The 72,089-nt window shown below is 43.4% G+C and overlaps 1 protein-coding gene across 1 annotated transcript; it reads right to left on the bottom strand.

Annotated features, from left to right (window-relative positions):
- Window positions 1–19,602: 19,602 nt before the first annotated feature.
- LOC121046074 (TNF receptor-associated factor 6-B) lies at window positions 19,603–66,007 on the bottom strand. Its single transcript, XM_040499772.2, has 10 exons — window positions 65,944–66,007; window positions 55,376–55,534; window positions 50,832–50,906; window positions 47,642–47,716; window positions 46,943–47,011; window positions 45,907–45,966; window positions 44,253–44,327; window positions 23,311–23,385; window positions 23,121–23,186; window positions 19,603–19,920 (listed from the first exon to the last, which is right to left on the bottom strand). Exons 1-10 carry the CDS (start codon window positions 65,977–65,979, stop codon window positions 19,780–19,782), a joined length of 831 nt encoding a protein of 276 aa, XP_040355706.2. The 5' UTR covers window positions 65,980–66,007; the 3' UTR covers window positions 19,603–19,779.
- Between the last annotated feature and the right edge of the window lie 6,082 nt (window positions 66,008–72,089).

Genomic DNA, 72,089 nt, shown 5'->3' with positions numbered 1-72,089 from the left:
ATCGTTGTTGATTTGCATCCCAGCTCAACCTTAGTGGTATGTGTGTGTCACAAAATCTAGCTATGTTACATTATTCATGTCGCAAAATCCGGCTGTGTTACGTTATCCTTTCTCCCGGGCTAGACGCGTCCTTCCAAGAAATTGGCGGGGTGTGAGGGCTGGGACCCAGCTCCCACGAAAACGAAGCGATGCTACCTGAGGGGGAGGATGAAGTGACGAGCGGGCCAGCGTCCTGGGGTTTCTTTTTGTTTTTGTTTTCCACGCCTGCGTGCTGGAATGCGGGGGCCCGTCGAGGGGGACTCTTGGGGGCAAAGGCGAGCAGTGTGAGCGGGAAACTTGGAAGCAACAGACAAGGAATTGAAGCGTCGAGTCCGTGGAACTCAACGGTAGCGGGCCAGGTCCGGACTCGGGAAGACTTCGACGACGAAGTGTGTGTGTGTGATTATGTGGCCACCTCAAGCCGCCCAACCCACCGTTGTACCGCCGGGACCATTCCTTCCCCCTTCGGACAGCGCCTCGCAAGACCGTCCCTCCCGGACACTGTGAGACGAGATTTCCCCTCCACTCGCAGTTTTCTTTATAGTAATTAAGGTACCCGTATTTCCGTAGTTTTTTTTTCTCGCGGGTGTCCGATTGTATTATTTGATAACATTTAAGCTCCCAAGTTGTTATTTTTTTCCATGTTCGGGGAAGCTCCCGCGTAAGTGATGGTTAATGCATTGTAATGAGCAGTAGACTTTGGGTTTTGCCTAATTCGTTGTGTGTTGAGTGATTTTATCTTCGCCGCATGTGCACCGGCCGGGTGAAGTGCGTTCGAGTGCTGTTGTTTTCGCAGCGCGGCGCTTGTTAACCCTTAGTGTGTGTGTGTGTGTGTGTGTGTGTGTGTGTGTGTGTGTGTGTGTGTGTGTGTGTGTGTGTGTGTGTGTGTGTGTGTGTGTGTGTGTGTGTGTGTGTGTGTGTGTGTGTGTGTGTGTGTGTGTGTGTGTGTGTGTGTGTGTGTGTGTGTGTGTGTGTGTGTGTGTGTGTGTGTGTGTGTGTGTGTGTGTGTGTGTGTGTGTGTGTGTGTGTGTGTGTGTGTGTGTGTGTGTGTGTGTGTGTGTGTGTGTGTGTGTGTGTGTGTGTGTGTGTGTGTGTGTGTGTGTGTGTGTGTGTGTGTGTGTGTGTGTGTGTGTGTGTGTGTGTGTGTGTGTGTGTGTGTGTGTGTGTGTGTGTGTGTGTGTGTGTGTGTGTGTGTGTGTGTGTGTGTGCGTGTGCGTGTGCGTGTGCGTGTGCGTGTGCGTGTGCGTGTGCGTGTGCGTGTGCGTGTGCGTGTGCGTGTGCGTGTGTGTGTGTGTGGTATTAAATTCGTTTCGTTGCAAAACTGCGGTCTCCCCTTCATTGGTAAGACTCCACCGAGGCGTGGGGCTATCGCCTGGTCGGCAGTCCTTTGTGTTTAAACAGAGAATATCAGCAAACCTGTGACAGTGTGAACTGAAGGATGCGGTTTCAGCGTTAGATTCCATGACTTGCCAGAAGACACTGAACGCATGAAACTTCAGGTGTGTTTGGAATGTAGGGGCGGACGTTGTGGACAATCTCTTCTCTACGAGAATTAGATTGTAATATTATTCAGGATACCGTAACCTTCTCACTCGCTGTTATGAGCAAATACTCACCACGTAGTCGCTGTTCTTGACATTCTCGTTGCAGAAGTGGCATCTTTCACTGACAGCATCAGAAACTCGCAGTGGCTTTTCTGATACATCATGATGCTAAAATAAATTAAACCTTTATTTAACGTGGCACTTCGAAGGAACATGCCTCATAAAAGGAAATTAATCTTGTTTTATTGTGCTATACAAAACAGAAACTTTTTTTTTGGCGGGATAAATTGTCACTAACTATTTCACAGATGCAAACTTCCTCTAAACAATTCCTAGTGCAATGAACGTGAAAACGTTTTCAAATGATTTGTGGTTAGCACAAATTTCTCAACCTCTGCGAACAGACATTCCACCGCACCAGTGAACCTTAAGAATACATTTTGCTAAAGCAAATTTAACGGCATTATCTCGAATATAGGCTCCTTTATGAAAATTAAGGGTTAACCTACAGCGGACATGTAAGGAGTACCACTACGGTGATATTCCTTACAAGTAATTTGATTACTTCCAAGGAGTACCACCATACGGGTGGTACTCCTTACAAGTAATCAAATTACTTGTATTCAATTACTTTTTAAGAGCAATCTTCTAACCGTTCGGATACATTTATTATGGAGTACTCACAAGAGCAATCTGATTACTTTTGAAAGTACTAGAGTTACTTGTCACTTACTATTTTCCCTCCTCTTTCTACCGGTGCTTTCTGTAAAGTTTCCTACCTAAAAACCCTCGAAGCAAGTTTCTACAGGAGAATGGTTTACCAATGTTGGTGGATTAAGAATATAAGTTGCTTGTGATACAGTGTTCTAGAAAGCGAAGTACTGGCAAAAGCGAGGCCAACGTCAATGGGAAGCGCTGTGCCGTGTCGAAAACTGGAAGCGCTGCAGTCTACAACAGGAGGAGAGAACGGCTGCACCGGTTGCTTCCTCTTGCGTTAACAGCCATCAGGTGCTCTTAACGGACACCGCTTTAGACGCTTGTTGAAAATATTTGATGTGCTGACCACTGCAAAGCACTAACTGCGGAAGTGACGGCATTTTTTGTTGCCACTAGGCTGAATTTCTTTTTAAGTCACTCAATCATGCCAGAGTACAGAAGCATGAAACGGCAAATACGTGAAGCTGGATCAGTCACTCCACAAAGCTTTTTCGCTCAGTTTTGTCATCAGAAACATTTCTTTTTTTTTTCCATTTTCAGTACCTTCAGTAAATTCAACTTTTGTAATTTTGCTATGCCCGTGTCTGCTGTGCGGGTCCATATCACATAAGCCAATGACGTTTTAGCGAACACCGACATTTGAGCGAATCAACGTTTAGCGAATAACGGGGGCGCGCGATAACCCATCCGCTGCGCTGCGCTTACGATGCTTCGCGGCGACAGTCTGCGGCGGCTTATTACAAAAATGTGAACCCATTTGGCCCATCCGAAAACGCGGCTTCGCGGCGTCCGACTATTCGCTAAAGTGTCATTTGGTGAAACGTGGGCGTTCGCTAAAACGTCATTCGATCAAGTGAGTGCTTCCCGCCTGGCGTAACGTTTTTTTATCACTTCGTTAGATTTTAGGATGCAGAAAGTCCGATACAGCTCTGAGTGCACATGGTTTCGTGATAGTTTTTGTTTTCGTTATTTTTGTGAGGCAGAGGTTTCTTTCTCATTTATTTGGTCGTGTTCTTGGCAGCATTAATTTCTTAGTTGAAACCAATGTTATTTGTAGTCAGGGTGTAAAAAATAAAAATATTTTTAAATAAAAAAGTCAGATTTTTTATTTGAATCAAGCTTTTGTGAAATAAATATCTTCAGAAAACGATTGGCGATTTTTTTATCACTAGATCTGTATTTTTAATTGCGGCCATAAATAAAAATGTCCTGCTTTAATAAGGAAACAAATAGCGAATAAAGAAATACGGATGGGAAGCACACTGATGACAAACGGTAAAGAAAAACGTTTTCAGTATTGTTAGGAGGGAAAAAGTTGATTTCAATAATTATAGGCAATTCGGTGCGACTTAAATCCTTATAGCCAAATTGTTGGGATTTAAATAATGATGTAAATCAAAATTTAAAATATCGTAATTTTTATTCTTCACCCTATTGTAATACTATTATATCAAAGCATGTCATGGAATTTTTTGTTTTATTACTAAGACAAAACAAGGGAGGAAGTGTTTTTATTGAGAGTAACAGCTACAGATCAGTGGAATACCAAGAATTTAAAAATGTGAACGTTAAGAAATTTCAGCATATGGGAACAGTGAGCAGCTAAGGAAACCAGGCAGAGTTTGCATTTCTCTCCTTAAGTTGCAAACCAGTCCGCTCGTAAAAACATGACACTAAAATAATTTTGGTGGATTAGAAGTTTGTCTTTTTGAGCAGATATAAAGTGAAGAGTAATAAACAGCCTCAGTAATAGACTACCCATCACCGAGCCCCAATCTACGTCTAAATGAAAAGCTAGCCGTTGGGATCTGATTCTATAACTGAGCGTCTAAGCTTCAGAAATGTATCAACGTGAATAGCGTCCGCTTCTAAGAATGGGCCTTTTTTTTTCATTGATAATGACCGGACATTAGTCATAACTGATACATCCCAGCTCTGAATCAGGGCACCATATCCGAATCTCCAGAGCTATATTTTAGTGAAAACTGAGCTGACTGAGCATGGCCTATAGTTTATTTTTTGTTGTGGCGGCATAGGCGTGAACTGTTTGGAGCTTATCACTTGTGTCGTGTTGAACAGAAAGAAACTCATCGCCACTGCATGACACCTGTGAGCATACTGGTGGCTCCCCAGCTCAGTTGCCCGACTGCGGGGCACAGGTGGCAAACTTTCCCGCGTGGCGGCGGAATCAAGCCGGCCACGGGCACATCGCCTGCCCCGCCTTGATAAGACGGATCAGAGGTGGCGCACAAGGAATCGCTGGCTGGACTAAAGCGCCGATGGTGCTTGTTGGTTTTCTGTTAGTATTCTTCATCGTCTCGTCCATGTCCTATTAAATGGAGTTTCCTGTTCTTCAAACCGTTGGCTCCGTGTTATTCCTCTGGGTCGGGTATGCAGCAGAGCAAATATGACCATACACCTTCCAAGCACTTGAAATACTATTTCGTTCAGTCTGATGACCGCATAGCTTGTAAACTAATGCATAAAATGGTGAGCTGTCATAAAGACATCACAATACAGGATGTAACACCACTAAATAGCGAGTCGCAGAAGCCCTATCTAGCCAGCGCTACTGCCCGGGGAAGCTACGCCAGCGCTACATAGCGGCATCCGCTTTGAAGGCCTCACGAAGGGTGGGCCGCATTTGCCACTACACGCCTTCTAGAACACTGTACTTATGAATTGGCGATTCTAATTCAATAATGGACATCACGACCGAACCGTTTTCAGACCGGCAGAAAAATGTGTTGTTTTTAAAACTTGGAGCAGTCGGAAAAGTAAACCCAGTTACTATTCAAGCAACTACCAACTACGTTTTTAACTAAGAATAATGGTAATTGCAACCAATTTTTTTTCGAGTAACGTGTGCAAGACTGATCTGGAGTTCCAGGTTCTTTTTATTGGCGTCCCGATTACTGGGTTTGTACGCACAGAGATTTCAGCTCTGAAGGATGGAATGAGGTACTGCGCGTCAAAGACCCTAAGGTAATACAAATTAAAAACATACAAAAACAGTAGCCAAAATGTATGTTTAACTTGTTTTTTAAGAGAGATGATGGTATATACTGTCCCTTGGAGACGAAAGAAGCGTAATCAGACTAATTTCATTTGTTTCCCCGACAAACTTTTCACAAGACGTCGGGATGTAACTTTTAATACCAAATTATAAAAACCAATTAGTATTATATTAATCGTTAAATGACACCCCACGCTTAAAGTGTCACCCCATTTTAAATATCACGTATTATTCTTTCTTCTTGTGTCCAGTAACCGGAGAAGCCTAAGTGCTGGTACACACAGATACCATCTTAAAACATACTAAAGCAACAAAATAACACAAGCACGTAACAAAAACGCTTGCCTTAATAAAACTTAATGTATTGGACCTTTTTAAATAACCTCTCACTTTTAAAGATATAACTTCCGCGCTAAGTGAATTAAAACTACTTTGAATAAGCAAGAAGAGAAAAGTGAACATAGGTATTGCATATAGAACGTGTTGGGGTTGCGATTGCTCACGCGTGTTAAGCCGCTTATTGTACTTGTAAAAGATTTTTATCATTTTCTATTTTCTTGATTCCTGCGTCCATGCACAATACCCATTACGCACATTTACATGTTAATTTTTTAACTGGATCATAAAAAGCTATATATTCATTTTTATGAAAGACTTAAAGGCTTAAAGACAACGCACCTCAAAAAACCAAAAGCAATAATCTTGCTTTTGTTTTGCACGTTATTTTCCTCATTTTCGGTTGTTAGTGTTGTTTTATTTTGAAGATGTGTCGTTTAAGTTTTAAGCTTCAATACTCTTGTCAAATGGTTCTAAAAATGTAGAATGCCAGTTGGTTTGTCATCATCTTCAATGCAGATTATCTAATCACTTTATTAGCCCCCATTCCATATCTACTGTAGTTATCAAACTAAACAATACTTTGGGCGCATCATAATGTAAAAATTCAAATGTGCTCTGTCCATACAGTGTTCCGCGTCCAGGGTCTGGGCGTGTCTTTCGGCAATCCTAGTTTCCCGAACTTCTATAGCCGCGGTCGTAGAAATAGAGAATTTCAAGCCGTTCTAGTCTGAGCGGCAGTACGTTAAACCAGTGCCAAGAAACCTCTTTAACTATTTTACTTTACGTTTACAATGTCAACATATCTCAAATTACCGCTTACCTGATTTGTCGTTTCTTGAACTTTCGAACACTCCACGTCACCCTGATTAGTGTGCTCAAAGAGGTGTTCCTAAAAAATTCGAGATATCAAATGCATGCGTGGCAAGCAGCGTTATGGAGATGCTAGAATTATATTGAGAGGTCATTTTCGTGGTTCATGATTATACTCAGCTTTGTATGAAGACTGACCCAAAAGCAGGTGAGTAATTTGTTTGTTAGAAAGCTTTAGTAGCTGTTGGGTATGTTTCGGATTCAGCAATACGGTTGATAAGTTTCGTTTAAAATACATTGTAACTTATAAACAAGGCACATAAATGATCTAGCTGATTTTCAGCAACTGCTTACGCTTATGTATAGGTTGAATAATAGTGTATGTGGCCCAATATTGCAAAAATGCACAAACTGTATGTGATGAAACGTGACTGTACTTCACAACGAGAGGTGACCTTGGTCCCTAACCTTGGACACTAGATTGTGGAATCCAGCGAAGGGGGGGGGGAGGGGGGAGCTTGCAATAGAAACTCACCATTTTATATGTAAGAGAGGATAATTGTGTAGTATCACTTTGATAAGTACCACAAACACACTGTCCAAAGGCAATTGACCCCTTGTATTGGCAAATCATTTTAAGGAACTTTTTTTGTATTGTTTTGTTCGCATTGGGGGGGGGGGGGGGGGTACCAGTTTAAAAAATGGCAACTCTATATTCAGCCACCTGTTAGAAGTTCGCAAGAGTAGAATAATTCATAAAGCTTGGGCACTTTTTTTTCAAATGTGGCACAATTTTCAAGTTCGGACGAACACTGACGCCACCCACCAATCAGGCACGGGAGTTTTTTTACATCTTTTTTTTTATACGACGCGACATAGATTTACAACGGACTGTTTTTGGTATTTTCCTACCTCCAGCTCTCCAAGGAGAAGTTCCTTGTTGCACACGTCACATAGCACTTGCAGGAGTATACCATCAAGGTTGTAATCAGGGCGGAGAGCGCCAAGCTGAAAATAATTTTATTGGTTCATTAATGCTATAAGTCTTACCCCAGGACTCTCTCAGGAGTGAAAAGAACCAGGGAGAAATTTCTACTATTTTACTTATTGCCGCAAATCAAAATGCCCTATTATAATTAGATTAAGATGCCAGTTAACCAAATTATACCTTCAATATGACACACCTGCAAAAATAGATCACGCTTAAAGATAGATGACAAGAAAAAAGTGAGCAAATCCTTACGTCTACTATAAACAAGGACAATTTGAATAAAACCAGCGGGTGTTGAAAGCAAGTTAGACATTTCAAAATAACAAACCAAGCAATACGTCAATCAATGCAGGCAAAAACACGATTCTTGCTATTGGTTAATCTGAAGAGATATTCAAGCAAGTTTGTTTTAAGTGAAGCATGTTCCGCTCCCTAAAAGCTCGCGGAAGTAAACATAACTTTAAAAAAAAAATCATTTTACAGTAAGGGTACTTTGTGGTGGTAAAGGTTGTAATGTTGTCAATGGCATTATATTTATGCCCATGTCTATATTATATTCAAACGTTTTTGTTTGTAATCTACCAGAGCCCTTGGTTCACTGTTGTTAAATAACTATTGTCCCCAGGCGTTGCGTACCTTTGCATTGTTTACTCCAAACAATCGATCACAATTACTTGCTTCTGCATTTGGAAAGATTTCTTGCACTCAGTGCAACCGACCGCTCCTCACGCTGATGCATGTAGGGTGAACAAAGTTACCCTGCCCCTTTCCGACGCTACACTAACACCACCTCGAACATGGGGCTGAATTTACTTATACCTTTACGTGTATTTCAGCTAGAAAATAATCGTACCATAAGTAGTATGGTAACAAATTAGTGACAACATTTCACGTTATTTGCCTCGGTTTATATATCAGGTTTATTTTATAATAAGACATTTTGCAGAGCATAAATGAATAACATATCTTCTGAACATTATGATTTAGCGCCTACCTTAACAGGCAAACGCCACCAAATATAATCGGTAAACAGCTACTAACAGGGCAGCTGAACCATCATTCCAAATTGCGATGCGTTCAAAACTAGGATTTTCCAATATTTTGCCATATCTGCTCAAAAGCAAACTCATGGTTCCTTTTTTTTCCCATAAACCCCAAATTATTTGCTAAGCTGTCTTATTCATTTTAATTTGTGAAAATTAAGTTACGTCATCAAAATTAGGACGAGGAGTAAGGATTCTTGGAAAGCCTTCAGAGGAAGACAATCTTAGTAAAATGTGAACAAAGCTACACAACGGTTCTTATATAAAAATGAACCAGTGTTCAGCCCTTGTCACAAACCCGCCCATCCCCTCTTACTCTTTGAGCAACAATCAAAGCTGCTTACTTGTTCAGGTTTTGTGTGTATACGACATTCATCGCAGTAAAATCCATTGCAAAAGTTTTTGCAGTCCAAACATAGGCCATGATGAGGGCACAGAAGGGGATATATTCTTTTCGGAATGCATTTGCAAAGTTTACATCTTGCGCGGTCCGGCACCTGGTATGGAAATCTCAGGACACACACGCCTAGGCCGGGGAATCCCCTCACTTCATGGTAAGAGATGTTGGACCTATAAAAAGGAAAGTTGAATGTTGTATAGAGTGTTACATATTTCTCAATATACTAGGTAGTACACCCCGACTCATTTGGTCATAAAAAATAGGTTTAAATATTACATTTTTTATACACTGCATGTGTCAATTAACTCACCTTACGCGAATGATATTAGCCGTATTTTGTTACCAATAGTCTCGCGAAGGTGCCAGTACTTTTTTTGAGTGGGCCTAGTTTAATCATTATTAAACTGAATGAGTTAACTCTCTAAATAATATTTGCATTGGCTTGCCCATCAATTGGAAAGCCATAGAGCGCCCTGAAAAGGCCCGATTGAAGTGATTGCTGCAGGACACAATTTCTGTGCTTTTCTACAGCCCAAAAAGAAAACCACGTGCTCGCGAGCCGTAATTAAAAGAGGCGCGTTCTGAATTGATTTTATTTTTGTTTTAGTTCAAAACAAACTAACAGCTCGAAACGTACCATATTTACCCAACTTAGTGGGGTGTTTTGCCAAGGACCCCCCCCCCCCCCCCAATCTACAACTTTCCACTTAACATCAAACTTATTTAGGAAGGTAGCTACAATCCTGGGCAGCACACTAGATAAATGCTGTACTTAGACCACGTTTGCCAACCCTGTGTATCCAACTTGGGCCTAATACGTTTTGGCACCAGGATGTTAGTGCGAAAGTGATTTTTTTGCTTTTTTACAACGATATTACAGCGATTTACAGCGATAGCTGTTAGTAGGACACTACGCGGTTTTGCGTCGTCGACCGCGCTTCATATCGACGCCGGCCATTTTCGGCACCCCGCCAAAAGCATTCTACGGGCCGCTGATAACAAGATAGCAAGCAAGATAACGTGCATGGTCATGCAGGGTAGCAAGAAAATTACAGGAGGACACTATAAGACTGCTTACGTGTAGGAATGTGAAAGCATTATAGTCCCACGCGGTCGCCTCACAGTCCATCGCACGAGCACAGATGAAGTCCGAAGCGCACACGGCGCTCTGGCGGTGACATCACGCTCTCCCACTGCGCAGACGCGGCGCCCCCGCCGGCTTCACGGCTTCCGTGACTAAGCATCCGCGTTACTGTGCTTTTCTTTGTGTTATATTTCAGAGGAGCGTCCGCTTTGACCCTGAGCAGCGCGTGCTTGTTCACGTATCACATGCCCATCTTTCGGGCACAATGCCGACGCCTTTTCGCGTAATGGAACATATAAAGCTTTCGCCCTAATGAAATGCATGGTTAGTAAAACTATCCCCAACGGGCATTCTGGCAGTGAACTGGGATAGGTTTCCATGTGACTCAGAATTAGCCAAAACGAGCACTTCGTCTTGTCTATTTCCTTGTCCCTGTTTATTCGGCGCTTTAGTCTAGCAGGTGCATTCTTAGAAAAAAGGGTATCGATAGTCCTCCCTAAGGGAAGGAACGGTCTTGTAACCTATGTTCCTTTAGAAAGGGAGAAACTTTCGTCCCTGAAGCAGGGGAGCAAATAGTTCCTCCGTCGCCTGCATCTCATTATGGCGGCCCTGAATCGAGCTCAGTAAGGCTTAACGAGGACGCTACGTCTCTTGTACGGGACGAGAGGAGCAGCAAATAAGAGCGTAACACGAGCTTTCCGCGAGCTGTGTTGATTTCCAAAGCCAGATTCTTCCCCCCCCCCCTCCCCGCAGGTACAGAAACTTCCGTTTCGAAAGCTGTTACTCAGTATTCTCGTCGTCAGCACTGCGATGTTAAACGGAGACAACCGATACCCACTTACTTCGCGCCCTTAACGTCTTACCTTTGCTGTTCCTCCAGTCACAATTCCTTCGTCAACCGCACATCCCGGAGGAATGGAAAACCAATCCGCGGAACCAGAAGCCGCTCTCAAAAGAACAAACTCGAAGCCGCTGTTGATCGCGTAGCGTGAAAGAAGGTTAAATCGCTTGCCACCAGATGGCAAGGTCAAGCAGAGTAATTGCAAGTAGCTAGGCTAGGTGGCGCTAGGTACCGCCCAATTTATGTTCTACAAAAATATTTTTATTTTCTCAGGCCACCATTACGCATCGGGACCTATGCGACCTCTGCTATACACACATGTGGTCACATTTCGCATACTACAAAAATCAGGTGAACATACATTGAGCGCATACACATACTGGCACATACAAACATCAAGACAACGGCACACTAACCAGAACACTACACCCGAGAAAAAAAAACTGGCTTTCTCTGGATGTTTATACAGCCTGGATGGAGATACGCCACGACGGGTAAATGGCCTCTTCGCTGAGAAATTTAGCTTTTAGTCCCCAAGGAAAAAATCCCAGGTTAGCAGTTGTACTGCACGTACAACCGCTAACTTGGGGTTTTTAACGTGCATCACGCAGTAGTGATTACACGAACGCGTGCCGGTACCAAGCTCATCCAGACCGAAACGGGTGGGGGTGGTGGGGAATCAAACCCAGGAGGTTCCCAGCGCAAGCTTTCGCTCCACGCCCCGAGCTGAGACACATTAGCCCACTCGGCCACTTCCTCCCCGTAGATATATTCTTTAATTATTAAATTAAAACAATCACCGTCCACCAAATTCAGGATTGGGGGTCTTCTTTGTCAAACCAACGAAGGACGCCTGGCATGGGTGTTGCACGAAAGCCACCCGATGTCAAAAACCCCGTGCCAAATGCCCCGCGGCAAACGCCGCGACCTTTCTGCCCCGCTTTCAAAAGCTCCAGTTTCAGAAGCCTATGACGCTAATCTCCCGTGTCATATATCCGCGTCCTCAATCTGACGGCGGAGCATCTACAGTAAGTGTCCACGCGACTTTGTATAATTTAATCATGCCATGTCCGGAGCTCAAGTAAGAAATAATTGGATAAAACTTCCCGTTTTTCAGGCAAGAGCTAAACACATTGACGTCTTGAGACTCTAGAAAATAAGCAGAAAATATCAGTCACGTGGCAAAATATTTGAACTGACGGCTTTTATCGCTAGGAATTGAACGGAAGCTTTCGTCGAATCTGAAGCACGCGCATATTCACAGATCCGATCAAGTGGGTATTGTCAAAAGTGCCAACCTACAGCTCATGGCGCCATACTTATCACAGCACCAAACACCAGCTACATTCTTCTTACGTTGTTTTAAAAAGAAATATTTGCATCCATCCAGGTAGATAAAAATCTAATTTTGCATGTGAGCTCCCTCCACTGCAGCGGAGTGCATTGCTGGTGATGCAGATTTATGCGATTGGCCACTTGAAAAACCTCCAGATTTTTTTAACAATATGGACAAACCGTTACCGTATTACCGATAGCATGGGCCCGACTGCGCTCGCGCGACCACCTACCGTTCAAATTTTGCAAACTATTGTTTTAGCATACCGGTTGCTGATACTGTAGTCTCGGAGCTTCACCGTAGGATACGCTGGTGACAAAAGTTGACGGCAATAAAAGACTTTAAAAAATGGTAGCGCAATAAATTGGAATAATGATAAAACTAAGGATTGGAATAAACTGGTTTCTGATACTCAGGGACAGCGTTAATTGACAATGCAGTCAAAGCTATGGGCGTAATTGTGCTCGCGTACCCAAGGGAACCGATCATATCTATGCGCGTGCCCTCTAATTCATCTGATATGCCATGAAAAGCTGCCCACGAGTGGGAAGCACCGGTATCGTGATTGCCACTGAAATGAAATGAAAATTGAAGTCAGCTTGGCTTGCTGTAGTAACTGAGGTTAAGGCTGCTCTAGCTACACGGGCAGCCTTAACCTCACTTAAGCTCACCGTAGTCGGCCGCAGTTAGAAAACTCTACCAAACACGAGTATATTTATCTTTTTTATCAAAAGAAAGGCAAGTGTTGTGTGATTTCGTCACTAAGTGTTGAAGCAGAATATATAGAAAAACATTTTGTCTTGAAAGAGCGCAGTCGAAACTCCGCCTACACCACCTCCTTTGTCGTCTTGAAAGCGGAAGAGTGCTCACGCTGCTCTTTGGGCAATAAGCAAAAAGCTCACGCCAGTAGTCGCAGCCAAAGTAGCCAAAGCGCAGCGGAACACAACAGGCTCGTGATCAATGCACTGACTATAAAATGCTTTAAACATCAAAATCTCTCATGTGTCGCCAACGTTTGGAGTGGTGGAGCGTGGACGCCGCCACGTTAGACAAAGGGCCGCGCCATCACGGTCAGGTGACCACGGCAACGCGTTTCAGACTCGTGACGTCGTTACGAGTCGCAGATTCGCAGTCGGGCCCACGGTACCCGTAGTACGATAGCGATTTAATAAGAGTCCCTAACATCGCGCGAACACCGACCGGCCGTAGATCAGCGCCTTACCGCGTCGTGAAACAGCAAGTCCGCCAGGCTAATCATGTGCCTTCTCTCACGCTTGCTTCTCGCGCTGACCTGCTCTCTCACACCGCGATAAGGCGCAGATCTACCGGCCGTTCTGCGTTCGCGTGATATTGTTAAGAAATATGGAGCCTGTACGTAATTCTAAGTTTTTCAGGGGTTACAGTTAACCTTATACATATAGCTTGCAAGTGTCGCCATTGTCGGATACTGACTGTTACTTCTACTTACTGGTTTCTTCGGACTTCAACTTATGCAGTGTACAGCTGCAACAGAAAAAGAGTAGCACAAGTGACCGACGACCGGAGCGGCAAAATCGCAACACACGGCGCTATTGTTCCCGAGCGCTCCGATAGCGAGAGTGCCTGTCACGTTCAATGTCTCAACGCGGGGGTGGCCGGCAGAACATTGAGGGATAAGATAGCTTTCGAGATGCCTGCTTTGAATGGGCTGCTTTCTGTCGGCCACCCCCGCGTTGAGACATTGAACGTGACTGGCACTCTCGCTATCGGCGCGCTCGGGAACAATAGCGCCGTGTGTTGCGATTTTGCCGCTCCGGTCGTCGGTCACCTGTGCTACTCTTTTTCCGTTGCGGCTGTACAACCATAACACGGCGAACAGAGCTCTCGCAGCGCATGAAATACTGACATGGTCTCGAATGACGTGCAAGCTATGTATTTTGCTGTCCCTATTACATAAAAGAGCCTTTGAAGACCCTGAACAGATTAGGTTAAGACATGGAAAATTGATGGTTGAAGTGCGAAAGGGATGGAAACGGACAGGGAGGATGGGGCTTTTGGCACACGGGGAATACGAGACGGGGTAATTATATTCCTAGCGAGCGTGTTGGTACGATGTACTAGATAACAAAGTATAAAACGGAGAGAGGACGAAACACAGACGAGTACATTCTTTCAACTCTCAACAAAGTTTATTCCCGGGGTATTTTTAAACCTGGGGGGCTAAACACACGGGGCTTTTGCGGCAGGGATTTGAAAGTGGGGCAATCGTGCTACACCCGTCTGGCACACCCTCCAACGCCATAAAATCCACCGCCCGGCTGTAGCGTATACTACGTTCGAACGAATCTGCGGAAAGAAGACCAAGTTTCGCTCAAAATTCGCCTAACTTCGCCAAGACGTCCAATAGCCGCCACAGTGGGCGCCTTGGGAATCATCTAAAGGCTGGGGATTAAACGCTCAAGGTGTGTAGTACAAAAAAGGCAGCAGCTTACTCGGCTTGCGGAGTCCTGTCCGCCATCTTGTTTGCGATGCGCGACGAGAGCAACCAAAGTCCGACGCACTCGTTCGGTTCGCCAGGCGTATCCCGGTTCCTCGTTCAGATAGCCGCGGCATTCTCGCAGCAGGGTGCCGTCGCCCATGGCAACGTGATAATCGTATCCGTCGGAACTGGCATCACACAACTATGGAAAGATTAAAGCTACATCAAATCGCAAAGAGAGCGTTCGAAAAGGAGCGCGATTCATGATTTTTTTTTTGTGTGTGTGTTTTTGAGCGGGCTTTGACCATGCACAGATTGAAAAGTGGGGAAAGGGGGGGGGGGGGGGGACGGCGAGTGCTCTCCTAAGCTCTTCCGACGTCCCCTTTCTAATGGAAAGAACGCCAAACAGCAGTAGTTTCGAAAAGAGATGTAGCAATGTTTAAATTTTGGTGACATGGCAGAAATTAAGTCAACAAAACAAATTTGTGCAACGCTTGTCCCGTCACGTCATATTTTACAGACCTCCCCCACCACGCCCCTGCTCTTACTTGCCACTATCAGTCTGCTGTTATGCCAATAAGACGTATTTTGTTTGCAGACGGAGGCCCAAGGTCGGGTAATCTACTTCGTTACTTTGTATTCTTTACTCATGTAAGTTCATCGTTAAAAAGGAACAATCTTTGGCACTCTTTTCACAAAGTGTAGGCACGATATGTTCATCTGAGGTCACACTGCTTATACATCATACAAAACACATTCTCCGAACAGATTCGAACGCGAGTCACCGCGATATCAGTACTTCGAATGCCGCATGGCAATTAATGAGTTCAGGGAAAAACGTTTGGCGCGGGGCATTCGGACCACGGATATTGCGTCGACTTGTGTTTGCAGACTGTCGTTTGTATGGTGTATGAGAAGTGTGACCCCGGCTTTAGACCACCGATTTATCCGGTGCCATTAAAGGGCTAAAGATTTCTTTGACTCATTTTGTATAACCAACCTCCAGGATGTAAAACAAGCATAGTGTGACACGCATGCTCCTTTGACGGATTTGTTGAAACTTCGGCGATACCTTCACTGCACGTTAGTAAGCTAAGAAAACACCGCTTACGCTCGGTTTCACATTAAATGGCCAGCAGAAAAAAAAAAAAAGGATTTAAGGGGCAAAAAATGGGGCATGTCTTTTTTTAAAACAATTTTTCCACAAAAAAAAAGAGATTTTTCGCTCAATATTTTTCCTGTTAGACGCAATTCAGGTGCAGAAGGAGGAGGTCGCAGCCCAATAATCCCCGCCTCGTGCTTACAAACTACTTGCATCTCTCATTGGCTGGAGAGCTGATTGACGTGTAAAGGTTGGTTATAAATTTGTATCTCCGTGCCGTAATAGTATTTTAATCGACTCTTCTTCAATGCTTGACAAGCAAATAATCAAGATAGTCATTGTTGTTTTCAAATGTATTCTGAGATTACTTCTCCAGCTTTTATTTGGAACGTTAACAAACGTGACTGCCGGCGTCTCCAGAGGGCTGAACAAGCGAAGCTCGCTGAGCTCGTCAATTTTTGTGAGTGCGAGTGGTTTTAAGTTCACGGAGATGTTTAGAGGAAGATCTCCTCAACCGAAGTAGTTTGCAACAAACGACTGACGCAAGTTCAAGTGCTACGGATGCTTGTTTTCGTAGCGGGACTTGTCTAAGCCTAGCGTCCCAGATCAACTACTTGCATCTATCTGGCTTGATTTCTTTCTTCGACCGTGATGATGATAATTGAAGATGTTGGTTCCCGTAAAAACGGCCCCGCTCCTCTGGGTATTGAGCAACCGTTGTGATTGTAACCATGGTTCAATACCGAGAAGATACCTACCTTCACGGGTGAGAATTTTCGAGCACTTTGGCTAGAGGATATCGGGCGTTAGTTTGTTTATGTTGCAGTCATTTCCCATCGGAAAGCAAGTAGATCTCAAGTTTTGCAGCGCACCTGGCCTACCAAAGCGAATATTTTTACGTCGGGTTTTATATGTGCGTCATACCCACCTTGCTCAAGAATGCAAGGCAAGAAAAAACACACACACACACGCACACACACACACACACACACACAAGAACAATAAAGCTGGAAGGACTGCATATTTACTTTGTTGTTGTTTTTAGTCCTTTCGGTTGCTTATTACTCCACGTCGATAGACGCTGACATACGCTTGTATCTGGAGCGCAAGTTCCTCTGCTTCTTGCACAGGGGTTGAGATGATGTCAGAATGCCTAGCTTTTATTGGCTGTTTGAAACAATAGTGGGTAGACCTCAAGGCATCTAGCATTGAGGTCTACCCACTATCCTCCCTTTGAAAGCCAATCAGAGCTCAGCGTCGTTCTGACCTCACCGCAACACCTGCGCAAGAAGCAGGCGACTTGCTCTCCGCATTGAATCTTGGCTCGTGCACGATGAAACGCTAGAACGGCGCTTTCGTGGTCGAGTCTTCTGGAAGTTGCAGAAGTCTTTTAGACGGGGGCGGAATAACAGACGGATGGAGGCCAAAACGCACGCCGAAGCTCAGCTTTCGTGTCCGCGTATTACGGGCATTGCAGACGACGATAGACGGTGGTGAAATAGCAAACGATGCTGGAGGCCGCCGCGCGTCTGCTCACACGACTAGCGGGCAGTATCCGACGCCAGAGCAGACGAATCGGATGTCCCGAAGGGGAGACACTAGGCTTGTAAACGTTGTGAGAGTGCTCGGTCAAAAAGCATGGTCTGTCCAGTAGTAATGTGTGGGGTCACTGATTTGTGGGCAGGACTTAGAGCGGCCGCCATGACTTGCATGACCTCGACCTAGATTGCGTCTAATAAAGCAAATATTTCGCGAAAAACATTCTTCATGGCAAAATTATTAAAAACAAATAGAAGACCAAAATAAGCTTGAAAAATGTTTTTTCATTGCACTGTTTTTTTATTGCACGGCTTTTCTAAACAGAACAGAGTCAGTCTAGAAAGGACGGTGAACGTAGTGTGACGTCATCACACCACGACGGAGTGCCGGCACAAATCGGACATCAGCGCTGAGTAAAAGTTCTGCTGGCACTAGTGTCGTAGGCGCTTTACCGAAGAAAAATAAAGAAATACGTTATTCGGAACTTGCAAATAAACGGAACGCGTTATAAACCTAGGTTGTGCTAAAGTTGGCGAGTTTACTTTTCGTGGTCATTTTTATCTCTGAATTTAAACTTTTTACTCTTGACGTTAGAAGTATTCCTAATCTCCGTATTTCAAGAAAGGCCGGTTTCCACATCCAGTGGAACGCTGATTTTAGCGGCGAGAGGTTTTGGTGGCGCCCTCGTATGTTTACGTCTCGTGACGTCATCACCTTGCGAACTACAAGTTCAATGGTGTTTGTAATGAGCATGGTGGGAGCTTGAAATCCATAGCGTTCTGAAACCAACACTGCCAACACCGACAAAATGAACGTTCTTCAATTCCTCTAATTTTCGTCGAAGAAATCCTTTGCTGACGTCATACTTCGCATCCCGCCAATAGTGGGAGGCCGATCACAGCGACGCTTTCGATCGCGCACCTCGCCAATAGCGCTCTTAGTAGTAGTAGCACGTGCCGTCGGCTACTCATCGTCTGCTATGAGGAACCATTTTGATGGTGCGATAAAAATCTGGTGAACGCTCCCATTATCACGCGTTTAGCGCAGTCCGCGCTGTGCTTATTGGCGACGTGCGTGACTGAAAGCGTCGCTGTGGTCTGTCTTCCACGATTGACCGAATGATGACTTTGACGTCAGCAAAAGATTTCTCATTGACGGAAATAAGAGGAATGGAAGAACTTTAATTTTGGCGGTGTTGGCAGTGTTGGTTTCGGAGCGCAATGATTTCAGGCTTCAACCATGCTAACTACAAACACCATCGAACTTGTAGTTCGCAAGGTAATGACGTCACGAAAGGTAACCAAACGAGGGCGCCACCAAAACATCTTGCTGCTAATTATGTGTGAACAGGCCTTGATGTTCATGAAGAATTGTATATAATTACCCTTTCTTGTTCAAGGTTCCACCTGAATGCACGGAAAAAATAGCGCGAAATAAAAAGGTAAATACGCCAGAATTCTTATAACTTGGCACTTAGAAACACAAAAACGTTTTCAAATGTAATGGCTTTTTTTTTTTGGAGGGGGGAGGGGGAGATATTAGTTACGTAACACCGATACCAATTCCTTGAATTCGGTAACGCAAGTTATTTATCCGTTACTGTTCATAAAAAATTTAACCTGTAAGTTACTACGTTAAAGGAAATCAAACCGTTACCGGTAACGCCTTTACAGCTAACGCGTCACCGCCAAGACTGGCTGGCACACGCGTTCAACCAATTTGTCGACGGGCGCCTGGTATCAGGCTCGCACCTGATTTCCTAGTTTACGCAGTCGTAGTGTAATGACATGTCACTAAGATAATGACGTGGACAACATACTGTTGGCTAGTCGTATTCACACTACGACTTCGAGTTAATTATAAGATGAGAGAACCTATATATTTCAAGCAATATCAGAATTGCGGCACATCGAATGTGACATGCGCACCCACTTAAATTCCAAAGAAAAAAAATCGCCACATTCTTAGAATGCGTTCCACGGCCAAGCAAAAAAATATGGCGGTTTGGAGATGGCAATGATGGGAATTGTCTATAGTTTTCTATAAAAATCTAATGCCCTTAATGAGTTTCGGACAAATTCAGAACTAACCTTACGCAGTTTAAAACTTATATTTTGCAGTCACATGAAAAGAGGCAATCATGTAGTAAACGCTATGTATACCGTTGTCTTAAATAGGGTGGGATATAAAAAAAATTCAGTAATGTTTACCGTGCTAACCCGAAGATAGCAAATTCACAAAAAAAAAAAAAAAACATCTTTAAGGTTGTCTTCACAAAAAATACTCCGGATTTCTGAACAAAATAAGAATCCGCAAGCCACGTCATGAAGCACGGAGAATGTATATATCTGGAAACTACTCATTTTATTTAACGCCTGAAAACGTGACCTTTTGAAAGCTACAAGTATAATCATAGCATTCTGGCCACTCGCATGCAGTCGACAGAATTGTTGGTGATAGAGTGCTCGAAAGACAGCAGTTCGATACAGGCAAAATCGGAGACAACTGGGGGAGTGCCATTCATTCTTTGTCCACATCACGCAGGCCGTTCAGCAGCCGTTCCAAAGGACCAAGGTACGTTTCGACTCGTTCGTTGAGCGTGTCCACTCTCCTTCGGGTGACTGCTTCCCTTGAGATGCGTCCGACTTTATCTTCTAGGTTCTGGTGAGAAAGAAAAAAAGAGAAGCTACGTAAACATATGTCATACTTTATCACCGCGCCATCACCAAAAGTTTCAATATTTAATTGAAATAGATTGGGTTATATAAGCTGGAAAAAAAACCGGGAAAGACGACCCAAGAAAGACTTTGTGGCAGCCAAGAGTTTTTGCTTTTTGCTGAATATATTGGTCACTGTCTTGTCTGTTTGTCTTAACTATCCCTCTTTCCTTATCGTAAATTACTAACCAACACGCTCAACCATCCACGCGACCCGGTGTATGTGTGTGTGTTTGTGTATGTGTGAATGAGAGCAAAGGGGAGGGGGTGGGGCCAGGGAGCGATCTGGAATTGAACGCGAAAAAGCAACCGAGTATATTCAAGGCGAATTATTCTAACACAATCCGTCATACATAGCATAACTTCATACTACCATTGTGTCTGTGCATATATAGCTTTTATCATAGTATAAAACGAATAAAAGCTGAACGGACGACGGAAGGTATATGGTATATCACCAATGAAGGGGGTATAGTTGTCTAGAGGAGATAGAGGGATAATTATCAATCGGCCCTTAAGTTAATGTACCATGTGTGTAGAAGAATCGTCGAAGTTCAGAGGGTGTTATGCCATATATCACCCCGGTCAATCCAACCAGGACCGAGAGCGCTCCATGGAGCGGTCCCGAGTTCGTCCAGCCAAAGCAGCACCGAGGCCCCAGCGCACATGGCCCGACCAGAGAAACGAAAGAGCTCCACCTCCACCTATCTCCCCTATACTTCGTTTCTGCTGAAGTCCTATGCATCACCTATGCAAGGCGTATACGTGACCTGATCATTTGTGGATCCCTAGCCCGCCGAAAGCGGACAACACGCCGGAGCTCTTCGACAGTCGCTGCAGCGTGCAACGCGCCCGTCTTGGCGCCGCCGCCTGACAGCGTCGTGCTAGTTATGAAACGCTGCTAAGACGTTCTAAGCGATGCTGACAAGAGCTTCAGACGATTGCAAGAAGGGAACCTGGCCACGGTCATCTCTCTACTTGAGCGAGAAAGCATTCACAATCGCGAGCCAGGGAAAGGGGCCGTCACGCGCATGTGCTTTCACATGCGCGTGACGCATGTGCATGTGCTTGGCACATGTGCTTTCCCGGAAGGGGCACTGGCTTTAACGCCAGGCTTGCAACGGCCTGTACTCCTTAAGCTCTCATGCTGAGACTGCAGTTAAGGCTAGAAACGCAAACTAGCCCACGCGACTGGCTTTGAGACGTCCCTTTCCAGTGCAAGAGCTCGTTCTTCAGAAGAACGTTTCAAAGCCCTGATCTCGCGGGCAAGCTATTCGAGGTGAGAAGCTCGCTAGGGGCAAGTCTGATTTCCACACTGCAGAGCCGTATATTGGGAGAGTTTGGCCTATGGGTGGCGCAAAGGACGCCGCCAGCGCTGAATACTGCCCCCGTGATTAGAGCGTAAACTAGAAGGGCAACACAGCGTCGACCAATCAGCAGACCGCGACGTCACAGTATTGAAAACTGCATTTAAAGCGTGAAATTGAAGCGTTCAATCTTGGCGTTTCGTTGAGAGTTTGCTCTGGACCGGCTTGGTAGAACCGCATCTTAGCTGAGACCACCGTGGCTGAGATTGACTGAAAGAAAACAGTCTAAAGGCTGGAGCTCGCGAGTGTCTCGAGACGTGTAATGAGCCCCGCTCAGCTCGTGCGCTGGCATTGGCAGTGCTTTCTTCCCCCCAGTCTCAGCTCAGACGCTGTTTCTAGCAAGTCGGCCCTGTGTCTGGGGCGCACGTTCGTTCATTCTGCCGTTGAATACGGACTTGACGAAAACCTCGTATGCGCCAAGTTTTCAATCACCGAGAGTTATAACTTTTCACTCTAGCACCGCGAAAACGGTTTAAATTAGTCGTGTCACATATTTAGAGCTCACGACCACTGCTAAAGGTTGTTTCGAGTCCTATAATTGGCCCCGAAATTCTCGCCTATTCAAACCAATGTATGGCCAAACTCTCCAAATAAACGGCTCTGCCACACTGCGGGTAGTGCACATGCTACCCACGCGGTTATGTATTAATTTTCATAGTGCATGGAAGCTTGGAATTGCAGATGCTTACACCAGCAGAGGCAGTTGAAGTATCCTCACTCTGGGTTGTGAACAAATTCCACCAGGCGGCGGTGCCAAAACTTTTCGCCGCGAATACTTCGTTCACCCTTAAGCTGAGACTAGAAGCTCCGCCTTCAACGCGAGCTTTCTGCCCTTGCTCAAACAAGTGTGAACACGCGGGCACACGCAACCAAAGCTTCGCGGACGCCAGCCAGCCCGCGTTGAAGGCTGAGCTGCAAGTGGTGAACGGAGTATGGCGCTTGTAGCTTTGGCTTTAGTCACAACTGAAGTGTGAACGACCCTTTATTCGGGCATTGATGGGCAATCATGTAAAGAAGTGCCCCTCACCCGAGCTGAGGACACAACGAGTGTTTTCAGATGTTTTGCTTTAGAAGATAGCACCTTACCTACCTACGTCTTTTCTTTTTTTCTTCTAGGTCATAGGGATTCAAGTTTGAAGGGTGTCTTCATTTATGTCATGTTAACATTTTGATAAGACTGCTGTCTACTTTGCTTCAGCAAAGTGTTCATCATGCTGAAACCTCAAAAGGGGTTGCTTAATGAGTAAATAAATTATGCTTGGGTGGCCATGGAGGGTGTGGGTGAATGCCCCGTCATTGTTTCTTAGGTGGTATCGCCTGCACCCGTCATAATTGCGTGTGGCTAAGTCATCTTCCCAACGAAGACATGAATGTAAACGTAATTTATAACGACGATTTTTGGCATAACTTGACCAACAAAAAAAACATTTCTACAGGGTGTCATGGTGTCTATTATTTTTAGTTTCTATTTTATTATGGTTGTGGGGATATTTATACAGCGTGTAGTTGGTCAGCTGTATTTGAGCAATTTAGCCAGTGCAGTACAACCGCTAGCCTGGGGTCTTTAACGTGCACCACGCAGTAGTGATACACGTCCGCACGCCGGTACGATGCTCATCCAGTACGAAACGGGCAGGGGTGGGGCTCGAACCCAGGATCCCTGGGTTCTGCAGCGCGAGCTTTCGCTTCACGCGCGTCGAGCTGGGTGTGCGCTTTATAGTTTCTATGGCAAATTCTGTGGAGTGTTTGAAGTTCCCAAGTCAAATTTTGAACCTACCTGCAGCACAGTCCTGTGGACCTTAACGTCGTCTTCAAGGTCAATGCGATATTGATCCGCCTCAAGCTGAAATTAGTTTCGTAAGCACCTTTCACCACATGCAAAGTAAGTTGTTCTTCCGAATTAAAGGAAGCTTAAAAAAAAGAAGAAACATTTCAATATTATTCTATTTAAATGTGTTTGCTTGTACCTGACGATTCTCCAGTTCTTGTATTCTTTTTACCAGCTTCGCGTTTTCATTCCTCGCTTCCTCTTGTTTAGACATCTGAAAAAACAACAAAAAAATAACTCGTATTTATGTTTACTCAAGGACGTATTTCCTTGGTCATTCGAAGATACATAAATGTAATCATGATAAGTTGACTTTATTTCCGTGTCACTGAGACTTCAGGATAATACCAACAGGAAAACTATGCGGATTCCATATTCCTATATTTACAACGGGATTTTACATTGCAATGTTTATGTTTACGTAGCGAAGGCACAGAACAACGAAGATTGCCTTCTTCGGAAATTTGGCTTAGGCTTGCAGAACTGAACTGAAGAGGGTGGGATTAAATCATCATAGAGAGCATGTGAGATGACAAAAAAAAAAAGAGGAGGGCTGGAGACAATTCCACACTCTAAAAAAAAAAAGTGTCGATTTAACTCTTTTTGGAGTGTAAGTGGCTTGTCACAGAATCCACTCTTTTAAAGAGTAACTATAACTCTTCGGAGGCAAGTGTATGTTTAACTCTTCCATACAAGTGTTCACTTAACTCTTCTATAGAGAGTAACTCTAATACTTTTGAGAGAGTAAGGGTTACTCTTTTGATGTGTAAGTGCAAGAGTTAACCTCACTCCTTTGTGTAGAGTAATTATAACTCCATGAGAAGTGTTGCCTAAACTCTTTGATGAGAGTACATTTCACTCTTTTGTGTGGAGTGACAATAACTCTATCAGAAGTGTTGCCGAAACTCCATGTTGACGAGTGAATGCTCTCCAGGGAGAGTTACCTTCATTCCTTCGTGTAGAGTAACTACAACTCTGATAAAATGTTGCCTGTACTCTGTATTCAAGAGTTACGAGTACTCGCCAGGAAGAGTTACTCTCACTCCATCGTCTAGAGTAACTACAACTCCATTAGAAGTGTTGCCCAAGCTCTGTATGCAAGAGTTAAACATATTCTCCCGGAAGAGTTGAATTCACTTGTTTGTGGAGAGTAACTAAAACTCCATTAGAAGTGTTGCCTGAACTCTGTATTTAAGAGTTAAGCACGCTCTCCAGGAAGAGCAGTTATAACCTTTTTGTGGGGTAAATACAACTCCGTTAGAAGTGTTGCCTGAAGTCTGTATTAGCGAGTTAACTATGCTCTCTAGCACTAGAGAGCATAGTCAACACGCTAATACAGACTCTAGGCAACACTTCTAACGGAGTTGTATTTAACCCACAAAAAGGTTATAAGTGCTCTTCCTGGAGAGCGTGCTTAATGCTTAAATACAGAGTTCAGGCAACACTTAGAATGGGGCTGTAATTACTCTACAGAAAGAATTGTGTACAGTAAGTACAGCCAATTTTGATGTGTTGCCTAAACTCTGTATAAAAGAATTAGCAACCTCTTCAGGAAGGGGTCACACAAACTCCGCTCAATTATGCTGTTAAATATTGTTTTTAGTGTGCTGTTGAGTGTAAGTTAACCCAGTGAAAAGTAACGGAAACACTTGAAAACAGAATTAGAAGAAAGGAAGTGTAAAATTGGTTTTGTTGGAAAAAAAGCTTGCTAAAAAAAATTAAAAAAAAAACTCTTCTGGCAAGTGACATTTCTAGCCGGTTGAAGTGCGACCACTGTACTTTTCGTTCTGCAATAATTCTATGGAATGTCAATACCTCCCTTGGTGTCACGGTAATTTGGAATACTTTTGTCCTTATTGTATGAGTTGTTCCATGCAACTAGGGACAACTCAAGTATTTTGCAATGAACAGTAGCCCTACAATCTAAAAGCGGCAATGTACATGTTCACAAGGAGATGGTTGCATAAGAAATGTGGAACTGCAGCTCAAAAATGACATGAAATATATAGCATATGAGCCTGCACAGAGGCAGGCAATAGGTTCTCATGAAAAGTCAGCATAGAAAGAAAACAGTAGAATAGAGTTTATTAAACCAAGATTTTAATTTTAGAACATGGCAAAAAAGGCAAAACTGGCACACAAATGTCCTCTGGCTAACAAGTTTTTAACTTTGTGATCAAGTCTAAAGCCAGGACGGACTTTATTCTGTACTTCAAACCAATGAAGTGCCCAATCATTGCGAGCGACTGGCTTGCTTTTTGACGGTAAAAAATGTCGTGGACTCCGTGCACTGCAAGAACGAGCGCTGCGCCAGCCACAATATCCATCACTTCAAAGGAGTGATCCTCCAAGACCACAGTTATGGCACGTGAGTCCTCTTCGTCGATTCGCATCACCAGATAGGTTGGTTGGTCGTGTCCCTCCTCCTGTGAAGAATGAATGCTTAAATGTAGAGTCAGCAATATTAAAAGAGAGGAAACAGCTCGTTATTTCCCTTAGCTAGTACCAGTGCACTTATTTGCCAGACAACGGGCCATTTGCGAAAATTCCAAGAGCCATTCATAGGATCCGCTCCAATAGTTGGCTGGGACTCGCTTTTCTGCCGATTGAGCAAGAGTCCCAACCGAACACTAAGGCAGCACTCATTGCTAGCTCGCCCAGCCGCAATCATCCAAAACCGTTCGTATCCCTTCTGATATGATGATATGAACACCTAAGATAAAGATAAACTACATCCCTCTCTCTCTCTATTTTTTCCCCTTTGTACGCAATGGCAGCCATAAGAGGTGGCATTTATTTATGGCATCCCCAAGTTTGTACCCTATCGGAAGAAGGGGGCAAGGGGAGGGGGCAGTCCCCCCCCCTCCTTCTCCCTGACTTTTGGAACAATTGTAGCAGGCAATATGGGAGAGAGGGACAGAGTTTAGCTTCCCTGCACATCATCCCTCCACCTTCCAAACTGTAGCAAATCGGCTGGCCTCTGCCCATAGCGGTGAAAGACATAGCTCAATATAGACGAGAATCTGAGGGGTGGGATGAATGCAATTTCTTAACATCTGCATTTGTCCAAGTGGCATGCGATATGTTAGGAACATTTTTATAGATAAATTAGTGTGAACACCCTATTGGGTTTCAGTGCTGACTGCCGTATGTTATAGTTTATTTTACAACTTTAGAAAAAAAGCTAGCGATTGCAAGTAACATCTAAGTTTGGGGAGGCCATTCATTAAATATTGTAACTACAGCTGGGGAGGCCATTCATTAAATATTGTAACTACAGCTCTACAATGTGCTTATTCGCAAAAAAGTACCATTCAACCATAATAAAAAAAAAAAAATTATACCTACTAAAATGCACGAATTCTAGACAAAACAAAACAAGACGAAAAAGAAATCTAAAAGTAGCCCAAACCAAGAACATACAAATTAAGATTGACGAGTATTAAAATAACTAATAAATATGCCACATGTCAAAACAGAACATGCATCGCGGCGAGCTTAAGCTCTGCCACAACCGACACTACTAGATAGTCAGCGAGCTGCTCATGTGTGCCACTTCATCGTGCTGCTGCACTATAGATGTGGGCTCTATGTTTTTTATTGCATGCGGATGAACTGGTTGCACCACTCTGAATGCACTGGCAGGCACATGCATTGCAAGGTCGAATTTAGAGCTCTTTTTTTTTCTTCAAATAGTAGAAAGGTTAATCTATAAATTGCTTAGCCCTACTCTTGCAACATCACAGTGTCCCTCAAGCCTTCATCTAGCCTTAAGACATGTTTATTGCAATCTCGACATTTAAGTTCACACCTATATTTCTACGTTGATTTGAAAGAAAAAAAGAAACAGTTTTAAGAATTGCGGTGTTTGCGGCGCAGAAATATGAAGTTATAAATGTACCCCTATTACATCCATGTTATTTACAAGTTATAAATCAAACCGCTGGCCTCCCCTTCAGCTCACCAGTGTCAAATGTACTACTAAATTATCAGTCCAATAACTACTCTTATACAAAAAAAATATGACAGTTGAGCGGAACATGATGCTTAAATTAGTAAATCACTCACATTAAAAAAAAAATTGTCGAGTAAAGACGATTACTGGAAAACACACTCGCATAGCGCGGCGACATAGCTGACAGTCCACAACCACCCGACAAGCTGAATCTTGGCAGAGAAGGACTACTCAGCGGCCCGTGGAATTCGGCTTTGAACATACTGGGAGGACTTTACTACAGCACACATCTACCGTCAAGAAACAGCCATATTTTAACAGAAAACATGGACTAAAAATGACTTCAAACACAAAAATAACCAATCAGAATGCCCCTCACAGACTATTAGAATAAAAAGCACTTCCAAATTACGCTGTACTGGACCTTTCGGGCCGATCGCTGTGGACTACACGCGGACTCGTCGGAGATTCCCGGCCCAGAGTTAGACACGGTTCAAACTCATCGGACCAAAACAAAGCGTACATTGCGCAGCAAGAACACATGTCCCCGATGGTCAAGAGGAAGGAGAGGATCATCTCATTGTCACTCACGTGGAAAAGAAAGCGGTCCGTCGTGTCTTCGGTCCGCCGAAGCTAGTGGTGACATGTATGGTTGGCCACAAAAAAGGAAGATCACCGGTGTGTAGGCGCTGCCGAGAGAATATCCAAGGTCTTGACAATCCGCATGTTGAAGATCGCACTTGACATTAAACCATCGTTCTTACTCTTTCCAGCAAGGGTAGCGTGGATAAAGGAGATGCCGAGCCGCTTCGCCCGACAAAAAAAATGTCCGCTAAGCAATGAAATGCACCCAAACAATTTAGAAACTGACACCACGGTGTCCTGATATGAACATGTTTATCTTGCCATTCTTGAAAAGAGCTATCTCTGCCGGGAAAAAAAGAAAAACGTTATAAAGTGCGAAGCGCATCTGCCCCTTTGCAGATCGCGGATGCGCGTGTTGGACATTGAGGGGACCGTCCCCACCGTCTTCCAGTCCCCACCTTATCATTAGGCCTTGGTTCACGCGATCCCACTTTCTCTGTGTGTGCGTTTGAAAGTGAAGAGGAAGCTAAGGTGTTCGATGAACCAACCGCACTTTTGGTTTTAATCACGTGATCACGCTCCCTCCCATAACTACGCGCAGAGAGCGGAGCAGGCGATAACTGGTCTGGCGGGCGCGCAGCTCCTTCAACACTGTCGACTTAGGAATGAAGGGATCCCTCCTCCTTCAAGGACGAGGACGCCGAGTCCCGTAAGCTCAAAAGAGATTTGGAGAGATTAGTGATGGTGGGTGGGAAAAACGGGAGGGAAACTGTTTGCTCATCACCTTCTCTCGCCCTTTTCGAGAGAGAGATAGAGCTCTTGCGCCAGGCCGAGGGACCTTCGTAAGCAACCCGTTTCGAGGCCATCGGCGCGCCCCTCCACTGAGCTCTTCCCTCTCTCGAATTCTTCCGTTTGTCTCATCTGGTATTTGCTATCCGGGTATTCAAAAACCAATATGGCAGAGATTGCCTAGGCATGATAACTCTAGAACGAGAGGACAAAAAGGGACTGACAGACACGAAGCACTGAACTCAGCTTGAAGCCTCATGTTAAAATTAAAAAGATAATGATAAATCAAATGTCTCCCAACAAAAAGAAAAGGGGCGATATAAATTTCAAGAAGATTGTCGGCCACTTTGACAGGAGAGCATGCGCACAAAAAGACATGCACATAAACATGTGGAATGCGCCACATCGGTAGTCTAAAATATCAACGACATGTGGGCGATCGTACGGGTGTAGCATTATAGCCCCCCGTGCAGAATCCGTGTGCACGCTTCAACCAGCATTGTTCCATGTTTTAACCTAATATCTTGAGGGTCTACAAATGACGGCATGATTACGTTGCACACGCTCGTGAGCACACTAACTGTCACTTAATTAAAAGCAGAATGCCCCGCCGTCACGGTGAGGACCAGGCCACATGATCTGAGAATTCGCGTCATGGGCTTTTGATAAAACTAGCCTTTTGAAGGCAGGGCAAAAGGGAAAAGGGCGGGTGTCAGTCGTGGGGCATTTGACATCGGGCGCTTTCTTGCACCACCCGATCGTACATAGGGCATGAACTTTCTGTAAAGCGGTCTCCTTTGGGGAACTTGGCAGTCCACTGTGATAAGTGCTCGTATGACCCTTTGCTGGATAGAACACAGATTCCGGGCAAGTAGGAACAGAAAACAGAGGGGAAAACTTTGGATGTGTTCAAATTTAGCGTAAAGAAAGATGATAGTTGCATCAGTGCGTCGTCCCTCGTTTCATCAAATAAGAAATTCAGATTCATTTGGCTTGAGGTATAATAAAGTGTGTATCAGTGGCGTAGCCAGAAAAGTTTTTCAAGAAGTGTTTTTTTTTTTTTTTTTTGCTTAAGCTGTTTGAAGGACACACACAAAAAAAAGAGAGGAAACTAAACTGCCCAAACAGTATTTTCCTGTTTCTTAGACGACAAAAGTCCAATCTTCTTTTCCACATCTCGTTCGTCCAATATTTAAAACAGGGAAATTTAATGTTAAATGACGAAAGAACGCAGTCATTAAATATTATAACTGACTTTGAGTAAAAAAGTCCGGACAGGCTCACAAAAAAATTACGGTGCGAGCACTTCAATGCGGAACACTCGAGTATCCAATGACTGAAAACTGCGGAAAAGTGCCAGAGAATAACGAAGTTTAGAATACGATTAAACACAAAAACTGCAATGCGCACTGGGGCAATGAGCTAGTGAAGCGTCACGCTCATTGTTCCTGCACGGATCACATATTTCACAGATTATCGTTTTATAGTCATGTTTTAAATTATTTCCGTTCTTCGTTGTCGTTTTACGAGAAAATGGAAGAGAAAATGACCAGTTTCTATCATTTTGTGGGGTCTAAACATTTAGTGGAAGCCGCCTTCGGTCGATAGAAAGAAGCGAGAGTACCCTTTCGGTGCTGATTTGCATATTCCGGTGAATGTTCAAAAGCGCAGCCCCTATTAGCGGCGAGAAGTTTTAGTGGCGCCCTCCTATGGTTTCCTCTCGTGACGTCATTACCTTACGAACAACAAGTTCGACGGTGTTTAGAATTAACATGGTGGAAGGTTGAGATCATTGCGCTCTGAAACCAACACTGCCAACCCCGTCAAAATTGAAGTTCTTACATTGCTCTTATTTCTTTCAATGAGAAAACCTTTGCTGACGTCATAGTGACCATTCGGCTAATCGTGGAAGGCCCATCACAGCGACGCTTTTGATCGCGCACGTCGCCAATGCTGCGTTCATTATTGACCTCAGACTAGAAGCTCCGCCTTAAGCGCAAGCTTTCTGCCCTTTCAAAAACAAGTGTGATCGCGCAGGCACGCTCAACCAATGCACTGCCGAAGCCAGCGAGCTCGCGTTGAAGGCGAAGCGTCTGGTCTCAGCTTAGAACGGAGTAGCAAGCGCCTCTGGGACGTTGAAGCCCTCGGGTGCTTCAACGTCCCAGTCTTCGGAGTCTCGAAAGCAAATGTTCCGCTTCAGCGCTGCTAACGAGTATGGAGGCCAGGATTTGCAGCAGGCGGGTTACATTAGGATACAAGGCCTCTGGGCAAATGCAAGTTGCCTGTACCGCTGAGACGCGCTAAGCGGTGCGGTCCTTTCACATCTGTGTCAAAACCAGTACTTCCCCAGGAAGTTCATGTAACAAAACGAATGCTCCGCACAGGCTGGAGATTGGCGACCGGCGTCGTTGGCCACAACATCGCTGTCGCCTAGGGCGGACTATGCTGCGTGACGTGAGTCTGCTGGTTCTGTTGGAGACGTTGATGACACGCTTGAAGTTGTAGGTCAATAATCATTCTTAAAAAAAAAAGTCAAGAACCGCTTGGCTCTTGAACTCATTTTTTAAAGTCTATATACGTAGAGGAAGTTCCACGACTCACGTGCTGAACGCAAGCATGTAAACACTACCCACTTCAGCGATTAAAGAAGTCAACTAGGTACGCTTTGAAACCAAATGATTATAAGCATTCCAAAGTTGCTTCAACAGTGCATAGGCTGTCGCTTTTCTCTCTTGCTTCTTTTCTCTTTTTTTTTCAATGATGGGGATGTTTTTAGTGTTTTTTTTTGCGTTTTTGTTTGTGTATTATTGAAGCTAAATAAGTAAAGGCGAGTAAAGCGCGAGACACATGCGCGAAAAATCCATCCGATCCGACGTCCGATCCGGCAATACGACTGCCTGATCCGAAAAATTTGGTCGCTTCAGGCGTCGGATCGGCCGATCCGACGTGCGTCCAACGCGCCAGATAGTTTCGCACGCCGGACGGATTGTCGGATGCGTCCAGCCAATGACAGCACAGCTAGCGCGAACGTCATGATGACGCACTGAGTCTGGCGGGACGAAGCGAACACGATAACGGGACGGGCGAGGGGAAGCCGGACGCGTGAATCCCGCTGACCCATTCGAGAAAGATGGCCCCAGCAAAGAATGCACGCGCTAGCGAGAACAAGTTCCAAACTTCGCTCGTGCGAGCTGAACCGTCAATCTGGGACCAGAGATCTATGAACGCGGACCTCCGCTGAAGTGCTTGGATCTCCTGGGCGGAGCCGAACGGATCGTCGTGTCGCGTGCAAGGTCGGAAGCGTGTGTCTCAAACTGTCGCGTACGGCGATTCGGAGCGGCGTTCGGACTGTCGGATCGGACGTCGGATCGGACGATTCTGCCGTCCATGTGTCTCGCGCTTAAACCCTAAAAAAAATACAAGACAAAAAAAAAAAAAAAAAAAAAAAAAAACGCCAAGCTGTTAGTTATTTTGTCGTCCGGTTTTCTCCTCATTGTAGGGTTCGTAAAGTCAGAGGACTGCTATTTTGGAGTTTTGTTGCGCTGCCCTCCTTGTTGCGCTGCTGGTCGAGTCTTCGACACTCGAAAAGTAGGGGAACTTTAGTTAAGCCGCCTGCATTCCCCGAGGCGAGGCCAGCATCCTTCGAGGTCAGGATTTCGCGGCTTTTGTGACGTCGGGAACAAAGCCATTCGCACCTGCGAGCCTGAAGAAAGGCTTTGGTTACTCCAAGTTTGGAGAGAGCTGTTCGAAGAGCCGGAGCCGGAGATGTATTTTTCCCACAGTCCACGGACAGCGTCGTCTTCGTTTTGGTTCGGTATGTTTTGGGCACAGCCCCTCGCCGTAGTGGACTGTCGAAACGAAACACACACAAAAAAATTATACTGACATTGGAAAGGGGGAAGGGGTAAAGAGGACAACCATGAAATTTCGGGAATGTTCCGACCCTTGAACCCCCCCCCCCCCCCCCGGTCCCCTGGCTACGCCACTGGTATGCAAATATGTTCGTGTTTTCCAAATAAAATTCAGTTGGTAGTAGCCGCTCCTAGTTTGCACTACTACTTCTTCCAGCTCAGTTGTTTGTTTTTCTTGCGCTTCTAAGTATAGGCTTGTTGCAGCTGACTTCACTTCCGGCTAAACTGTAGGTCGAAACCAACACTGTCGTCTACTATCAGTGCCTTGGCGACATGTTGGAGGCAAAAAATGTTCTTCACCTGACATGAAGTGCAGTCCATAAACCCGTAGTTAGTGTACGAAGCTTTCTGTCAAGATCATAGAGTCAACTATAATCATCTAAAGCGAAAAGTCCCATGCGTTTGGCCGCGGCGGGAGGGCGATGCATAGACGCGGACATCGGCGGCCCCATTTGGCGGTTCCTATGAGCTCATATCGCTGGCGACGCATATGCACCAAGGAGCAGCAAAAAATCACCTGTAAATTCTGCACCTTTTTTTTTTTTGTTTTGCAGAAAAACATTTGAATTGCGTGCTGACAAAATTAAATAAAGGTAGGCTGTACTAGCTCACTTATTAAAACATCCCTGCCCATCTTCTCCCTCCCCCGCCCCCCAAAAAAAAAAAAAAAAGCGGGTAAAGAAAAAAAAAAAATCCTTCCCCGGAAAAAGAAAAAACAAAAAAAGAAATCTGCGCCGAGCAGCGTCGAACATGCGTCGACCCCATAGCGGCGCCGTCTGTTGACAGCCCGTGGTACCGCGAGGAGGAACTAACTCTCTGTACAGTTACTCTCGAGTTCGAGTGAGGGTTAAGGGAGAGTATCATCGAAAGAAGCGGTGGCGAAAGAGTAACTTCGATGAAGAGAGAGTTAAAGTAGAGTAAGTTAGGGCACTTACTCTCCTTTGACACCTTTTTTTTTTTAGAGTGCACAGTCTACAGCGGTGTTGTACGGAACGGCGTTCCAGGAACGCCGCCGTTCCATTTTGCAACGGTGGAACTGGAACGGAAACTCGTTACATTTCTACTGGAACGGAAAAAGGAACGGCGTTTCTTTTTCAGGGGCGAAGCTCCTTAAAAGGAAGAAATCCCGGGGATTTCTTCCCGGCACGCGCATCCCACGACGAAAACGTGTTATTCACACGAGGGAGAAATCCCGGGGATTTCTTCCCGGGCACGCGCGCATCACGAGATGAAAAAGCGAGGCTTTTGCCCATCGCAAAGCCTGACGTTTTTGTCGCACGATGCGCGTGCCGTGCAGAAATCCCCGGGATTTCTCCCTCGTGTGAATACCCCTTTAGGGTCTAGCCTTGTCCGTCCGGGGTCCGTGCTCACATCCATCTTGCTGGTGCTCGTGCTCGTGAGCTCGTGCAGGGCAAAAAAAAAAAGTAAAGATAACAAAAATGTTTGCGCTGTCGACATGATTCGAACCTGTGCTGGGAGACCCCAATGGATTTCTAGACCATCGTCTTAACCACTCGGCCACGACTGCGGGACGAGTAGGGGGCACTGAGATGTGGTAGTAACTCAAGAGCTGGGGATGGCGTGGATGAAACGTTACATGTAGCCGCTCAACGCCTATACAGGAGAGGGCGCTGCGGTCAAATGCTCAAATGCGTATATAACCACGATCCATACCACACATTCTCTTTCTGACATGTATGAAAACGAACGAAAGGCACGGCATGCTGCGGCTCACCGTCTCCGCAGGCAAGCACCACCGGAGATTCGCCCCAGTCAACATCATTCACCACTTGAAGATGCGGTCATTTTTTTCGTCCAGTGGGGTATTTTGTGTTTTATTTCTAAGCGGAAATTCTAAAAGTATAAAAACATTATATTTACGAAGAATATGATCTTGTTAACATATTGGTTACCTATCTTAGGGTTTATTTTGTGTTGTCCTCGCTTTGTAACAGTCGAGTGTAGGAGAACTAGTGGACACCCATTATTTTTATTTTTTTTTTGTGCCCGAGACTGCGGTACTAAAAGCACAAGTTTTATTCGAAGGAAAAGACACATAAAGAGGGACGATTCAATTTCGGCTACTTTCTTTGCTTCCACGAATCCTCAGACACCCAAAAATCTAAGGCAGACTACAGCCATCATTGAACTTCCACAAAGAGACCTACAGTTACAACAAGAGAACAGGTTACCTGATATGGAACACACCCTTATATCTCAAATATTGGTCACTTAAAAGATACAAAAAAAATAATATTTATTTCTTCTTTTCTTGTCCCCCACCTTCAAACTGAACAACGAATCCAACTCTAAAAAAAAGCCCGTGCGTCTACCTTCCCGCGCAACACTCAGAGAGCCAGTCACCGAAATTTTACGGGGGCAGCTTAGCGAATGACGCGGCCGAAACATATGTTTAGACCACAAAACGCGATCTGAGTTGTGTCATTAAGCAATGCCAAACGTCACTCTTGCATAGCTTAATGTCACAACTCAGACTGCGTTTTTTGGCCTAAACATGTTTCGGTATCGTCATTCGCTAAGCTGCCTTTGTAAGTTGCGGTGATCGGCTATCTGAGTGTTTTGTGGCGAAGTAGACGCACGACTTTTTTTTAGAATAAATGATCACAAAGAAGAACTTGTAGTTTCCAAGTCTGACCTTCCAAAAGCCCTACCCTCGTCTTCCCTTGCTCGTCTTGCGGACAGCAACATCAAGAAGCAGCTGTTGTTAAGTTCGAACAAGGGACTTTGTTAGATTAAAATGTGTGAGGTTGTTGTAAAACGCTCGTGGCAATGTGGGTTATCAGCACATTTGGCTCGTCTAAACTGCCCAGCACAAAAGATGGTTAAAGCTGCGATTTTTAAAAATGAATATATCAACAAATGAAAACGTGCTTTCGCTTGTCTTCTCCTGTTGCCCTTCCACCACTGTAGTCGAATTCGTATGTTGCCATTTGATGGGATAGATATAAAAACAAAACTAAAAGACTTTGCTTGACCTAGTTAAATATGGTAATCTGCAGAATACAAATGTAACGTATATGAGGCAATGCATACCACTTTTTTTAGTGTGACCGGAACGAGTTTCTTTTTCACATATAGAACTTGTAACGGGAACGCGTTCCAAAAATTAGAAGGAACGAGGAAGGAGCTTTCGTTTGTTTTGCTTTTTTTTCAGGAACGTGTACAACACTGGTCTACTAGAATAGAGAATGGGGTAGAGCTGGGACCGGCGCGGCTCGGCAATTGGAACTCGTGAGGCTGCGTGTGTAGACAACAATCACGGCGCGAATGCTCGCGAATTCCGCGATTTAAGCGCGAAACACATGTACGACCAAAGCGTTCGATCCGACGTCCGATCCGACGTCCGATCGTCGCTCCGACTCGCCGCAAACGATTCTTCGAGACACCAGCTTCCGACCGAGCTTGCGACACGTCGTTCGGACGGTTGCGATCGGCTCCGCCCAGTTCTGTAACCAGTGTGTGTTGCCTCACTTCCTACTTTTCTTGGCAATGCAGTGGAAGGTACAGGCACGCGTTCCCCCTCTCATTTTGAGCCCTGAAAAAAGTGGTGCGCGGGTTCTCTTCCTCTTCCCGGAAATGCTAAGAAAAGGAAGAGGGACTCGCAACCGTATCCTCGCTCCTCTATTGCCCGCTCCCAAAATCCTGACGTCCCCATGACGTTCCTGCGAACCTGCGTCGTCATTGACTGCAGCCATCCGACCACCGCTACCACCCCTGGACAGTCGGTCGCATGCCGCAACGCCGTTCCGGCGTTGCGACACGACCAAACCAGCCGCGTCCGACCGTCGTATTGCCTGATCGGACGTCTTATCGGACGGTCTTGCTGTACATGTGTTTCGAGCTCTAGGCAAAGTGTGTGCTCCTGACGCGAGTGGAAGCCAAGATCATGTTAGTCCCCTCTGAGAATGCTTTCCAGCGACGATTAATTCAGGTCACGGTAGGACTTGAGTACCACTAGAAGAGAACGCCAAGTCTGCACTTCACATGAAATGGGAATCCGTACACTGTCTGAATCGTTTAAGTGAAATTGAAAAGAAAGGAACCGATATGAAAAATATGCGCCTAGTATACTTTGGACAGACATGCTGAAAAAGAGTGCATTTCGCAGCACATATTCACCGAAAGAAACCGGAAATTTTTCATTAATATATATATTCATCGATAAAAACTGAAAATTTACTTTTCAAATAAAAACCAAAAAAGGTACGCCGAATTTTCTAAAAATAAAAAACGAAAACGCAGAACCCTACCTATCACCGAACGCTGCTGGCGATTCTGCTTCAACCGCCAATGAGATTTTGAACGCCCTGGAGGGTCAGTCAATTGCAGCGCAAGAATGCCTGTCCATTCCAGAGAGTTTTATGCGTGTCATGGACAACAGGACGATCAATCCCTGAATTCCGAGAGCGGAAAACCGAAGTCTTCGCTCTAAAGTTCTGTAGCTGCGCAAGAACGTTCTCGACCAAATTCCACGGCTTCACCGCAAAGGTCTCGGACACAAAAATGCATCCTATGTTTTTGCCCCTTCTGTGTCAACACGGTTGCCGCAGAACGTGCAAGGTCGAACCTCGTCGACGCTTGGTTATGAGAATCTACCGGATCGTTCGACAAGCCGACCGGACACGAGCGTATTTTTCGGACGCTGCTTTCTGGATGACGGGGTGTCGACGGAGCGAATTCAGCGAGCACGACGGACGACGGTTTCATTCTGGTCAAGCCCCGGCGACGAGCTAAGCCGTCGTCTGGACCGCAAAATCGGACAAGCTGAATGCTGTTTTCCCCCGGTATGACGGATCGCGCCATTTGTGTCCACGCTTGACCCGAGCACATCTGTTATTTCCATTGTATTCCTGATTGAGCCTTTCCTAGAATGGAGAACGATTGTCTCATCTAGGATGACAACTAGACTTTTATCGTACTCGTAGTTCACTTTGCTTGCGACGATACACCGTTGGCAGCTCTAAAGAAATCCGAAATTTGGCACGAGGGCAGTAGCTGCCACCGGTTTTTCGGACGCCTTAACAATGCGCGTGTTACAAATGAGAAAATGGTACCACGCGAGAATGGCTGCAACGCTTGGTGTCTGCTGTCAACGCTTGAGTAACCTGCGACCGAAGGCTGACGAGTTCATGCCCAACATAGTGGCAACAGAAGTTTGACGTTTTTCGGCCTCGGGGAAACTTGGTTCTGTAATGGGATACCCGATAACAGATATTTTACTCCTAGTTTCGAAGTGTGTTTCCGGGATCGGGATTAGTAGTCTACTGGTCAAATGTTTGGTGGTGGCGTTTCAATTGCTACCGATACATTTCTTTGGTCACATCGTCGTTCTGACCTGGAATCATATTCTGAGTGTGTCTGGGTAGAGATTAAGGCATGCGATGGGCTTACAGTATCTGGTTGGAAACTAATATTTTCTACCACTGTCCGATGAAGTAAATTCTATAAAACAATTCAAGACCCTTACAAAAATATCTATGGACACTCCGAAGACGTTCTTTAGAGCAGCGTCCTTGGGAAGAACCTATAGGCAGACCACGACTACTGTTGCCTTCCTGTAGTCATCCTATGGCCGCCCTATTATTGGCCAACGAACTTTCTATGGACGTCCTACTCTAGTGACGATGTAAAGTCATCCTTTACCATATTTACACTAAGACACCCTATAGAGCAGGGGTCTTAAACACGCGGCCCGCGACTCGATGGTACACGGCCCGCAGGCAACCGGCTCAGAGTCCCGATTCCCATGTCTCGAGCGCTAGAAACGCGCCGTAGAAAATATCGTATTGGACCATAGTGATCTCATGTCGTCTATTCATTTTCGCTCGAAAAGTAGCTCTGGTCTTTTAAGATATTCAAATATTTTGTACTTTTCTCTGTTCATTTTCCCTTTGTTTCACTTTATGTTCTGCCTCCCAGCTTTTTTTTTAATGTACAACGATTCCGCTACTAGGCTGCAAGCGCGAGCTATTCGTTGAAGGATGCAGTGGCGTAGACTTTCCATTTTCCCGGGGGGGGGGGGGGGGGGGGGGGGGGGTGCTGCGCGTTACCTTTTCGCCAGAACTGGAGATTGCTACGAGAACTGGAGATTCCAGCGTGCCAGAACTGGAGCACGCTGGAATTCCATTTCCCATGTATTTTGTCGGTAAAGGCAACGTGGGCGTTATTTTGTTTACATACCATGGCACGTAAACAGCGTCTCGGTGAGGATCACGGCCCGGGCCCGGGGGGGGGGGGGGGGGGGGGGGGGGGGAAGGCTCTGTCCTCTGCCCCCCCCGAAGTTTTCACCTATGAAAGGAAGGATCTGGGCTGCGCGAACTCTCGATCAGCAGTCCTGAGCAACTGCCAAACATAGAGCTACGGGCTCAGGATTCTAGCCTTCAAAAAAATTTCAACATTAAATTACAAGTAATAGTTCAAAGTGTTGTAATAAAAATCGTCGGAAAGCAACAACTCTCAAATTAGCTGACTGTTTTTTTAGAGGCATGTTGAGCTTGGTTAATTCCTGCGCAAATTGAGCAACGGGAACGACGGTGTACTTCTCTTGTTCAATTAGAAATGCCAGCACGTTGGCGGGACGCTGTAATTTTAATTCTTGTTATCACATCAGGTCAGGGCCCAAAGTGGTCACAAAACAAACGAAATCGAAAGACGTTACCGGCAAAACTGTGATTTTACGAAAAGTGTGAGGGCGACGTATCTTCTCTTTAAAACTCCACCCCTCCCCCCCCCCCTCTTACGTTGGCCCGCGACCTTTCCGGTGTGGGCTGTCTGGCCCCCGCACTCGAATGAGTTTGAGACCACTGCTATAGAGTCTATACGGACCCTACAGGATGTCTACACAGGATCCATAAGGTGTTTATAGGGTGCCTGCAAAGAACCCATTCAAGATCTAAAAGAGAGCACCTGCGGGGTCGCAGGGAAGCTATACAGGGTCTACACAGGGTCCTTATGTTGCCTGCAGAGAAGCAATACAGGGTGTCCACGAAGCCCCAACGGGGTCCATAGAGAAGCCACTCAGTCTGCAGGGGGTATAGCTACGGGGTCCGCAGAGACGAATGTTACTCAAACAACCCAGTTGGGAAACTTCCATTGAGCCTGCCCTGAAAATGTGGCACCGATCCGTACTCGAGAACCGAAATACTAGTGATCGCAACGCCGCCAATTCTCCCGCAGCGACCATTCGGGGAACTGCACAGTTGCACAGTTGCTTGTATTGGTTCGAGAGTATCGCATTCGATTGCGTCCGCTGCGACTCTTCTATATTGGCTCTGAACGGTCATTTTGGCGCCTAAGCAAATACGGTAGAATGGATTTCAGGGATGCCAACCTCGACCCCCAAGCGGACGCGCCGCGAATTGCTACCGAAGTTAGGACGCGCTCAGCTAGAGACCCGCTACCTGAAACCACCGGTGAGACAGGCTTGTAACAAAACACTATTAATTCTGCCGCAAAGCCTTCTAAACTAAATATTCTAAAAAAACATCACGCGACGGTCATTTTTGTACTAATTTCCAATAAAAGCTCGCAGGAAAACAGCTTTTTTTTTCTCTCTTTTGTGCAAAAACATGCTTTCTAAAAGCTCATGATGACCACAGTAAAGAAAACAACATTGAGCCGCCATCTTGGCACCTCGAGCCTGGTAGTGTCGGTACTCTGGGAACATTAAGTATCTCTAGCATTAGCCGTACAAAGCCACTTTCATATTTCAATTCGTCGCTAAAGGGTGGCGTTGTTATCATATTTCGAATAAGATAACAGATAACAAAAGGAGATAACAAAAGGTAAGGATTATTTCGGTACATACTGAACACTTCCACCTCCACATGGAATATGCCCTGAAGTTGGACATGTCTCTAGACATCAATGTAACATATTGATGCCCGGCGCTTAATTAACAACTTTTTAACTCGGACACCTCCCTAGAACTAATTAATACCTACCGGCATCCCTTTATTAATCTACCAATCTATTTATTGCTCACACTATAGAGAGGCACTAAGGTGCCCATGGACTCACCAGGGCCACAGCATGGCAATGGGAAGAAATGAAAAATGCTTTTGTATCTTGATATTCTTATATTGTTCTTACGGCCGTTCTATGACAAACCAGCGGTCCATAAATGGTTCATGAACTGTCTACAGAATTTATAGGATGAACATAGGAATAATTGAATGGCACTAGTATTAACACAGGACGCCCATGTCTATTTTTGTAAGGACACTTCGTAAACAAATTCATTTTTAGAAATATAAATTACAGATGTATGGAGATTTATTCATCCAGGAGTGGACTGTCCGCTGAGGTTTGCTAATGCCAACAATCCTATAACATCAAACAAGGCTTCATGGTAACATTCGTTCATGAACTACTGTTGTCTTCATTAACTTAACCCAATTAAAATAGAGCTGAAAATGTTCTAAACCTTGTTTTATGTAACATATCAGTCAATTCTGTGACCCCTGTAATCAATTACTTAGTGCGAATAGGTGAGTTTCACCACCATTCGAGGTTATCTTCTACCTTCCACGAAATAAGACCAACATCCCGTAATTACTCCACTGACAACTATGCCCAATTAGATTATCCTGGCACATACAGATACTTCAAAAACTGATTGGAACGGGGTTCTTGCAATTACTGACACGGAAACGATGACTGAGACGTTTTCGACGATTGTTAAAAACGTTCTTCATAATTTTGTGCCTCAGCGAATTTTCAGGCCTTCAATTTATCCCGAATGGTTTTCCGAAGATTTAAAAAACATGTTTGCGTAGTAAAACAAATTCGCGTTCACAAACTCTTTAAACGAACTGGCAATTATTTATGGCAGGCACGTAGCCAGCATTTTGTTTCGAGAGAGAGGGGGGGGGGGGGGGGGCGCCTATGACACAATGCTGTATGAGGGGGAATGAGAAGAGGAGGGGTCCCAGCGAAATTGAAGATTTTGTGGGAGGGGGGGGGGGGGGGCAGGCCCATGCCCCCCCTGCCCCCCCCCCCCCCCCCCCCCCCCCCCCCCGGGCTACGTGCCTGATTTATGGTATACTCAGTTTAGCATTCATCGTGCTTTAGCTAAAAATTTGTACTCTAAAGATAAGCGCTTAAACCTTGACCAAATAGAGTGCTGCTTGAACCGAATCCCAAAAGATTTTTGGAGGTTTGGAAAACAGCACTCGCGCGATACTAGCCAAATTCGTTGACTACGCGACCGCTCACATAACGATAACTATGATTCCGACCCTGTAGAGGTTGGAGATATCTTTGCCGATTACTTCAGTGACTGTTGCTCCACCGTTAAAAAAAAAAAAAAAAAGTTCAGCCTAAGAGTATTGAAATGAAATGCCATGCCTTTTTGTCGGGTATTACAGTAAATATCGAAAAAATCGCTGAAGCTATAAAGACACTAAAACAAAAATTATCTCTTGGAGCTGACTCAGTTCCTTTTTTGTTATTAAGGCTGTCATGAATTGTTTAACCTATTTTGAAGCACATCTTTAACCTCTCCCTTAGTTCCGGTGTTTTTCCATCGTTTTGGAAGAACGCGGTGATTGTACCTACTTTCAAAGGGTGTGACACTTCTGTTACAAATAACTATCGCCCCATAGCTTTGTTGTTTAGGTTTTCTAAGGTGTTTGAACGTGTAATGCATAACCGAATTTATTCTTACTACCGCCTGAAATTTCTAGGTTGTCATCACGGCTTTCTGACGGGACAGTCAGTTGAAAGTAATTTGTGCACCTTTTTTAACTTCTGTTTCCCTGTTGTTATGAACAGTGGTCAGATTGATTTTATATATTTTAAAATGTAAAAGCGTTTGATAAAGTAAGCCATGACTTGTTATTACATAAATTATTTTTATATGATTGTTGTGCAGGGTTGTGCGAATTGTTTCAAAGTTACTTATCATTTCGCCCCAACCGTGTTCGAATAGGTAATAGTCGTTTTTTCCAATTCCGGCATTCTCCAGGGATCTATACTTCACCCTGTTTATTTCTTATCTTCGTAATTGATGTGGTCTCATCTATTTAAAATGCCGAGTTGTCGTTCTTTGCAGATGACATTAAGCTTTTTTATAAATGTGCATACCCTTTTCGACTTCGAAACTTTACAAAATGATGAGTCACGCATGGTTCACTGATGAAAAGTTAAAAGCTTGTCACTGACCCTTTCAAAATAAACGTCCTGTCCCTGTGCAGACGTCGTAAAGTATTGTATACCTATTATGTATTAAAAGTATTTTCAATCAAACACACCTTTGTTTTAAGAGACTTTGGCGTGAGCATAGATAATGAACTGAAGTTTTCTTCGCATGTGTCCACTATTGTTGGGAGTGCGACAAAGATGTTGGGACTGAAGTTAAGTATATAGAAGTCATGCTTATTAATTAAAGTGTTTTCTCTTGTTAGGAAAGTTTTTCTTTCCAGAGTTCAGTCGGCATTGTTTTTTTTTTTAGCTTTCTATGCTTGTGTCGGCGGGGCCAGAGCGGCCGCAATGCGGGAGCCGTTCCCCCACGGTCGTTAAGAAACGTCTCGGGTTTCGGGAGTCTGCTCGGACCGGGACCGGGAGAGCCCGCGCTTGAAGATGTTTGTGGCTTATTAGCGAATGTGCGTGTATGTAGAGGGTTTTGCCGCTTAGTGTAAAATTTTCCTTTTTGCCCGATGCAATAATTTAGCGGTTGGCGCCAGTTAGACTGGGAAAATTGCAGAGAACAACTCTACGAGAAATTTGGGTTTGGCGGTTGGAGCGCCGGGATAACAGCTCGCCGACCATTGGAGAACAGTGTACCACGTGTGAGTGGTGGAATTTGAAGAGATTGGTCGGTTCTTTAGGGGAAAGGAGGCCCCTAAGGGCCTACAAAAGAAGTGCGGAGAGGATTTTGAGGGATTCGGACTTTGGATTTGATTAAGAGAAATTGGGTCGAGACTTTAGACAAGGCAGGATGGTCTCCGAAGTTGGGACCTGTAACTGGAGTGTAAATAAATGCACATAGTTCTCTACAAGCAGCGAGTCGACCCGTCATTCAGCGACGTTCGTGCCACCACGCTCCAGACCATCGGAGCGGAACCTGCCTCCCACACCACCAGGAGGAACAACAACTACAAACTTTAACTGACTGATATCTTGCATTCTGCAGAAATTTAAAAACCCTGCCTGCATTATTTGTTTATTTTGCTCTCTAGTTAGGTCAACGCTTGAATTCTGTTCTGTATCTTGAAATTAGTTGTTAGAAACACAGTCAACAAAAATATAAAGTGTACAAAAACGCATCGTTTACGATCGCAATCTTCAGCGCCGCTTTTATTTTCTTTAGAACTTTCTTCTAGATAGGTTCTTGCTGAAGTCACTGTCTGACAGAAGGACAGAATGCAAATATTTTTTTTGCTCAATATAGTAAATATAATTATACATAATGATTCGCTTTAATCAAATGCAATCAAATGCATGTCCCATCCCGTTGGACTTGGAATCACTGTAATTTTTATGTCAAGACTATCTGCAGGTCCCCTTGTCACGCATACAATGACAGTTCGACCTCTTTGACCATCCAGGTATCGGAATATTCAGTGATTTTTTTCTGTTTACCACAAGAAATTGCAAGCGATCGCTACCCATCTCTGATATGTTTGTTTGTATTGTGTAAATTTGGTGTTTACACGTTCTTTGTGCGCTAAAGTGAAAACATTCGGGTGGTTTCTCGGCACACGAATATAAAGATTATTATTATGATTATTGTTATTATTTTTAATATTAATAATAAAGGTAGGTTACAAAACGAAGAAATATTTAAATATTATTCCAGTGAAATGTATTTGGCTCTACCTGACGGTTCTCCAGTTCTTGTATTTTTTTTATTAGCTTCGCTTTTTCAGTTTTCGCTTCCTCCTGCTGAGACATCTGGAAGAAAATAAACAGTCGTAATTATGTTCACTGAAGGATGCATTTCCTTGTTTATCCATACATAAATAAATATAATCATGATAATTTGACTTTATGTCCATGCCTTTGCGAATTCCGTATCCCTATATTTACAACGCGATTTTACATCGCAATTTTTATATTTACATCGCGAAGGCACAGAACGCCGAAAATTGCGTTCATAAGAAATTTGGCTTAGAGTTGCAGAACTGAATTGAAGAGGGTGGAATTAAATCATCATAGACAGCATGTGAGATGAGAAAAGAGGAGGAGGGCTGGAGACGATTCTACAGTCTACGAGAATAGAGGGTGGGGTAGTGTTAGGACCGAGGTGACTCGGCAATGGGAGCTTCTGAGGCTGCATGCGTAAACAATCACGGTGCGGCAGCCGTCACGATGGTAGAAATTCGTTGCAGCCCGCAAAGCTTCAGAGATATTGCTCAAGGCGTTTACAAACGATCGCAACTTGCCTATGACGGTGCATGCTCCCAACTCTACCAACCTTCCCAAGAAGCACCAATGTCGACACCTGTCGCGACCTATACCAGGCTCCTCATGCGAGCCGCTGAGGTCCTGACACTACCCCTATTCACACCTGTGCGGTACCCACTACAATTAATGAATTTACTTGTACTTGAAAATATTTTGTAGCAATTTTAATCATTTATATACATTTATTACCAAGTAATGGCAAACATTTTTTCATTACTTTCGGAAGTATCAAAATTACTTCCAACAGTTATTATTTTTCTCTCTCTCCTTTCTAAAGGCGCCTTTGTTCCTACAAGTTTCTGTACAAATAAATCATCAAACCAAGTTTCCGATAGAAGGGTAATTCATAAAAGATTGCTTGCTTAAGAAGATAATTAGTGTATGATTTGTGGATCCTAATGCAATATTGAACAGATAAAAAAACCCGTTTTCAAACCGCCAAAAAAAATCTGACGCCTTGAGAATCAAGAAATCGGAAAAGTAACGGCTACCTTTTCAAGTAACGAACAATTACTTTATTATTTAGTAATCAAGTAATCTAATTGAATAATTTCTAAGCTAAAATGTTTGAAATTTGTTAAATTATATTTTTTTTTTAGAAACGTGTACAAGGCCGTGGGCCATATTTTAGCACAGTAACATTTGTGCAGACTCACGGTACCCGATTGAGGTTAACATGAGGTGAAGAGACTCCTAACCCAAATCATATCTGATATGATCGTATGTTAATGCCCCTAACCTCGCACGGAGCATGGAATTTGTAAATCCTTAAAGTCTCTGAAATGAGAAATTAATATTTCTCGCAAGTGCTACGAGTAAAACCTGCACATGAAGAGTTCATTCCTACATGCTTGAAGAAATTTCTCTGCGTGGCAGTTTTGTTTTTGATCGTCGGGCGAAGCTGATCCGGATCATATTGAGAACGGTGCACTGTTCAATGTTAGTACACTCGCAAGCCTTTTTAACAAAGATTCAATCGTACTGCTTAAGTCTATACAAGTTGCACGTGCATTTCTAGTAAAAACATTTAACTATATTGTTGTTTACTGAAAATGAATATACATACGTTGCGCCGCTCCATATCTTTTATTTTTTGTTGAAGCTCCGAAATTGTGTCTATCGCCTTCTGTAATAGGAAACACAATAAAACAAACACTCCCCAAGCAGCAGAGGCCATTGGTTCAATATTGGGCATATCTCGGAAAAAGAGGGCCATTAACGGCCCATTGTGTTATCTCTGTAACCAATATTGAAAATGTATTGAGAAAATGAGCAATGATTGGCCCGCTTTATCTTTTCTATGACCGATATTGGGAAACCGATATTGGGAAACCATTGGAATCCTATTGGAAAAATCGGAAACCACTTCCAATGTGGTGGTAATGAGCTTCCAATGTCGCCCAATATCAGAAGGTCATTGGCACCCCAACGGATAAATTGGATACCACTTTCAATAAATTTCCAATGGGATCCTAATGTTGTTTTATATTGGGCAGTCATTGGCACCCCATTGCATAAATAGGATACAACTTCCAACGAAGTGCCAATGAGCTCCCAATGTCGCCCAATATTGGACGGTCATTGGCACCTCAATGGATAAATTGGATACCATTTACAACAAAGTGGCAATGGGTATCCAATGTTCTCATATATTGGGCAGTCATTGGCACCATTTTGGATAAGTTGGATACCACTTCCAATGAAGTGCCAACAGGCGTCTAATGTTTTACAATATTGTGCTGTCATTGGCACCCCATTGAATAAATTGGACCACTTAAATTAAAGTTCCATTGGCCCGCTGATATCGTAGTTTTCAATGATAAAAAAGTAAGTAAAACCATTACATGAAACTTATTTATTAATTAGTTTATTAATAAAGGTTATTAAGAATCTAAATATACCAAACGTTTTTAGGCTGTTTTTGTTTTTTTCTAAATAGGCTTCTTGGCAGACACCAACGTGACAAACTCTTTCTGAGAAACGCGTACTTTCCGATGATACAATTTGGCGAACGGCCCACGGAACGCTCCACATACGAGTGCACTAGACAGGCCACTAAACGCCTATACAAGAAACACAACAGAAAAAGAACGTATACTCACAAACATCACTTGATTAAGAAGTGCATTTTGTGGGTCCTTCTTATGTTCCTGCATCTCTTTTCTTGGGGCCTTAAAACGCTTGTTTCAAATAGCTTGTAATATGAGCAATATCTAGTGGTTACGCATTAGCTATATTAAAGCTTAAAATATTACCAAAATAAACTTTTTCGTTGTCAAATTTTACGGAGAACAACTTTTGTCTTATTTGTGCAAACACACACAGCTCAACAAAGTCACAAGTGTCCCTTTGGCTTAATGCCGATATATCTTAGACAGGGTATTTAAAACGTGTGTGAGTTGAGGCTCATGAATTATTAGCATGCTGGCTCTTGCTCTTTATTATAGAACGCCGCTAAGCTCTATTCGTCCTGATAATTGATCTATGCTACATGTGTTCGTTAACTACAAGGGTTTCTGGATTGCGGTCTATCGAAAAACACCATATTTATCAATATGCTTTCTCCACTGCAAGGTATTGGTCTAAATGTATTTTTGAACATATTTGTCTGGGCTGAAACACTATACGAGCGCCTATCTTCCGAGGTATCAACTGAAGGTAAAATGCGTTACTAAAAAAATTAAGGAACTTGTTGAACATGGGTGCCAAGAAATATTTTATACATCTATGTACGTGTATAAATCCAGCTAAAGAATTGAGAGTATAAAACCTGTTTATGTAACGAAGCACAATATACTCACTTTCTCGCTGCATCCAAACTCTTTAAAAGCACATTCAATCGAAGCGTCTTCGCAGATTTCAAGGTGCTCGTTTTTCTGCGAGATCAAAATTAACGATACTTGGATATTAAGAGGCGACATTTTATCTACAGCGTGCAACAAACCACAGTAGCAAGGATATTTTCACCAGCAAAATGAATCACAGAACGTTCAGTTTCCGGCCAAACAAAATGTAGCGCTAGCGGTCTGTACGAGGCTCCAGTTTTGGAACTAACCGTTATCTTATTCAAAAGATTACTGATCTTTTAAAGGGGCACTGACACATCAAAATCATATTTTTTTTTATTATCCGAAACGATTGAAAACAATGCCGGGACATTACCCTCAAAATTTGAAATTTGGGAATTCAGCATTTGTGAAGTAAAAAAACAATTTCCAAATGCCGAATTCGAAGTTCCCGCGCGATCGGCGCCGGTGCCTTGACGTCAGAAATTGCGGAGACCTGAGAGTCCACTTCCTTTCACCACTCCCTGCTGTTGCCATGGCGACCCAAAGCGAGGAGGAAAGGAGCGATTGCCGGCGTTGCGGCGGACCGGTTTTGAGCGGTGTCGCCTGTTTTCCGTTGGAGGATACAAATCCAGGAGACGGCACCACAACGAACTCCCGATTTTTGGTATTTCGAAAAGAAGGGCCGTAGTGCGTTCGCAATTGCGTTAAAAAACATGTTTTAGGATTGCCGTAATTAAATGTTATAGAGATGTCGCCTACAAAACTTCTAAATTTCATGATTCTTGACGTCACCGATCAAAAGAAGCGAGGAGGCGAGAGGCGGGAAAATCAAACGCCAAAAATAAAAAGGCACGCGCGCGCGCGGGAAAATTTTTTTTCGCGATGCGGTTTTTTTTGCGTTTCTATGACTGCAACTTGCATCGTTTTAGACAATAAAAACAAATACGACCTTTGGGGTGTCAGTGCCCCTTTAAGCCTTTCAATAAGAAAACGGGGCTTATTCTCCCTAGTTTTCGCCATTCAGGCCCATGTATTCGTAGGCTTTTTCGGCCACCAATTTACCATTAAAAATTTCCCAAACTATCGAACTTTTTAACGATATAACGACTCCTTGCGAAACTTTGGCGTCTGGTTCCACCTGCTAGCGCTACATTTGGACCTTGTATATTCGAAATTATTCCAAACAGGCCATACTGTACGCGTTTTGTATCGTACATTCCGCGAAAACGGGCACGAAGAAATCTCTCAGCTCGTCAATGTATGGTACACATCGCGACACTGTTAGCGCGAACACGACGTCGGCGCATTTTCGCATTTTACTTCTAAATAGTATTAGCAAGCCCGGATTTTTATGGCTTACATTACAGAACTAAATTAGCTCTTTCCGTAGCAACAATAACTTGAATGACATTCTCTGGTTTCAAAGAGAAAAACTGGAAAAACCGGCGATCACTTGTTCGCGCTAACAGTGTCGCGCTCTGTACATATTTATAGTATGAAGGATATGAAAAATGTTTGGGGACAGCCTTTATAATATTACAATCATAATCGAAAACGCGAGAAGCTGGCCACACGCGTTTTTAAATGAGCATTTAAAAACGCGAGTGCTAGCCTCGCATTTTCTTGAGTAGATGCAAGTTACTTGAGGGCCAGCCGCTCGTCTTGGTCAGTAGTTGCCTAATTACTACCGCGGTGTCAAAACACGCAACCAAGCAGATGCCAACACTCTCAGAAATAGCCGGTGTACAGGGGCACGCCCCTTGTCTCATATGGAACGCCTCAAAACTACATTTCGACGTTCTGTCCACCGACGTAGAGCTGGCGATACCAACTTTTAAGAGGCTTGATGGTCGAGCGATACAACTTATTAAAAGAGTTAAACAGATGAGCGCGTATGCTATTAAGTACATCATATATTTACTCATTAATAGCTAATATGTACATAGCTAATGAGTACATTAGCTATTAAAATAGCTAATGCACTCATTAAAGGCTGCAGTAAGAAAATAAAGGTTTTGACCCTGCTGCAAAACTTCAGTGATCTTTTTTCAGTCTTTGATGCGCACATAAGCTATTTAGTACGTAATATCCAACACCTATAACGCTGCTCGTAAAAGTTGCTATCGTCAGCTCGACGTCAGTGGACAGAACGACGAAATGTAGTTTTGGGGGGCTACATATGAGACAAGGGATGTATCACTGTTCATCCCCTATTTCTAAGAGCGGACAACGCGCTCATCTCCTCGTGCGAAACAAGCAAGCTGTCCGGGCTTTTAGCATTCCTGCCCAGCACTCCTATCTTTATCTTCTTGTTTTGTTCTTTTTCCACTCCGGTGCGCCTCCTGTATAGGGCCGTTCACGAGGAATTCGCTGCACAGTGTGAGTTTCATCTTCTCCGTTGTCTTATGTTACGCTCCCGGAGTTCATACTGGAGTTGCCGCGGCGCTGAAAACGGCGGCGCTGCGATCGAGTCTAGCCTGTGTCACATCCAGTATTAGAACTTCCCTTGCCACGATGGTAGTGGAAACGAAGGATTCCTTTTCTGAAAGGAAGCTGCCCCTAATGAATAATTTGACCCCACTAAAAATAAGTTCCAATCTGCACAGATCAATCTTTGTCTGGCCAGAACTAGATGAACAATTGATACTTTCGTGCGTGAAAACAATAAGTGCGTTTCGCGCCGCCCTAAACAATCTAAACATGGCAGTGTCTGCTCTCCTCGCATCCGGCAGAATATTTCCTCCAAATTGTACAGGCAGTCATCTCCCATTAGTGGTCTGAAATCATGCGACGACTGCCGTTAGCATACTGCCTTTCTTATTATTCCGGCATTTCGCGGAAACACGCTTAATTAACACGTTTTATTAACACTCGTTACGCGAATTGCTCTATGTAGGGACGTTTCGTCGCGCGTCACTGGAGTTCGTGATAACCCACTCGGCCCACCCGTTAACGCCGCTTGGAGACGACAGTCTGGGGCGGTTCACTACAGAATAGAGCTAATCTAAGCTGGCGATGAAACACTGCTTATCGACAAAACGTCGTTCCATGAACTGATTGGCCCTGCCAATGAGGGGCGACAGCCAGTAGAATCTGGGGGAAATTATTATCTTTGCTGCCGGGTGGATAGACACTTTCTTTTAACATGGTACTCTCAGAATGAAGTCAAATGTCCGTTTTGACGTTTATAACTCATACTCACTTCATTATCGCCTTTCAGTTCCAATTTGCAGTACTCGCAAGCAAGTTTCTTTTTTTCACACTGCTCCCTGTGCTCCTGTAATTAAATATATAGTTCAGGCTATCTAGAAGAATAATCGAAAGCATCAACTACAATAATCAATGTCACCTCGTTTATAGAACAATACCAAGAGCCTCTAGCTCTGTTAGTTTATCTCAATTTTTTGTGTACAAACCTAGCTTTCAAGTACTGCGGTCAACGCACCGCGTTGTTGTTAAACTATTTTTTTTACTTTGTTGTTATGAAACAGTTACATCAGTGCAACTTCTATTATCTAATTAATACAGTCGAACGAACATTCCGTTATTAAATACATATTCTTGCTAATTTGGAAACGCTATACAAATAGGAATTATAATTATTTCCAGCTAGCGTTCATTTAATATTTTTTAATTATTCAAAAGCGTATAATTTATTAGCAAACATTATGCGATGGTATTCGCACTCTTATTGTAAAGGACTGCGGCGAAATGTTTGCTCCTATTTTTGAGAAGTTGTTTTGCTTGTCGCTGCAAACGGGTGTATTTTGGAAATATTCAAATATTGTTCCAATTTTTAAATCTGGTAATTCTAGTGACGTCCGCGATTACCCTCCAATATCTCTGTTCAATGCATTCTCAAGAGTATTTGAGAAGGTGATGTACAACAGCCTATATAATTATTTTAAATGAAAGGTAGTTTCTATGCAACATGGATTTCTAGCAAGAAGATCCGTTGAAACAAATTTACGCACATTTGTCAATTGTTCAATGCCAACTGTTCAGAGCCGGGGTCAGGTAGATGCAGTATTTTTGGATATGTCCAAAGCCCTCGACAAGGCCAATCATGCATTACTATTGATATAACTTTGGGACTATGGGCTTTGTCTTGAATACAGTACGTGGTTCGGGAGTTTATTACATGAAAGACAGAACCGTGTTAGTGTTTTTGCCTACTTGTCACAACCTTTAATGTCTATTTTGGGTGTACCACAGGGCTCGAACCTTTGTCCGCTGTTGTTTATTATTTTATAAATGATTTACTGTTCTACGTGAAATACTCGTAGGTGCTCATGTTTTGCAGACGACGTGAAACTGTTTCGGGAGGTGAACATTGTCACTGACTCTGCTTTGCTGCAAGGTGGCTATTAAGTACAAAGATGGTGTATTCTGAACATTTTAGTTCTGAACCCTCGCAAAACCTAAGTGATGCCTCCGTCCACAAAGCGTAGCACATTATCTCATATGTATTGTGAGAAATGAAACTATAAGTCGGACCACAATAGTTAAAGATCTATGGGTGTTTGTGAATTATCAACTTTTTTTTTATTCTCGTGTGAACTCCACTGTTAGCCAGAGTCGGCGCATGTTGGGTATTGGCCAGCATAACTAGACCATTCAGCACTCATTATTGTCTGTTGCGACTCCTCAGTACTCATGTACACTCTAAACTTATCTTTGCATCCGTCAATTGGAACTCTAACGAGTAAAAAAAATTTAACACACACAAAAATCAGTTCTGCGGATTTTCAATGACAGATATTTTGGTCGTAAATATTATTTTGAATATAATTTTATTTTATCCAAAACTAAAACTGTGCACTCTACGCAACAGGAGATCTGTCCGGGATGTTAAGTTTTTGCACAGGTTGCTTCATGGGTTCATAGACAGTCCTGCACTTCTTGCTTATTCAGACTTCCGTATTCCGATCAGTGTAAACTCTAGAAATCTTTTTTTTACCCAGATATTCATAGCAACTTGCCAGCGGTATCACGAATTCAACATGTTTTAGACACGAAGGTTTGCAATGTTGATATTTTGGTACAAAATTGCCTCTTGTTTGTACAGGGTTGCTCTAAAATTGCCTAAACTTTTATCATAGGTATTAATGTAAAGCATATGCATGGGTTTTCAAACATGTGTAAAATTTGAAGCTTGTAAATTTGTGATAAGTAAGCTTTTTATGCTTCGTGCTTTACCGCAAAGGCCTTTGAGCTGCTGGTAAGCACGAGAAATTAAACATTAAATTTATTTGATTCCTTCTATGCTGACACCTTGAAAGGTGGCTTTGCTCGCCAACAAAATTTGTTTTTGGAGAACAAACACTTGCTCAAATTGATTAAAGACTATACTGTGACAATATTGCGTGACATCATCATTGACTCGGCTGCAAGAAAAGATTTCCTGCGCGTCTTTCGTACAAATAGAAATAGGAAACGAAGATACTTTCTTTTTTAGGTGTATAAAGTATCTGGCTACTATTTTGAACTACACAGGAGATATAACATGTTAGAGACTACAATAAAAAGATTTCCGCCGTCCTTCACGCTCTTGGTGAATTTTATTTTTTAAAAACTAAAAATATCTCAGCTTTGAAAGATAGAGAATTGTCTTTTTTTATAATTCACGCCACAACACAAAACAAAATTACGGGTGTACTTTATTACCTGAACTCAAATAAAACCACCCAACAATGTTGTGTTTTGATAACTTTTCTTTTTTATTTCTTCTCGTAAAACAAAGCTTAAATAAACCCCACTTATATCGCCCTCCCTTCAGAATGACTAGGAGTTTTTAAAAAAATGAAATATATAGGCAGATATTATTCTCTACTTCAAGTGTATAATAATATTATCAGGTTTTGACTAGCCCTTTTTTGTACCTTACATTAGCGCGTTGCAGGAAAAAAACAACGTGACTACTTGAATATTGTGACGGCAGCGCAATACGTACAACTACGGTACGTGGAACGCGTGTCCGCCTGGTGTGTTTACCGTGTTCTAAAAAGTAGTCTGTCCATTTTCCGCCTAATGTCGTCACAGAAGCGTCACGTTCTCGCCGACCGCAATCCAGGCAGTGTCACAGCAGCGGTTGTGACACTGGCAGACGGCTGTTCTACTGCAAATCGTTTTCCACCTTGACAATGGCATGGAAGCTTTAGCAGCCAGGACTTAGGTGTCCACGACGACAGGGACACTCGCGTTCAGCCGTACTTTTTGTAAACGACTTGTAGCACCAAACGCCAGGATCACAACATCCGATAACATAATAATTTAGCTTTTGTGACGTCATTTGTTACCCCTTCTTTACCACTTTTAATGCATGGACGCTATTGGACGCTAAACACACAAGTCGAAGGTACGCTTCAGGCACCTTAGTACAACAAATCCCAATCATCCCAATGCGCTTTCCCACAAAGAGAAGCGATTAAGAAGGGGAGATAAGCTTTAAAAAAAGAGGAGCTCTCGGCCTTACAACGAACTCATCGTGGAAGTTCGTTGTAAATGTTTTTTTTTTTTGTTTTGTTTTTTGCTATATTGAACAACTTGCTATATCGAACTGATCGTAGCCTTTGCTGCGATTCGTAATAAACGGGTTCAACTGTATACCCATCACATTGCTCTCCAAAATTCAAACGTTTTTAAAACTTCGGGAAGTAATTTTATTAAAGTGTTTTTTTTATTAAGAATGCCGTCGACAACCTCCACTGACCGCAAAATCTGATTGTAGCATGTTTTAATATTAAACAGGTTAGCTTTACGAACAAAGAAAATAACTATTAGTTTCGTTGACGTTTAAAAAGACTGCTCGTCACGCTACAATGATATCATCTAGGAGCTATAGGTATACTTCAAATAAAATCAATATGTTCCCCATACCATAACAAATGCATGCTGTTTAGTTTTATTTTGAACTGACTTCTTTAAAACAAATGCTGAGAGTTGCATGGCTTTACATCCAGCACGTATTTTTCAGGCTCAACGGACATTAATTAAGAGAATAGCCGTAACTGTAAGTTGCCTAATTAATTAACACGTGTTGATTAACTTTCAAACATATTGGTTTTAGGGTCACGTTGCCATTGCGTTATAGGCGGAAATTACTAATAGGGGCCACGCCAATTTAACGAGTTTGCTTACAGGCAATGGCTTTTTAAGCCATCGATGAGTTGTCGCCATTTTTCGCCAGATCTTCAAAATTGCGCCCAAAAAGAGTGCCCGAAGCCCTGCTCACAATTAAGTTTACAAGAGTGACGTTGTCGCCTTAGTCACGTTGTCACTCGACTCATTCGATTTACCTGCATTAGCCTACACCGGTGCAGGAAAGTGCATATCGATATACTTCCGCTTGTTTTCAGATAGGCTTCACCCGTGGCAGTCTACAATACCGAGTGCAGCTGGTGCATGTAATACGAACGAACTCACTATTTCGGTTGCGCGTCCTTAGTGGAGGTGCCGACAACGCTCCGTTGAGATATGGACCACATTGCAGAAATGAGTACGTTACTCTTGTTTGGCAAGCGGCGCTTCGGGCGCTTTTTTTTTTGTGCAATTTTGAATTACTTAGTTGTTTTTTTTTGTTTTTTTTTTGCGTTATTTGGATACTGCCTGCATCGCATAACATAACTAAAAAAAATTAGGAAAGTCTAGAAACTCGGGGTTTAAAACATGTCGTTTTAAAACAACAGCGTGAGAGTGAGACAAACAAGTGCTCCATCTATTTCCACGCCTTTAAAATCAACTTACGCCACATTCATCGTAACGCATCATACTGTTGCAGGCGCCGCAAAGAACCACTCGCTTCTGGCACTCCGTGTCTAGATGATGTTGTAGGTTTTCGTTCAGAACGTTGACACCGCAGTCCGAACACTCCCTTTTTATCTTCGGACACTGAGACATGTGTGTCTGGGAAAAATCATACACTTGTACATACATTGGTGAAGAGTATTTAAAAAAAAAATCCAGATTGGGTTACAAACTGGAAACAGATAATTAAAATCTCAGTCCTTTTGTTGACCATCAGAAAAAAATACCAGGTGTTTTTGAGAATGCTTTCAGAAATCTCTACAAATAGGGTGGTTGAGAAAAAGAAAAACTTGTCACGAACATACAGTTGCGGCGGACGTCTTGGATTGCAAACAAAAACACTCATTAGCAATATAATTACCTAAAATTTACTTATTACCATATAATTAGTGAAAATAAACATGGTTTTCATTACAAACTTGCTGCGCGTCATCAAAAGCCCCTAAACAAGTTAATTTTAGGAACACTTGAAGCACGTGGTCAGCACCGGCGTGCGCTAGAGTTACCACTCGTCTAGCATGCGGAAGGCTGGCGATGCGAAAACGTAGATAACCGTCTTCCTACAGTGCTTTCGCATCGTCAGCCTTAGGCCTGGTTCACACTTGCGAATCGGCGGGCGAATCTGCAAGAATTCGGCCGCCGGGCGTAGCGTCCACTGTGCATTGCCGCGGCCGATTCCGCTTCGGTGGCAGCGGATTAGCTGTAAATGTGAACCAGGCCTCAAAGCTGTTGCACCAAAGGGAACTTTAGCGCACCCTCAACCTTCCGCGTGGTTCAAGTCTTCCTAAAATTTACGGACTTTTGGTTTTTTAGTGACGCTCATCAAATTTGTAATTGGAGCCACATGTATATTTTCACAAATTAAAACATTATTTGGTAAATTTTATGTGAATATTTAAGGTATTCGCAGAAACTTTCATTATCAAAATATAATAAACCCGCCAGGACATCAACAGGTTCACAAACAAGCCGTTCATCGCACAAAAAAAAACTTCAATTTTTTAGGTGTTGTGCGATAGTCATGCGTCAGAGGGCAGCCGGTACCTTGAAAATGGCACCGATAAGTCCTAAGGCTATGTGACTTCTCTTTTTATAAAGGCATTTACATGATTACTTGTCATCACTATGTGTTCCCAACATTTTGTTCTGTGTATTTTTTTATATATGCGTTTATGCGAAACCTTTAATTGACATATAATAAAACTGCTTCAGTGTAACATTTGTGCCGCAACCCGTGCGAAGTTTCAGGTCATTCTGGTATGTAAGCAATTGGGTGACTAGAGGCCACTGTTCAGGTTAAAGGCAACTTGCGATCCAAGGATTCAGTTTGACTTCGAAAGACTGGATCGGTATGGAAGAGGCTACAGCCCCTTTCATGTTGAAAAGTACCTTTCTTAACATCGGAGGGCATTTTTCAATGCCAAGAGTTAACTTTCTTTTATAATTGCCAGCTGTTAAAATTGTTTTGAGTACTCGTGTCGAAAACGCAAACATTACCTCTATTGCAAATTACAAAAGTATCACTTTGTATTCTAAAGCGGCGCAATAAAGCAGGGATACTAAAATGTATTTTTAATAATTGCATTATTTTCATATAATTATTTCCTGACGACGGCTCGAAGTTATTGCATGAATTCTAAAATTACGTAAAAGTTGCATATTACCAACTTTACTTACTGCTGCTTCTTGACGTTCTACAAACCCTGTTTGAATAACACATCAATTCTTGTTGTAAGGTGATATAACCATACAAAAAACATTTGGGTAAAAATTGAAGACAAACGCTTGTTACAATAAAAAATTACACCATCTTCCCGAGGGGAACCTTGGGGTGATGCGGAGCATCGCGGATCGTTATTAACGGTGTTAGTAACGTTGTTAACTTGCGTGTTATCACGTTGTTAACTTGCGTTGGTTACCACACATCGCGTGAACGTTGTTGGAAACTCCGCGATGCTCCGCATCACTCCATGGTTCCCCTCGGGAAGATGGTGTAATTTTTTAACGTGCATCACGCAGTAGTGATCACACAAACGCGTGCCGGTACGAAACTCATCCAGATCGAAACGGGCGGGGGGATCGAACCAACACCTCCTAGAGAAGAAGGCCAGAGCGCTCTGAGAGGTTACGTTACAATGGCGGAGGAAGGAAGTCCATGGCGCAACTACGTAAGAATACGCTATCGACGTGAAAAAAATGTACCTCGGCGCGGTGGTGTTCAAGCGCGTTTATCCGGCATTAATATACGTTTTAAAGGCGCAGTCTTGTACAATTTATTATATATATAATATAAACGTAATATACAACGCGTTAGCAAGGTTGAGAGTACCAAATTTATATTTATGAGTATCCCCGTAACCGCGGGACTACGTGCAGTTCCGCAGCACCCCACACTTTTCGAAAGGACCGGCTGCGATGCTGCCGATGCTACATGGCTCCGATTCTGGTGAATTTACGTTGTGCGTGAGCTGCTCACTGTCTGAAAAGGAACGCTGAGACATCTCAGAAGGGAAGAAAACCGAAAAGAAATCCAGTCGTTGTCGCAGGGAGCGCACACGAGCAAGAGATGGGTCGACAACGTCAAGCCTTTCGTCGCTGCTGCTCTCGTGTGTGGTACTTTCGAGACTTGTTTCCTGTCGTATTTATGTCATCACCATAGTCTCGGGTAGTTTTTTTTTTTTTTTTTTTTGTTCGCTTGATACTACGGCATTTACGTGGATTCGTGAAACAAGTCCTGCTTCGGTTTGAGTGACATGTGTAACAACTAGCCAACGAAGACTGGTCGATTAATCGATAGACCTCTCTCTCGACAGAGAGAGGCTTCTTAAAGTTCGTGTTCAAATGTGTGCGTCACGGATATTGCGGGACGTATGGATACGATTGACAGTTGAGAAACAACTTATTTACGGGCTTTCTTGGTCATGTAGGAAGCAAGTAAAATGCTGCAATCGTTGTTTTTTTTTTTTTTTCAGTGACTGCACGCAATAACGTCGCTTACATGATCGTGAGAAACACTTGTCTTGCCCTGTCCGCGTTGACCACGTCTACCTTATTTTTAACTGTTCTGTTTCGCTGTTTCCAAATCACTGCGTGTCTCGCCATTTCGTCGAAGTATTTCTGTATAAAATATGCATTCCTACAACAATAATTGCATGACTCAATGTTTTCGACTTAAAACAATCACATTTTTCTATAGACGTCTTGTACGCATACCTCGTGCCATTTCGTACCGATTATTTAGCGGTGTAATATTTTGCTCGTGTAATAAAATGTTTTATAGACCCGTTTCTATGTGCAGCTTTCATTTTAGCTAGTATGACACGCGTGTGTGACTAAAAACGCGTTACGACGGTCGATCTACGCGCGTTGCATTCGCTTTGACGCGCGCCCCGGATGGCCTTCCTTTGCGACGTCACGAGAAGAGCACTACGGCCTTGTCTTCTAGGAGGTGTTGAGTGCACGCAGCTGGTAGAGAGAGAGCGGAGAGAGTAACGCGCAGCTGCTGGAGAGAGGGAAGGAGGAGAGTTGCGCATGCGTAGTGTGAGTGCGGACTACGACGCCGCGGGACATAGACCCGAGCAAGAGATGCTCCGCATCTCAAAAAAAAAAAAAACGTGTCTAAATGCACTCATTCAATTTCGTAGTTTATGTAACTTCGCCTTTTTTCTATTTTAACGCAACAGATTTCAAACGCAGTACCACAAAGAATAATATGTTATTTCAATAATTAACAAGTTTTGTTTCCTACCTCCTCCGTCGACCAGTGAAATGAAGAGTGACAAAGCTCGCAATAAATTCTACGTTCTGTACATGACAGAAGAGTATGTTTCCAAAAGTTGTCCCGTTGCACAAGTAAGTGGCAAAGAGAGCAGGTAACTGGGTCTTCACCGCTATTTTCATAATGCTCGATCTAAAATGGGATGACAGGGATGACTAAAAAATCACACTTACTTCCTTGAAGAATAATTTTAGAGTGATACATCAAGTTCCGCGTATTTTTATACACATTTGTTGGTATACATATTTTTCTTTCTTACATATTTATCTTCACTTTTTTTATCTCTAAACCAAGAATGCAAGCGATTTGGTTTTAGACTTATATTAACCCTCGGAAATAAGCTCCTTGTTCTAGGGTTACCGCATTAATTTATCTCTGGTGCTCAGATATACTGCTCTCATGACCCTTTTCTGTCATAAAAAATAACTTGCAAACTAAAGCTAAATTGTGATACGCTTTTGAGACGCTCAAGTAGTAACCTTGCATTTTTCACGAATAAGGGGCAAGTTGATGCAATATTCTTTTACATGGCCAAAGCGCTTGACAAAGTCTGTCACAAATTATTGTTGCTCAAATTATTCCTACATGGTTAAAAGGTTAAAACAGCGCAAACAACGAGGATCGGGGAGCAGAAGGACACATACACAGCGCTGTGTATGTGTCCTTATGCTTCTCGTCCGTCGTTGTTTGCGCTGTTTTAACCTTTTTTTAAAAATGTCACACTAACTAGGCCAAGCTTCAACCTTTCCTACATGGTGTTTGTCCCAAGTTATGTAATTGGTTTAATGGCTATTTGTTACTTCGCACGAACACAGTTCATGTTGACGACAGTTTCTCCCTCAGCCTTACTTCAATGCCTGGCGTTCCTCAAAAATCGGGTTTGTGCCTGGTTTTATTTTTAATTTTTATTTATGATATAGTCTTATATGGTTAATATTCTGACATGCTGGTTGTTTTTGTTCTTTTTTCCGACGACGTTCTGTCGTTTAAAAAAATCCTGTCATCAGAAAATGGCAGTGTATTACAAACCGACGTGTCACGTACTCTTCTATGGTGAAAAGAGAATCCACTGCTGCCGAACCCTACAAAAACAAAAACAAAAAAGTGTTTTCGTTCTACCGACGTCGTACTCGTGTTGACAACACACATAATCTTGGTGGAATGCTTGTGCAGCGAGTCTCTCTTGTGAAAGGTCTTGGCGTGTGTATAGCTAGTGCCTTAACATTTGAAAATCATGTTTAATTTATTGTGGGCAGCGCGATAAGAATATTGGAAGTGATTGAAGAATTAAGAATTAACAGCTCTGTTGGGTGCGCTTTCTCTATTGATGGATAGGAAATTTGTTTTATTTAGTGCCGCATGAAGAAATGTGCCGTTCTGTTATTGCCTGTATCGAAAAAGGCGGTGTGGTGGCTTTCTAGAATGCGTTTGGTATTCTTCTGGACAGCTTCATGGCATTACTGGAATTTTATCTAGGTAGCACGTTTATGTCGTTCGATGACAAGCTGTTTTTACAGCGCAAGGGCATTTGTGTTAGGTCATGTGTCCCTCCTGTGCTTCGTAACATTTTTTCTGTCTGCTGTTGATCATGAATTGAATTTAGTCTTCGGTGCTGACGATGTTCTTGAGGATTTTAGATACGGGGAAGATTTCTTCTACTTTTAAGAACTAGCACCTCTGTGACGCACTTTGATACAGTACAAAGCGTTCTGTCGTCTTTCGAACAACATGGGAAAGGTTTTCGTTTTCCTCATGAGCTCTGTAACAACAATCAGTTGCAGTTTTTAGATATTAACATCGCCATCACCGAGCGACGTGTGTGTTGGGTGTATCGACCTCGCGCACGCAAAGAGTTACTTCCTTTTGGTGAACTCATTCGAAAAAGGTTAGGAGAGCTAGTGCGACTTCGTGCCTGGAGTCTTCAGTGCTGAAGTCCTGTGACCACCAGGCGGATGCTAGTTTTAAGTACCAGATTTCTAGACTGAAATTGGCTGGCTTCCCGTGTTCGGTCTTGGTTTCTGCCGCGGAAACTGCCCTATAAAAAATGAGGGGGTTTAAAAGAAAGATCCCAACGAGGCAAAAAACAAAAAGACCAGAAGTTATTCCGCGTCGTCCATAACCTTGCCCACAATCTAAAGAAAGTGGTAAACAACAAAACAAGTACGATGCGCTCATTGTCTTTTCTGTCCCAAAAACGAAGTTGGCTGGATTGTGCTCCCGGATTTCTGATGAAAAGCAAAAAGGCCATGTGATGAAAACGCGTCACTCCTTACGTGAACTGTACAGTGGGCGTGGTCTACGAGATCCCACTGGGTTGGGGTAAAGTCTACATCGGCCAGACGGGGCGGTGCGTCAATAACCGAGCACGGGAGCGGGCACTATCAGTAAAAATTAAATACGGCTCGCATTTACCTACATTGCAACACGTGCGGCTGTGTTCCACGACTTCAGCAGATAAGGATTCTGAGGAGAAGCCGTGAGACTGTCGCTCGTGAACTTTTGAAGGCGTTCATAATAATCATCGTCGTCGTCGTCTTAATAATAATAATAATAATAATAATAATAATAATAATAATAAAAGTGGGACGCCATGTGTCAGCGACACGTCAATTGTGCTCCATGGGAATTAATTTCAGTTGTTGAATGATGGGATACTAAAATGGTAACTTTTACGTGTTGCCGCTTCGCGTGTGGCGTGTTTATATACGGTTCGCTCTTCCTGAGTAAAACTGGTTGAAAATTATCACTTGTTTTGTTTACTTGTCCCGTTTTTTGTTTTTTTTTTTTCTTTTTAGCTATTTTATATGTTTAACTAAGAGTTTTGGGACTTTTCTCACGCGTTCTTTAAATTTCAGGAACCCTTTTAGCTTAAATAATATTTTCAACTTTTTAGTATGGTCACGACTTGATATAGCGTTCGTGATGAGAATTTTTTATCAAAAACATAAGCCATGAATATCAAACGAGTTCAGAAAAAAAGTATTCGTATGGCTTACGACATTCACTTAGAATGCCATATTTTTTTTTTAACTATCAAAATCTGCAAGGAAAATATCTTTCACTTTTGTCAAGAAAAAGCAGGGAGGCGCGTGACTTTGTTCTTCTACATAAGGTTGCAAATACCGATATTGACTCAGCTCATATCTCTGTAAAGTTAATTTTTACGTCTACTTCAAAACTACACGGCATTTTTTTTTTTCTTTTTCTTTTTTTTTTTTTTTTTTTTTTTGCTTGCTTTGAAACATTTTATTCCTTTCTCGGATTCAGAATCTTTACAACAGTGTCGCCACTTAGTATCTAGACATCCGAGGATCAGCCTGGAGTTCAGCCGCCTGTACATTAATTCGATATTTAGTACCTAATTTGTGTTTTTATTTGCGTCTTGCACTATATTTGTATCAGCGCGTCTACAATGTAATCCAGTATTTATTTCTCTCTTTTTGGGTGTTTTTATGGAAGTGCTCCAATCAAAACACCATTTTAGCAAGTCTTGTTATTGGGCTAGTTGGTTCATGGTAGGGAGTAAACTTGTGTACACAAACACAGATAACGAACACGAAAGAGTGGACAAGGGCAAGAACAGTTGGAAGCTCCCCTTGTCCTTGCACACTTCTCTTTGTTCGTCCCCTGTGCTTGCTCATACAGGTTGACTATATACTAAAGACAACTGTATTTGTTTCGTGGCAATTTGAAGAAAGACCATCATCATCATTATTATTATTATCATCATCGTCGTAGTCATCGTCATCATCACCGGCATCACTATTATTATTATTATTATTATTAGTTAATACAGTCTTTCGTACATAACACAAATTCCCTCCGGACTACTAACAACATCAGGAAAACATCGTCGGTACAGTTATTCTTAGGATAGCCTTTAGTTTCACAACCCTTTAAACTTTTTGCAGTGGGTTTGGTGCTGGTATGTAGCGAAATCATAATATTTTAGTGGTGCGCACAATAAAAAGGATGAGATAGGACATGTTTTCATTATATTATACCCACAAGTGATGATTTGTTAATGCGAATTTTCGCAACTGTGAGACGACCCACGGCATCGATCATTGGACCCGATCTTGAGCGTGAACCTCCGAGCGCTGTTCCGAACTGCGAGGCAGCGCTCGTGTCCAACTGCTAGGTGACTTTGCCTTCCCAAAGTTGCCCTTTTTGGCCACCAGCCGCGCTGACTAGCAGCCGACTGAAGCGCCTCCTGTTCACTGTCCTGGAGCTAAGAGTGTTTTTGTTTTTATTTTTAGAAATTAGATTTGTTTTTAAAAATCCGGAAGGATACACTAACGTGGTGCGTGCGAGGGTGTTGGACGGCCAGAGATATAAAATAGTGGGCTGATCGCCACGATAAGTCGCATGATTAAATAAACGTTTTAGCTATTTTTTTATTGAATGTAAACATAGGGTTCTAATTAGAAACTTGCTTGGCACCGTTCAGAAACTCAGCACTACGTTAAATGTACCGCTGGTTCAACAGACACAACGCTAGCAGGGAAAAAGGCAAACGCTCGCTCGGGCGCGTCACCGCTTTGGCAGCAGTGGTTTATTAAGAAGTTAAGAGAAACATGTCTTTGTTAATTAGTCGACTGATCGCGACGATAAGTAGGCGAGAAACTTGGTATCAAATTCGTACCTTCCGGAATTAAAAGAGCTCCCCGTTTAGAAGCATTCCATCCGCAGAAAAGTCATCCCATCATTGTCAAGTTTTCATCGTTCGAAGAAAAAGAGGGCATTCTTGGTTCTGCGCACAAGCTTAAGGGCTCACGCGTTGTAATTAGCGAAGATTTTCCACTTTCCGCAAGGCTTGCACGCCGTCGTCTTTTGATTTTGCCAGACCAAAGGGAACGCCTTTTCAGCTACGTCACGATAAACTGTTTATAGATGGCAAGTGTTTTGTATTCAATGACGCTATTGGCTCGGCTACTGAAAGATGCACGTAGCAATGCCGGTGTTTTTCCCGTTGGCCCACACACAATCAAACTGCGAATCCCCATATTATCAATTCAATATCTTCTATTAATTAAATTTTCTTTATTAACATTAGAAGCCTTATCCCAAAGAGGGATTATGTGAATTCCTTGATTCAAACATGTAACGCCGACTTCGTTGTTCTTACTGAAACATGGCTGAATCCCGACATATGAGATGCTGAATTGTTCCCTTCTTTTCCAAACTTTCGTGTGTACAGGTGCAACAGAATTACTAAAAACGTGTGCCAGACTGATCTAGAATTCCAGGTTTTTTGTATTGACGTCCCGAATACCAGGCTTGTACGCATAGAGATTTCAGGTCTGAAGGATGAATGAAGAACTGGGCATCAAGGAACCTACTGCGGTAATACAAATTAAAAACGTAAAAAACAGCCAAAATATTCGTTTAGCTTGTTTCATAAGAGAGATGTTGGTATATACCGTTCCCTGGACACGAAGAAAGCGTCACCCGACTAATTTTAATTAGAAAAGAGTCAAAGTACAGGCTAGCTGGTGGAAGTCAACCATTTCGTCGTTTACCCTGAGACTGGGTTTTTTTTTAGAAGAGCAGAAGTAACAGAATTCTGTTACTTCTGCTCTTCTAAAAAAAAAAACCCAGTCTCAGAGTAAACGACGAAATAGTTAATTTTAATTGTTTCCCCAAGAAACGTTTCGCAACGCGTCGGAATGTATCACAACATTTTAATATTAAATTACAAAAATCAAGTAATATATTAATAGTGAAATGACACTCCACGCTTATAGCGTCACCCCAATTATAATATCACGTATTATTCTTTCTTTCTTGTGTGCAGGAGCAGTCGAAGCCGAAGTGCCGGTACACACACATACTATCTTAAAACATACTAAAGCAACAAAATAACACAAGCACAAAACAAAACTACTGGCATTAATTAAACTGAGTGTTTTGAACATCTTTAAATGAGCTTTTACTATCGAAGATATCGACCTCCGCGCTAAGTGTATTAACACTAATTTTAATACGCAAAAGGAGGAAAGTGAACACGGGTATTGCACAAAGAACGTCGTGGGGTTGCGATTGCTCACAGGTGTAATGCCACTTATTGTACTTGTTAAACTTATTTAGCATTTTCTATTTTCTTGATCCCTGCGTGTATACACTATAAGCATTACGCACATTTACATGACTTTTTTAACGGGATCATAAAAACTATACATTCACTTTTCGGAAAGACGAGGAGCTTAAAGACAAGTCACTTCGAAAAACAAAAAGCGATCTTTTTGTTTTTTGTTTTGTACGTTGTTTTCCAGATTTTATTGTGTAACTGATCAGTCCTTCTGCTCCAGTTTCTAGTATTGCTTTATTTTGAAGATGTGTAGTTTAAGATATAAGCTTCAATACTCTCGTTAAATGGTTCTACAAATGTAGAATGCTGGTTGGTTTTTCCTCATCTTCAGTATTTATTATCAAATCCCTTTGATAGATCCAATTCCTTATCGATTGTAGTTTTCAAACTAAGACATAGTTGTGGCGCACTACATATTAAAAATTCAAACGCGCTATGTCCAAACCGTGCTCCGCGTCCGGGGTCTGGGCATGTCTTTCCACAAATCTAGTTTCCTGAACTTTTATAGCTGCGGTCGTAGAAATCAAGATTTCAAGCCGTTGTAGTTCGAGCGGCAGTACGTTAAACCAGTGCCAAGAACCCTTCTTAATTAGTTTATTTCACCTCTAATATGTCAACATATCTCAAATTACCGCTTACCTGATTTGCCGTTTGTTGAACTTTTGAAGCCTCCATGCGACCCTGATTAGTGTGCTTACACAGGTGTTCCTAAAAAATTCGAGATTTCAAATGCATGCGTTGCCAACAGTGTTATTGAGATGCTAGATTATATTGCGAGGTCATTGTCGTGGTTCATGATTATACTCAGCTTTGTATGAAGACTGACCGAAGGGCGGGTGAGTAATTAAGGGGACACCATGCTGTACCACTGCTCTTTTCATATTTTTTGTTAGAAAACTTTAATAGCTGTTTGGTATGTTTCGGATTCGGCCATACGGTTCATTAATCTCGTTTAAAATGCATTGTAACGTTATAAACAAGGCACATGAATGATCCAGCTGATCTACAGCAACTGCTCACGCCAATGTATCGTTTGAGTATATGTAGCCGAATATTGCAAAAATGCACAAAGTCTATGTGATGAAACGTGACTGTACTTCACAACGAGAGCTGTCCCTGGTCCCTAACCTTGGAAACTAGCTTGTGGCATCCAGCAAGGGGCGAGGAGGGAGTTTGCACTAGGAGAAACGCATCCTTTTATATGTAAGCGAGGATCATTGCGTTGTATCGCTTTGATAAGTACCACAAACCAACTTTCCAAACGCAATTGACACCTTATATTGGCAAACAATTTTTAAGGAACTTATTGCTTTGTTTTTGTTCACAGTGTAACAGTTTAGAAAGTGGCAACTCTATATCCAGCCACCTGCGAGAAGTTCGCAAGAGTAGAATAACTCATAAAATTTGAGCATTTTGTTGTTGTTGTTTTCAAATGTGGCGTAATCTTTAAGTATTGGACAATACTGACGCCAACCGCCAATCGGGCACCTGAGTTCCTTTAGATCTTTTCTTTTTTTTTTTTTTTTTTATTGACGCGCCATAGATTTACAACGGACCGTTTTTGGTATTTTCCTACCTCAAGCAGTCCAAGGAGAACTTCCTTATCGCACACGTCACATTGCACAACCAGAAGTATACCATCAAGGTTGTAATCTGAGCGGAGAGCGACAAGCTGAAAATAATTTTATTGGTTCATTAATACTATTAGTCTCAACCCAGGACTTTCTCAGCAGTGAAAAGAGCCAGGGAGAAACGTCTACTATTTTAATTATTGCCGCAAATCAAAATGCCCACTTATATATCGATTAAAATGCCCGTTAACCAAATTATACCTTCAATATGACACACCTGCCAAATAGATCACACTTAAAGGGAAACTCCGGCCAAAACTCAAAATTAAATAAATTACTGGTATCGCTGTAGTGACACAAAATACGACCCCAGCCAAAATATTACGCCCGTGGGACGCCGCATTCTCAACTAACGCCGATAATAAAAATGCGCCCCGCCGCGAGCCGCTGCTCCTTAGCGGGCAGTCAGCGGGTTGCCGATCGCTAAAGCAACATTGGGCCGTGATGTCAGTATCGTTCTCTTTTTTTTTTCCTCCGGTCCGGGCGTTGCACGGAGTGCGCTTCTTTGAGCCGCTACCACCGCTACTTCGGGTTGTGATTGGCGTGTTTAGCCGTTGCTTTTATGCGTAGCCCGTGTAGCTTCGGTATAGCCTTTTGTTTATTTGCTTGTGAGGACTTCAAGACTCGTTTTAGCGAGCAACTCCCCGATACTGCCTATAGCTGTTCCTCGAAAGATGCCGAGTGCAACTTGTAGCGCTGTGGGCTGCTCAAACAACCCGCTGCGCAACCAGGAGGTGCTTTTTCACAAGCTTTCAACGGACCGGAAATTGAAGAAGGTGTGGGTGAACGCTATTCGACGAGTGGAGTGTGGACTTCCGCTTTTAGGCGTCCGAGGTAAAAAGAACGAAAAAACAGACGTGTACAGCACAGCACACGTGTGTTCGGGCGCCGCGGCCCGCGCTGGAGAGCCTCAAAGCTTCGTGTCTGGGACTGACCCGAAGCACGAAAGCGAGAGGGCCCCCAGTACTGTACGTCACTGGCAGCGCGGCGTAGAGCAACGCCGCTCCATCCACGGAGCCCCGATGACAATTTAGGCCTAGCGACGAGTACGGAAGACCGCACACACGGCGACAGCCGCCGAGTACGGCAGCGAACGAGTTCCCTCGTTTTCCGGCCGCTAGCTTTTGGGTATACAAGCGACGAGTACGGCATAGCGCACACACGGCAGCGGCGGCCGAGTACGGCACCGTACGAGTTCACGGCTTTTCAAGTCGCTAGCTTTTGGGTATACGCACTAACTCTTGCTACATATGCTGGATAACTACCACGCATACAGAATTAAAACAAAATCAGCTTACTTCCTATCTTTAGACGGCTAGCGCAACAGAGGTAGGTGCCGCTCAGCCTGCGTACTCGTTGAACGAGAACGATCCTGACGTCACGTTCACATAGCGGCTGATTTGCAGTGTTGCCGGGGCCTCGAGCGGCTAGTTTCGGTTTTGTTGGCCGCGCCCCATACAAAACTTTGAAGCGTCGATATCTTTAAAACTACGCACAATAACGAGAAAAAAAATTACACCTTGCAATTCAGGGACGCTGACTGCGCTAAAAACAGTCATAATCCCAAAATCGAAAGTATGGACGGGAGTTGCTCTTTAAAAACAGATGACAAGAAAAAAGTGAGCGAATACTTACGTCTAGTGTAAGCAAAGACAGTTTGAATAAAACCAACGGTTGTTAAAAGTAAGACATTTCAAAATAACAGAGCAATACGTCAAACAATGCAGACAAGAACACGATTTTCCCAATTGGTTAATCTGAATAGATATTCAAGCAAATTTATTTTAAGTGCAACATGTTCCGCTCCCTAAAAGCTCGCGGAAGAAAACGTAATTTAAAATATTACTTTTACAGGAAGAGTTCTTTGTGGTGGATAAAGGCTAGAATGTTGTCTGTGGCATTTTATTTATTATCTTGTATTTATCATATTCAAATATTTCTGCTTGTAATCTACCAGAGCCCTCGGTTCACTGTTGTTAAGTAACTATCGTCCCCAGGCGTTGCGTACCCTTTGCATTGTTTACTCTAAACAATTGATCACGATCACTTGCTTCTGCATTTGGTAAGATTGCTTGCAGTCAGTAAAACCGACCGCTTCTCACGCTGATGCATTCCTGTAGGAAGAGCGAAGTTACACTGCATCTTTCCGACGCCTCACTAACGCCACCTCGAGCATGGGGCTGAATTTACTCTTTTCTTGTATTTCAGATAGAAAATAATCGTACCATTAATAGTAGGGAAGGAGAATTAATGACAACAACATTTTATGTTATTTGCCTCGTTTCGTATATCAGGTTTATTTTATAATAAGGCATTTTGCAGAATATGAATGAATAACATGATATCGTCTGAACATTAGGATTTAGCGGCTGCCTTAACCGGCAAACGCCACCAAAAATAATGGGAAAACAGCTACTAAAAGGACAGCTAGACAACGTTTGTAGTTGCGATGCGTTCAAGTTTTCTATATTTTGCCATATCTGCTCAGAAAGAAACTTCTGGTTCATTTTTTTTCACACAAACCCCAAATAATTTGCTCACCTGTCTTATTAGTTTTAATTTTAAAAATTACGTTACTTCATGAAAATTAGGACGGGGAGTAAGGATTCTTGGAATGCCTTCGGAGGAAAACAATTTTGGTAAAAGTGAATAAAGCTACACAACGGTTCTTATGTAGAAATAAAAAGTTGTTAGTCATCTTCGTAAACTCGCTCTTCTCCTCTAGCTCTAGAACAAAAATCATATCTGCTTACTTGTTCAGGTGCTGTGTTTACACAACATTCATCGCAATAATATCCATTGCAATGTTTTTTGCAGTCGACACAGAGGCCATGGTGACGGCACAGAAGGTGATATATTCTTTTCGGAATGCAGTCGCAAAGTTTACATCTTGCTCGGTCCGGCACCTGGAATGGAAATCTAAGGACACGCACGCCTAGCCCGGTGAGTCCCTTCACTTCACGGTAAGAGATGTTGAACCTATAAAAAAAACGCCGAATGTTGTATTGAGGACTACATATTTCTCAATATACTAGGTAGCACACCGTGGCTGTTTTGGCCGTAAAAAAGCAGCGAAGGTGGACGGAACATGACGGCAAGAAGTGGCATTTGGTAGTCTTGCATTATGGTAATTAGTAAACACGTAGATTCAGCTGGCGTTAAAAACGTGAAATTCTATATACACCGAGTGTCTCAACATACGCGAAGGTTACAAAAAAAACCACCTTCCGCGAATGATACCAGCCGTATTTTGATACCGATCATCTTACGAAGGGGCGAGTACTTTTGTAGTGAGCCTAGTTTAATCATTATTAGGCTCAGTTATTTAACTCTCCGAATATTTCCAATGGCCGTCTCATAAATGAAAAGCCATAGATCGCCCTGAAAAGGCCGGATTGAAGGGATTGCAGCAGGACACAATTTCTGTGCTTTTCTACAGCCCAAAAAGTAAGCCACGTGCTCGCGAGTCGTAGTTAGAAGAGGCGCTTTTTCAATTTATTTTCTGTTTGTTTTAGGCAAATACAAAATCAGAGCTCAAAACGTACCATTTTTAACCAACTAAGTATGCTGTTTTGCAAGGCAATCTACAACTTTCCATTTAACATCAAAATTATTTAGGATGGTATTTACAATCCTGGGCGGCACACTAGATCAATGCAGAACTTAGACCAAGTTTGCCAATCCTGTGTGCCCAACTTGGGCCAAATACGTTTTGGCAGCAAAATGCTAGTGCCAAAGCGATTTTCGCTTTTTAGCAGCGATATTACAGCGATTTACGGCGACAGCCGTTAGTGGAACACCACAAGGTTTCGAGCCGTCGACCATGTTCCACATGGACGCCGCCCATTTTCGGCTCCCCGCCAAAAACATTCCACGGGCCGCTGATAACCAGATAGCAAGCAAGATAACGTGCGTGGTCAGGCAAGATAGTAAGAAAATTACCGAACACTTAAGACCGCTTACGTGTAGGAATGCGAAAGCATTATAGTCCCGTGCGGTCGCCTCACAGTCCATTGCACGAAGCACACAACGAGCACAGATGAAGTCCGAAGCGCACCTATCGCACACGGCGCTCCAGCGGTGACATCACGCTCTCCTACTGCGCAGGCGCGGTGCCACCGCCGGCTTCACGGCTTCCGTGACGAGTCATCTGCGTTGTTATGGTTTTCTTTGTATTTTATTTCAGAGGCGCGTCCGCTTTGACCCTGAGCAGCGCGTGCTTGTTGACGTATTTTATGGCCATCTTTCGGGCACAACGCCGACGCCTTTTCGCGTAATGGGACATACAAGTCTTTCGCCTTAATAATATGCATGGTCAGTAAAACTATCCCTGCAGGGCAATCTGGCAGTGAACTGGGATAGGTTTCCATATGACCCAGAATTAGCCAAAACATTAAGCACCTTGTATTGTCTACATCCTTGTCCATGTTTATTTGGCGCTTTTCGTTTAGCACGTGTGACTATTTGTACCGAAGTGACGAGTCGAAACACGCTCTCCTCTTACGCAGACAGCTGAAATTCTCTACTTAATGCACCCTTTTTGGTTCCAAAACGGTATGGAATTTTTGTCCGGTGTGTTCCTCGGTTTAATACGAAACGCTTATGCGGATTTTATGGTGCGAGCTCCCACCTTTACCATGCATTCTGTCCAGCTGGTCCGAAACAGCGGCTCCGACATCACGTCTCAGCTGTCGCAGTGTTTCACCTAACGGGTTCTGTAAGTGTTTTTTATAAAGCCTTTCTTCAACCGCCACATAATTGGCAAACTTCCATAAATCAGCCAAAGGTAATTAGCACACGCTTCACCAACCACTACCGCCATAAATTTCGCCACCAACGGGTAGCCTACACCACATTCCAACGAATGTACAGAAGAAAGACCACAGGTTTGGCTCAAACTTCAGCTGACTCTGCCAACACATAAAACAACCGCCACAGTGGGTGCGTTGTTAATCATCTACAGGCTGGGAATCAAAAGCTCAAATTACAAAACAGACAGCAGCTTACTCGGGCTGCGGCGTCCCGTCCGCCATCTTGATGTTGGCGAGCCGCGCAGAAAGCAACGAAGTCCGACGGGCTCGTTCGGTTCGCAGACGTACCATATACCTTGGACGTACCCCGGTTTTCCGTTTTGATAACCGCGGCGTTCTCGCA

The sequence above is a fragment of the Ixodes scapularis genome, unplaced genomic scaffold (genome assembly GCF_016920785.2).
Source record: "Ixodes scapularis isolate PalLabHiFi unplaced genomic scaffold, ASM1692078v2 PGA_scaffold4__175_contigs__length_147842914, whole genome shotgun sequence".
NCBI lineage: Eukaryota > Metazoa > Arthropoda > Arachnida > Ixodida > Ixodidae > Ixodes > Ixodes scapularis.
The sequence above is the reverse complement of the archived record's forward strand: the minus strand, read 5'-3'. Positions and strand labels throughout refer to the sequence as shown.

Excerpts from the sequence above, each read along its gene's own strand:
- LOC121046074 (XM_040499772.2), bottom strand. The coding sequence starts at position 65,979 with ATGGAGGCTTCAAAAGTTCAACAAACGGCAAATCAG. Across the intron at positions 55,535-65,943 it reads TTCAACAAACGGCAAATCAG|ACACACATGTCTCAGTGTCC; the intron begins GTAAGCGGTAAT and ends GATTTTTCCCAG. Across the intron at positions 44,328-45,906 it reads AAGATATGGAGCGGCGCAAC|ATGTCTCAGCAGGAGGAAGC; the intron begins GTATGTATATTC and ends ATTTTCTTCCAG.